This window comes from Ziziphus jujuba, chromosome 12 (genome assembly GCF_031755915.1).
Source record: "Ziziphus jujuba cultivar Dongzao chromosome 12, ASM3175591v1".
NCBI classification, from domain to species: Eukaryota; Viridiplantae; Streptophyta; class Magnoliopsida; order Rosales; family Rhamnaceae; genus Ziziphus; species Ziziphus jujuba.
The window spans coordinates 16,758,167-16,819,114 of record NC_083390.1 but is presented as its reverse complement, the minus strand read 5'-3'; the positions used below and the strand labels follow the sequence as shown (position 1 = coordinate 16,819,114).

The following is a 60,948-nucleotide window of genomic DNA, read 5'->3' as shown; positions in this document are numbered from 1 at the left end:
CCAGCCAAAAATCTTCTTATAATATTCCGCGTACTGAAACACGTGCTCCAACAAAACCTGAAAAAATAATCGAAATGATAGCATATGGTACGGTTGGAATTCAATTATTGCAATACGACAACTTTTTTTTTTTTTTCTTTTTTTCTCCCTCCCTCTCTCTTCGTTGACCTTCTTTCCTAAACAGCTATTTGCCCTTTTCTTTCTTTTATGAAGCACTTGATGATGAAGATAAGAGTGCTACGTTAGCAGAACTTTCAGATTACGCCAAAAGACCCAAAAAAATCTGTTCCTTTTTCTTATCCTTTTCCATAATAATAATAAAATACAGTTCTTTTTCCTTGCTTAAAACTGTGAAGCAAGGAAGAAAAAAAGGGAATTAAGAAAAAAAAAAAAAAAAAAAAACTCTGAACCATGACTATTGGCACAAAGAATGCAAACAATCCAAGAAAATGCAAGCAACCCATTGATGAGAAATCTGCATTGTTGCTTGAGAACCAAAGCTTAGGTGAGCATGCAGGTCAAGAAATCAATGGAGCTTCGTTTATTGGTGCAGTGTTCAATCTGTCAACCACCATTATTGGTGCTGGGATTATGTCTTTGCCAGCAACCATGAAGGTTTTGGGTCTTGGTCTTGGGGTTGCTATGATTATCTTCGTTGCAATTTTGACCGAGGCTTCGGTTGAGATGCTGCTGAGGTTCAGCAGGGTTGGGAAATCAGTGACTTATGGAGGTGTAGTGGGGGATTCTTTTGGGAAAGTTGGAAGGGTTTTGTTTCAGTTATGTATTTTGGTTAACAATGTTGGAATCCTCGTTGTCTACATGATAATCATTGGTAAGTTTTTTATTTACAATTTTGGCTTTGGGTTATGTTATGGATTCTAATTGGATCTATATAGTGAGACAATGAAGTTGTTTAATCTATTTCTTTCCTAATTTTAATAAAATTTTAATTTGGGTATGGTGTAAATTGTTTTCAATGTTTGTCAATTATTTTCTATGTGCTACAATTAGGTGATGTGCTTTCTGGATCTTCTTCAAATGGAGTTCATCACTTTGGTGTATTGGAAGGATGGTTCGGGGAACACTGGTGGAATGGCCGTGCCTTTGTTCTGTTTGTTACAACCATTGCTGTTTTTGCTCCATTGGCATGCTTAAAGCGAATAGGTAGATTCTTTACTCTGTTAATTTTGAGTGAAGGTTTTACATCAATATTACTCCAAAGGAGTACTTGGTCTTGATTATTGACCAGAACATTCACTCATAAATAGCCGTTGATGATAGAGGAATGGTATAATTTCTTACTAATAGCATCTTTCTCAGAGTTAACGCTGCGTATATACCATATATCTCATTGTCCTTGTTTTGATGAGCTCTCTTGCCCACTAAATCTTCATGCTTAACTCGTATTCAGGTTGATTCTTTCGCCACTTATTTAAGAACAAGATTTGTAGAGGATATGGGAATTCTTTTGTCGAGTGTTTTTTTTTTTTTTTTTTTATTTTTTTTAAAATATTTATATTTTATTTTTTATGTTGTTTTTCAGTGTAGAATTTATTTTTCTTTTTTTTACAACTTCATATATCGGGGTTAGAATTTACGTATAGTAATTTTTTCTCAGAAAGTTTCTATTCTTGTTCTCATTCTTATTTTCTTTAGAACAGGAAATTAACAATACACTCAGCAGATTCTGCGGTTTTGTACTGAAATGTTTTACAATTCCAGCAACTTCTATACAATTTTTGACCTGTATGCTAAAGGAATTATGTGATTTTCCATACATGCAGATTCATTGAAATATACATCTACTTTAGCTGTTGCTCTGGCAGTCGTTTTTCTGGTTATAACTGCGGGAATTGCGATTGTCAAATTGTTTAATGGAAGTATTGACATGCCCAGGTTCTTTCCTAAAGTGACTGACCTTACATCAGTGTGGAAACTCTTCACAGTGGTTCCTGTTCTTGTGACAGCATTCATTTGCCATTTCAATGGTATGCGATAGCTGATCACTTCAATTTGCTTAGCCACAAACTCTTCTTTTCTTGTATGCAATTGATTCTGGTAGAGGTTTGTGATTTTATTTCTTTCTGTAGCTTGCATATGGTGTTGAAACACACGAGAAGCAGGTTTTGATTTAAATTCCGGTTCTTGTTAGGAAAATATCAATTTTTTGCTTGTCTATTTCTTTCTGTTACTGGATTTTTATTTAGCATAATTTCTTTAAACTTCAAATTAAAGAAATGATATTCATTGTTACCTTCTATTACTAGAGCATAATATTAAGCTTCATCAGTCATTTCTCTGCAGTGCATTCGATAGACAATGAGCTCGAAGACATTTCATTGATACAACCGGTTGTGCGAACATCATTGGCTCTGTGCTCTGCTGTCTACATAATGACAAGTTTCTTTGGTTTCCTCTTATTTGGTGACTCAACTCTTGATGATGTTCTAGCCAACTTCGACACCAACCTTGGCATTCCTTACAGCTCTCTATTGAACGATGCTGTTCGTATAAGCTATGCCTTGCACCTCATCCTTGTTTTCCCAATTATTTTCTATCCACTGCGGCTCAACATCGATGATCTTCTCTTTCCTTCAGCTAGGCCTTTGGTTTCTGATAACCTGCGGTTTTCATTAATCAGCATTATACTTATATCTCTAACCTTCTTGGGTGCAATTTTTATACCAAGCATCTGGGATGTTTTCCAGTTTACCGGAGCAACAGCAACAGTGTGCATTGCATATATATTTCCTGCTTCCATTGCACTAAAGTGAGTGTCTTACTTTTGGCTAGAAAAATTTATAAAGAAATATTAGTCATTTTGCAACATTAGAAAATATGTGTCTGTATAAATTGTATATTACTTTGAAGATGATTGAACTTGAAGTTGTTTAAGAAGGAATACAGATTTGTGGATGAAAGAATGCATAAGCTAATACCGACTTAATTTTATTCACTTTCTTGCTTCAATGTTTGTGCTTTTCAGGGATCCTCATGGTATAGCAACAAAGAAGGACAAGATCTTATCTATTTTCATGATTGGTCTTGCTGTTTTTTCTAATTTGTTGGCTATATATAGCAATGCCAATGCCCTGTTGGTGAAGAATGCGATCCCAAATGCATGATTTTACTTGGATTCACTCATTGGCATAAAAGAAGGAAAGATGATATTTAGGCCAATTGAAAACCTGATAAACAGGATTCAATGCACTATCAGCCAGCTCAGCTGTTCCCTCAAATTGGATTTTGTCTATAAATATTCAGTCACTTTTCTCTGTAACTATTTTGAGATATTTGAGTTGGAAAAGCCACTGGCATTCTTTAATTTTATGTTCTGTGACATTTCTTGTATTTGTAATATTATGCTGTTGTAAACAACAGATACTGAAAAGTGGCTAAGAGATTGATTGATTACCCTTCTCCTCCTTTTGCTGCACCCCAGAGAAAAATGCTGCTTCTTGGAATGTCACCCTAGAGGTACTCAGATGTTAAAATGCTATAATTACTAATATACCCATCAAAAGTGTAAGAAATCTTTGAATATTACTAGTTCGATTATCTTTCATAGGTGATGATTCAATTATAAGAGCAACATATTTCTGCTTCAATTTTTCTGTTTTAACAAATATTTTAGATAGCAGGCCTTTGAACCATCTATCATGCAAGCAAATTTATTTTGCAATTAGGGATACAAAACTCTCTATTGGTAGTAATCCGGATTCCGGACTCAACCCCTTGGGAGTAGAGCCTATTCAATTAAAAGCCAATCCATGAAATCTTAAACATGGTATGAGAATTTTATTATTATTATTTTTTTCATTCTGCTTATTTCTCTTTGGCATCGGTACATAAACCTGCTTTATGCATAACATCAAATGAGTAGAAAAATGAATCAAACACAAAAAAAAAAAAAAAAAAAAAAAAAAAAGAGGAAAAAAAAAATTAATTTACTATACGAACAATGGTATAAATATACAACAAAAAGTTCATTTTAAACTATATTGGCTTTCTTAAAAAAGCGTGAAACAGTCAAAACCCACCCAAATCTGTTGCTCTGGATCTCTCTCAAGAAATTAAACCTTCACATGGAAACAAAAGCTTTGATCCTTTGGGCGTCCGTGATCGCTTCATTGAACCGGTGTTTCTGCAACTGTAAAATCTTCAGTTCCTGTAATTTACACACAGAGCTTGTCTGCTCCTTTGATGAGTGCTGCTTGTAGCACCATCTTATTTGTTTCCTGCAATCCTTTTAAAATGCAGAGTGCAGAACCATCACCATCTCTGCTGCCGGCAGCCATGGAAAAGGTGTTGCTGCTGAGCATGGCATTCTTGACATATATACAAAGAACCGAACAAGAATCTGGGTAGCAGCAACCAGTCATCAAGTGTCTTTTCTTTGAAACCTTTCTCTTCGATGGGATGTAGGAAACTAGCCTCTACAATCTCATACCCATGAATGAAATTGAATAAATTTGCATCATCTTGCAATTGAATGCCTGAAGGAGCTATGTCAGGTAAAAGAAGGGCACTTCTTAGGAAGCATCTTGCTTGGACTAGTTGAAGAAATAGGGAGATTCCAGAACCTCTCTCAGATCAAAATCTCCCCGACCTGGTAAGGCAGGAAATTTTAACGTGGGGAAAGTCTTCTCAAAGCTCTCCAATAACTGTAAGCAAAAAGCAATTATCAATCATTCTGATGGGCCACAATCACAAACCCATTAAATGAAGGTCTACACTTTATTATAAGTTTCTACTTTAAACATCTAAGAAATGAAATATCATAAATTCAACACAGGCTGACTATGTCATGGAGCTTTCTCAAAATGAATTATGTATATTTTGTGAAGAAACCATCCACATAAATATCAGTAGAAAGCATATGATAGGAGAAGCCTCCCTTGTGCTAAAAACCAAGTACTTTTTTAAGTCAAAAGCAAAAAATTAGACTTTTGTTGTTCGTATTTTGAGGAAAGAAAATCTAGCGAGATCAGCCAGTAAACCACAACATGCCCAACTGATTGAGGCAACCATTAAACAGTAGCCAAAACTTTTAACCATACGAGCTGTTTCCAAAGTTTTAGCTGAAGACCAAATTTAAAAGGAAAGGTTCTCACATTCTCCAATATTGGTGCCTCGTAGAGTTCAACAAATTTCTCTCTCAGTATCCTATTCATTTTGTCAACATCGCATGCATGTGTCCAATACGAATCATGGACTCCTGTCAAAAACCAATACATGTGTAAGCACACATTACATATGTTATATAAGTCGTGCATACAAGAGACAAAAACTAGAAAATAGTGAAAACTACTGAAAACCTGCAAAGTTCAACCCAGCTTTTTTGCAGGCAACAGCAGTCATCATCATATGTGAACCATCAAGGGAGTGAACAAAATTGGGAGGAAATGCCGTCTTCTGCCGCTTAACCATTATCTGAAATGTTCACAGGAAGCATGTGATGAAATTTATAGCTTAGTTAACATCAATATGTCATCATGAGTGCTAAATATTGTTCCTTTTTTTCAACAATTAACTGAAGATTTTCCTATTTTATTCCAAGCAGAAACAAAAATAATATAAAACTATGCAGAGACACATGGTGCCCAAACTGTCATCATGTTGGCATATAACTGTAAAAGATAAAGATTCTAAATTCAGATAACCAGATCCTAATGGGCATGAGAATGACCAGAGACTTGAATCGGGTGGTCAGATATCATCCAAATAGCATAACAGACACCCTTTATATATAGCAAATATTTAAGGCTTTTCAGGGCACAAAGATTAACAAAGCGGACAATAAGTGTTTGACAATAGCTACCTTGTCAGTTTCTCGTTGTAGAGTTAACACCTGAAGGGAAGTCTTAATCTGTTTTCAATTCAGGATAGAATGTTAATCACATAGTTGCATTATCATCAATTTAGTTTGAAAATGATAACACAACAGATATGAGATATTTTGGCTGCAAATGAAGTTATAAAAAGTTCATCGAACATTACAAGATGCCTGCCTAATTGCCGATATGGCTGTACAACAGGAAGGCCAAGAGGAGTTGTCCACTGCACTGGCTGATTTTCTGATGCTATCACCTGTTTATTTTTATGTTTCAATTTAGTTGACAGAAGTTGAACAGGAAGCATATCTCATTACTTTAGAATGATGAAATAAGAAAAATACATCCAGCCTTTAGTTATATAATTAAATGCATATATATCACCAATAATGACAAGAATTCCAGCATACTGAATATGGCTAACATTTCTCTCTGTTTGTGCAGGCGTGATGCAAAAGCCACAGAAGAAAAATTATGAGATTTTCTTATTTCAGCAGATGTAGAAAATTTAAAACTTAAACATGAATATTCATTACTTAATTTAAAATAATTTAGTGCAAAATGGCTATGATACCCAGATGAAGAGTCAAAGCAAATGCCACAAAACATATTCACACAAGGAGGCCTCAACATATATGCCAGATACATGCCTTTTCTTAAATCAAGTGCATACTTTGGTGTGAAAAAGCTAAGCTAAGCTAACAAATCAATAATGTAAAGCTTATGGATAACTGGCATCCACCAAAAGACATAAATATAGGAAACTGCAAATCTTCAATGACAGGCTAGATGCTTCCTTCCATATGAAATGAAAGTAACATAATGCTTCTCCAGTATAGTAAGACACTAAGCCCCCTATTTGAACCAACTAATTAAGTGAATGGTGTGACCCAATGTACTATTATTCATAAAAATCAGAAATCCATCCCATGATCACATAAGCTTGCTTTTGAAGCTATTAATTGGCTTCATCGTCTTCATGCTTTCACATAATGTAAAATAGATTATAAGAAAAAATGAGACACACCTTCGCACAGTCACCAAGCCATTTCATAATATCTCTTGCATTTGTAAACATCTGTTCTAGGGCAGCCAAGGTAGTCTGCTTATACAGTGAAATTATTAGTAAAAAGTAAAAACTTCGTTACAAACGAGACATGTATGCATGATGCATCCACCTACATAGTCCAAACATACTACATTCTTTATGCACTTACTCTTGCTGCATAGCAAGATGCAGCAAACATTGCTGCATCATCTTCTATAGAATTACGCTCTTTTAATCTCCTTTTGATTTGATCACGTGCACCAATATAGGTAACGCCATATACAGATGTCATTACTGTCTGCTTTACCAATTTACGGTCTACCTAAATTGACAAATACATAGCCAAAATATTAAAAAGAGTATAAATTGTACAATATTGCAGTTACGCAAGCAGAGGCAAACGAAACTCTTTTCATTGCATTGCAAATCATGTCATTTATTTATTGACCTAACCAAGCTAACCCATCAAAATAAGAATTCTACATGAACTAATGTTTCATAACATACCACTACTTTTAGTTTCATACTTCTAAGAAAAACTTAAAACTCATACAATAGGAGAAAAGTAAGTGATATGAAAACCTGATTGATTAAAAGCCTAGCATGCAGGGCATTTGGATTAGTAGCAGGATCTTTCTCTGCATCGTTTTGCATGATTTCCTTAACCCTGCAGAGTAACAAGAAATTATGTTTTTGGACATAACTAGCCATGGGTTCGTGAAAAGAAATGTCATTGGCACACATTTGGATGCAAGACAAAACACTTAATATTCCTTAAACATACTGCAGGAGACTTAGTTAAAGGTGTTAAAATTAGATACGACTCAAAATTACTATTTTTAAATACATATTAGCTAGTCTTAGGAACATATATATGCAAAATATATTCTTATTTACAACTTTATAAAGATTTTGGAATTGGATTCAATCATGTTTATTATTAAGATTCTGGAATTTGATGTCAATCATTTTTACTTCTTGGTGGAAGTTCACGTTAGTTGAGCTACTTTATCTAAGTTACGTTTCCACACTATTCCTCCCTTCATACCAAAAATCCTAATGAAACTGTGGTGGCCATACCCATATGCCTAGAACTGGCTTATACAACTTACTTTATTCATGTTTATTTACTTTCCACATCATAGTCCATAACTTAAATGAAATAAATCATAAGAACAGTCTTTTATACCCAAAGATGGCGGATCCTAGCTGACCTCATAATTCAAACAAAAGATTTTGAGAGGAATACTTTTTAATGAGTATTATGATTCAAGAATAAATATGATAGAAGTTTTGAAGGCATGGGCCTTTAGATGTACAGCTTTGATACTACAAAATATGAAAGCACATGTCATAGAAGCATTCAAAAAGTTCAAAGGATACTATCATTTATTAGGCCTTAATATGAAATGAAACCATCTGATGTCACACTAGATTAGTTTAGAAGGAAAGCATCAAATATTTAATCTGTTGATGTTTAAGGTACTTTTTCCTCATTTTCCATGCATCTTTTCTTTGCTTACCAGTTTTTTCCAATATGCTTGGAAGAATGTTCCATTCTCCATTCTCTTACCTGTTTACTGTATTTTCTGCTCCCAAAATATGAATGGTTATTTCCGCATCCTGTATTACTTTGAGCTTGCCAATGGAGACTCCATATAAATTGTTTCCAGGACCACAATACAACTTCTATGGTTTCAACCTCACACTTTGTGTGGAGAAAGTATTTATATTTTTTCTTCGTTTTTTTGGGCTGATGAAAGGTATATATTCTTTTATCTTTAAAAGTTCATCAATCTCTAGTTGGGACTAGGCCTGTGCAATGATTTGAACAATATCATTAGGTTTTATCATCTCCTCCTATCGTCTGTTATCCAACAGAATTCGGGATTGTCGTTTCTTTACAAGTAATCTTAGTTTCCAAGGTATTGAGCTGAAGAATCAAATAAGCCAAACTCCTATTAAACTTGTTATAGCTTTAGGTCATATAATGTTGCCAAAATTTTTACCCAAAAAATCCTGATCTTATTATTGGAAAGAAATCTAACACCCAACATGAAATTTTCTTTAAGCTTGATATACATAATCACGTAATAAGTTTTTGGATCAATGGCAACATAAAAAATTGTTTGTCAGCACTTCCTACTTGCCTTTATCAAATACAACATCAGATAGAGAGAAAGATAGAGAATAGCAATACCGGTTAGCAATTTCTGAGTAAACATCTGCTGGTTCCCCTCCTCCAACAAGATTTACTGCAGCTGCTCCCGTCTGTGAGGAAAAAAAAAAGATACAAGTTTATTGGCAAATGGAAAAGTTTACACAAACTCATTTACTAAAAACACTTCTAGAACTCCAGAAATTATGCTAAAAAAAGGAAATTTAACAGAAAATTAGAAAATCATTTTGTTTGTTTGCGTTTTTGTTTTGCTTTGTTTTGTTTTTTTGTTTTTCTCCCCCTCCTCCTTTTTAACTTAGAACAAAAGCCCTCGAATAGTGGTACTAAAATATGGGAATACAAACTTTCCATCACTTCAGAAAGTTTTGGATGCAGAAGCAGGAAAACATTCATCACTAAAATGAGTGTTTTGGGAAATAGGATGTTTAAGGTTGGACTTTTAGTCCAACCACAATGTAAAACTCGTGAATAGATAACCTACTACTATGATAATTTAATTAAAAATAAAAAATAAAAAATGGACCACCAAACTTGAAAGCTTCACAAGTACTATCCACATTTGGATAATCATATTAGGATTTGTATTCTTGAGAAGCTATTCATGATTGTGTGTAGGCATGTGTGTGCACTGGTACTTGTTTGTGTATGAGAGAGACACACACACACACAAAATAGAGTAAACTTCACAAGTAAAGCATATTTTGGAGTAGTTTTAAGAAACCGTAGTTATATGCTTTAGCTTTTAGAAAAGCAAACTTCCTCTAAAAGATGTATAACCAAGGTGATACTTTGACCAAACCATAGAACTATATTTGACAGTTACCAGAATTGTGACAAATTTTATCTTCCACTGACTTAGTAAGTTTCAATCCTTTGACTTTAATGATTAAAAGTCTTTCAGAAAAAAGACACTATTAAAGCTGTTTCAGTCATTCCCAAATTGAAAGAGAAACTGCTTCACTCTACAACATAAATATATTGCATTTTAATTAACTCATATGAGAAGCTCCATTACCGTGTCCCTTCCAAGGGCCGCATAGTGTTGTAATCCATTACACGAACCATCCTAGCAATTGAACAAGAAAATCTAGAAATTAATCATGGGTTGATGAACAGGCTATGTCTAATGCTCTCAACTGCTTAAAACAGTGAAAGAAGTGAAAAAACAATGAGAATAAAAAATCAAAATGTCCTCCAGCACTCGTAACTTTCATGAATTCATAATCTATTAAACGTACACAGAAAGTATCATTAGTAACAAAGAAGCAATTCCACATACCAACACACACACAATTACTGCAAAAGTTTCATAAGGGATACTGTCATATGCTGATGAAATGTTCCAAATACACTGAAGATCTAAATAGAAAACGCCCCAATTATTCAATCATGGGATACAAAATACAGTGTTTGTAGAATCTAAAGAACTGAAAACGTGATTACTTTCTTGAAAAAAAGTTGACAAACAAGGCAAGTCAAAAAATTTCTGGACGTGTAATCCTCCAAGAGATACATAACATGCCCTACAAGAAGATATACCCTCCACTGTAACAGATCTTTCTCACCTGCTAATATTTCTGAACACAGTCAGAATTACTATCTCAAACAACTACCCACCAGATTGATAAGATATCCTTTTGTTAAACATAAATCAAATTTCACTTCAGATACTACATGCAATAGCAAAGAGAGATGCACAACCAGCAAAACAACTAATGGACCTTTAGATGCATGTGTAAAAACCAAGTACCTGTACAGTGTTGCATATTGTAAAATAATTACCCAGTATAGACTTTTTGGATATTTGATTCTGACCGAGATGAAAAAGCAGTACCTGGTGAACTGGCATATGTGAAATAGTAGTCTCTGGAGAGGGGCTTCTTAATGCTTCTGAAAGATTAATACATGCTGCCAAGCACTGAAAAGGATCCTCTGCATGCGTCCACCATCTTCCTCCTTCCAGTGGCCTATCTGCTGAATCAAATATATCATCCAGATGCTTTTCGGTAAAGTCTACTCGATGATCGTAAGAAGCTTTGTCCACACCACCACCATACAAATTTGCCAAATGTATCTTCAACCAGCGTAAACCAGACTTTCCCAGAGGGCGACCCTCTGCAAACTCAAGAATTCCTCTGCACAGATCAGATCCAAGATGATTCAAATATGGATGCATGGGGTAAGCACGACCTCTGAAATCAAGGTTATGTGGGTAATAGAAGCCTTCCTCATCCTTCATCTTTCGAGCAACCTGATCACCAACAGAAGTAATTAACAATAAACTCTACTAGAACACTCTACAAAAACAAGTAAATGTGGAAGCTCCTTACAGCAAGTTTAAGTTCAATATCACAACGCTGTGAATTCCTCTCATTATTCTCCTTTTTTGCATCTTTAAGTTTCCATTTCCATTTGCGAATTTCTGCTTCATCTTCTGTATCTGGTTCTTCTGGCAGGGGAACCTATTTATAGGGAGATAAAAATATATAAAGAAAGACAGAAAGAACGAATGGTTAAAAAAAAAAAAAAAAAAAATTATTGTGAAGGCAACAGATTTACGTAAACTAAAACACAGAATTGAGTAGGAAATTTGTTATAACTGACAACTTAGATGAAAATTTATTTCTTAATATGACCAATTTCTTTCAAATATGCACCAATGAAGAAGTGAAAGAATCCAACTAAAATGTAACCCACATCGTCACGGTCCACCAAGTCAGCAGTTCGGCCTCCACCAGCCCATATCCTGTCTATCACACCAAGTACTCTTTTGTTTATCCTCCATTTGGTATTTCCAAGTGTATCCAGGGCCTAATATACAAAACAATCATAGATTAACACAACAACCACAAGCGTAAGAAAAAAATTGTTAAAAACTGCAAACTTTGAAAGTGATAACAAGGCACATCAACTTAATAAGGCAGTCTGCTGAAGAAAGTAGAGGAGGAATTGAAGTAATAGATCCAACCAAGGGCTTTCAGACCTCAAAAATAGGATCTAACTGCTTCTTAGGAGTCCTTTTAACTGCTTCACGTTGTTGCCTTGCTCCATGTGTTCGCATAACATAGGATGGTAAGAACAGATATGCTCCTTTGTCATACCTGTCAGGACAATTCAAAACCGTCACCAAAACCATAAAATTCCTGTAACTAAGTATAAGATCCTGTACCAGTATTATCTAAGAAAAAGTTTACTCTTAAACCAAGCAGTGGAAGTAGAACTTCAACAAGTTTTAAAAAATGTTCAAATTCAAAAGGTGAAGCGTGAATACCATACCCGGTCCAGTTAATAGGAGGCACCAACATTGGCATATAAGGAATGACCATGTGCCTAGCCTGTATGAACAAGCAAAACTTGGGATTATCGTTATTCTCCATTTGAAAATTTATGTTTGAAAGAAAAGTAAACACCATATCCAGGACGCAATAAGAAGAACAACAAAATAACAACAACAACAACAACTAGAAAGAAAAACCAACTGATAATCAGAAAAAATAAGAACCATTCCCAGCACAAAACACCTATTCACTTACTGTTTTCTCGAGTCCTTTGCGAACAAGTGGATCACATTCAATAACTCCATATCTCCTGCTGCCCTTCCTATTGAAAGAAAACCATCAACATGTATATTGAGAGAGAGAGAGAGAGAGAGAGAAAGAGAGAGAGAGAGAGAGGGGGTAAACTAAATAAATATGCAATTTTCCTCACGGTGTTTCTACAGTTTTAAGTGTGTGTACAAATGCAGGGCGTAAATCAGGTGGACCATCTCCTAATTGATCAACTGGAGGTTGTATATAGGCTGTTTCCATTAACAATTGCATCAATCGACTTCCAATCTGGATAGTACAAGAACCAATATGAAATAGCAATAACAACAACGAGATGATCTTCAGCTTTAGAACTATAAAAATCATATACCTTAACGTGGGCTTCCTGACCCCATGGCTTTGAGTCATCCTGTTCCTTCACTATTCCCCTTACTTGCTTCACCTTCTGCTTCTTTATTAACTGAGTAACCTTCTTTCTTAGCTTCTGTTGATCTTTGATCTGTTTCTCTTGTTCATTTGTAACACAAGCAGATTCACCCTTAGGTTTGTTATCAATTGTGTTCTTCTTTGTCTTCTCTAAAAATCTGTGTATCCTAACCTGGTCCATGTAAGAGATCCTTATGAATGATTCTTGCATATCCAAAGAATGTGGTTAATATTATGTAAAGTAACTAAACAGTAACAGTCACAAAATTTGGCATGTAAAGTAACTAAACAGTAACAGTCACAAAATTTGGCTGCAGACTGACTACTAAAATGTAGCAGCTGAAATTCTTGTTAAAGTACAGGATGTGTAATAGGAAATGTAGGTAACATCATGAAAGAGATGAAAAATTGCTTTTCACAAAAGCCAAATATTAGTGAAGGAGGACTTTAGGAAGAAAAAAAGATCCATTAACTTACAGTGAGAAAATACAAAAAGTTCAAGCTAATTTGTCAAGACTACCCCTAAGACAAACTAATTGTTCTCTCACAGTCACTTTTTAGTTTGAATATGGCCACAAGTCATACTATGGCAAACATAAAGACTTAGGTTCTGTTTGGATAGTTTGCTACAGTCTATACTTCTAACAAAGTTATCAGAAACGTAAATGTCGATCAGAAACTCTGGCAAAACTGAAAATTCTAAGCTTACTCACCTCATGTTCAAGGGCTTCACCTATCTGGCAAGCGGCTTGGACTACCCTGACATTCCCAATTCCTCCACTATTTGTCATCAACAACCCCATCAACTTATGCATTGTAATAACTGCCATCATATCCGCGGGTAAGTGATCCAAATATGGAGCATAAGATGGTTTATTCTTCCTTTCGTTGCACATCTTCTGATCGGCAGCAATTGCGTTCCGCAAAGGTTCAAACCAACCAAGGAACAACGACTTCACATAAGGCAAATTGGGTGCAAGTTTCTGCTCACACATATCCATTAAAAGCTCTCGGTATTCTTTGGCTGCTTCTTGCCAAGCCTCTGTCTCAATCTCTATCTGCTTCTTCCTAAGCGAATTGTACTTTGATATCCCCACCCCGGCCACCATTCTCTTAGGCTTTTTAAGATAGGAATCCACCTTATTTTGTCTCTCTATCTCATCCAATAAATCCTGGTGGTGGTTTTCATCTAAACCAGAGGATTCCTCCTCGGCATCCGTCGAAACAATTGCCTCGGCAACACTAGCATAACCTTTTACACCATTACAGAACCCAGAAACTCCAAAAGGTTTACCTGAATTCAGTAAACTGGGTTTTCTCAAATTTTCTATTTGGGAAGATATTGGACCATTTGGAGAAAAGCCCAGTACTGTAAATCGAGAATTGCCACTAAAAGGCCTAACCTTTTCAAGAAATGTTGAGTCTTTGGAAAATTTCGCAGTGCTAGAAAACCAAGATGAAATTTGAGACTCGTAGGAGAAGTTGATGATCTTCCTCGAAGCAGCCTGTTTGGTTAAGTTCCTCCACATATTTTTGAATCAAATTTATGATTAATTTATCAGTCCAAACAGGAAGAAGTGCAGAGGCGAAGCAGAAAAATGCAGAGGTGAAGAAGTGAAACTGGTCATTCAAAAACAAATAGGGATAGCAATAACAGTTGAGAATTTTCCAGGAAAGTTTTGAATAAATGGGAATTAGAGGAAAAGTTGGAGGCAGCGAGAGGAAGAAGAATACAAGTGATACTGAAGAGCGAAAGATCTGAACAAAGTAGGGAAGGAGCAGCAACGGTGTGTAAGCCGCCTCCAAAACCCTCCTTAAACCTACGTTTGCCCTTCTTTAAAAATAAAAATAAAATAAAATAATTTTTTCTTTTTTCAAAGTTTTTAGTTGAATCCTGTGCAGCTGACCCGGCAGGGCGGTTTATGTATTGGGCTGATCCATTGGGGTTTTTTTTTTCTTTTTTTTTTGATATTTGATAAATTAGGTGATGGAGAATTTTGTAATGAGTCGGTTCTTTTTGGTCCAAAATAATCGTGCAGTACATAAAGGATGAAATTTCTCTATTAAATATGTGATTATTTAGCTATAAAGAACTATTGCCCAAATATATATATATATATATATATATGAAGACTAAGCATATATAAAACCTGAAATATTTTGTTGATTGGCTCAACAGACTCAATATTTACAGTAAAAATGTTAAAAAAAAAAAAAAAAGTACTTTTTCCTATTGGGTTGAATACTGTTTTCCGATGGAATGAAATAGAAATAAGAAAAATGAAATTGAAAATATGGATCTCAACACAGTTCGGTTACTTCTAGCAATTATCACTAATACATTTTTTTTTTTTTTAACTTCTTATCTTTCTCCCAACTCGTGCCTAACTATCAAAAATAGTTTCTTTCCACCTCTTTACCTTTTTTTTTAATTTGTTTTATATATATATATATATACACATTTCAGAAATTTGTATATCTTTTAGGATAAATTCATTTAAAGTTGCTGAGTTATAGAAATGTAGCATAATAAAATTGGTTGTAAATTGAATCTTTAGTAAATCTGAGTGGAAAAAAAAAAAAAAAAAAAAACTACAGTACAACCAGAGTACATGAGGTTCACCATTATATTAAAGAGGAGAATATACTACAGTACAACCACCCTTGTATGACCCATTCAGTTACTGTTTTCTCGAGTCCTCTGCGAACTAGTGGATCATATTCGATAACTCCATATCTCCTGCTGCCCTCCCTATTGATACTGGGAGAAGGGAAAGAGAGAGAGGGTAAAGTAAATAAAAATGCAAATTTTTTTTTTTTTTTTCTCATCGTATTTCAACGGTTTGAAGTGTGTGTGCAAATGTAAGCCATATTTCGGGGACCATCTCCTAATTGATCAACTGGATTCTGGAGGTTGTATATAGGGCCGTTTCCATTAAAAATTGCATCAATCTACTTCCAATCTGGATAGTACAAGAACCAAAATGAAATAGCAATTGCAACAACAAGATGATCTTCAGCTGTAGAACTATAGAAATCACATACCTTAACATGGGTCTTCCTTACCCCAAGGCTTAGAGTCATCCTGTTTTTGTTCACTATTTCCCTTAATTGCTTCACCTTCTGCTTTTTTATTAACTAACCTTCTTTCTCAGCTTCTGTTGATCTTTGATTTGTTTCTCTTGTTCATTTGTAACAGAAGCAGATTCACCCTCAGGGTTTGTTATCAATTGTGTTCTTCTCTGTCTTTCTTTAAAAATCTGTGTATCTTAACCTGGTCCATGTAAGAGATCCTCATGAATAATTCTTACATATCCAAAAGAATAAAACACCTATTTTACGTCATATAAAGTAAACTAAGCGGTCACAATTACAAAATTTAGCTGCAAACTGACTGCTAAAATATAGCAGCTGAAATTCTTGTTGAAGTATATAAAAAGGACATGTGGGTAACAGCATCAAAGAGATGAAATTGCTTTTAACAGAAACCTTCAGCTAGTGAAGGAGGAGTTTAGGAAGAAAAGGATTCATTAACTTGCATTGAGAAAGTACAAAAAGTTCAAGCCGATTTGTCAAGACTATCTCTAAGACAAACTACAAACTAATTAATCCCTCACAGCCACTTTTTTATTTTGAATATGGCCACAATTCATACTATGGCAAACATAAAGATTTGGGTTCTGTTTGGATAGTTTGCTACATACTATATACTTAAAAAATATTATCAAAACAAAAATGTTGATCAGACACTTTGGCAAAATTGAGATTCTAAGTTTACTCACCTAATGTTGAAGGGCTTCACGCATCTGGCAAGCGGCTTGTACTACACTGACATCCCCAATTCCTCCACTATCTGTCATCAACAACCCCATCAACTTATGCAGTGTAATAACTGCCATCGTATCTAATGGTAAGTGATCCAAAAACGGAGCATACGATGGTTTATTCTTCGTTTCCTTGTACATCTTCTGATCGGCAGCAATTGCATCACACAAAGGCTCAAACCAACCACAGAACAACGACTTCACATAAGGCTCAACTGGGAAGTTTCTGCTCACACCTACCCATTAGAAGCTCTTGGTAATCTTTGGCCGCTTCTTCCCAATCCTCTGTCTCAATCTGTATCTGTTTCTCTATCTCATCCAATAACTCCTGGTGTTGGTTTTCATCTGGACCAGATGGTTCCTCCTTGGCATCAGTGGAAACAACACTATAACCTTTTACACTATTAGAGAACCCAGGAAGACCAAAAGGTTTACCTGAATTCAGTAAACTGGGTTTTCAGTACTGTAAACCGAGAATAAATTACTACTGAAAGGCCTAAACTCTTCAAGAAATTTTTGAGTCTTTGGAAAATTTATCAGAGCTAGAAAACCAAGATGGAATTTGAGACTCGGAGGAGAAGTTGATCTTCCTCGAAGCAGCTTGTTTGGCTAAGTTCCTCTAACATATTTTTTAAAATCAAATTTATAATTAATTTATCAGTCTTGAAGAGGAGAATTGGACTTTGAAGCAGACAAAGCAGAGGTGAAGAAGTGGTACTGATCATTCAACAATGATGGATTGAGAATTTTCCAGGAAAGTTTTGAACAAAAGGAAATTAGAAGAAAGTTAAGAGGTGGCACAAGGAAGAAGAATAAAAGTGAAATGGATGAGCAAGATTTCTGAAGCAGGAAGGGGACAGCAACAGTGTATTGCCCACCTCTGAACCCTCCTTGAACCCTACGTAACTACGTTAGCCTTTTTCTAATTTTATTTATTTATTTATTTATTTTATTTAGGTTTTTAGTTGAATCCTGTGCCACTAACCCAGCAGGGTAGTTTATGTATCGGGCAGATCCATCGGGTCGGGTTTTCTTTTTCCCAAAATAATCGTGCATTACATATGTCATGACATTTCTCTATTAAATGTGTGATTTTTTTTAATTATTTTTTTTTTTTTGGAAATTAAATGTGTGATTATTTGATTATAAAGAACTATGACCAAAAAATGAACTATAATCTAAGCATATATAAAAAATGAAAAAAGAGAAAAAAGAAAAGGAAAAAAAAAAAAAAAGAACTTTTTCCTATTGAGTTGAATAATGTTTTCGAATAGATTAAGATAGAATAGAAATCTGAATTCCATCACCATTTAGTTACTCATAGCAATTATCACTAGTGAAATTCAACTACCAAAAATAGTTTCTTTCTGCTTCACTTTTTTTTCTTTTTTTTTTTCATATTACCATCACTATATGTACACAAATTTTAAAAATTTATATATATATTTTTTTTGGTAAATTCTTTTAAAAAAAATTAGCACCAATATATATTGAATTTTATCAGTGTTAACACATTACATCCTAAAGAATTTTTTCTATCAATTTGCATTCGAACTTATAAAATCTTGCAAATGTTTGTTGATTTTTTTATCAAGTACTAAACAGAAATTAGGGTGAAAGTGTAATTTTATATAATTTAAGATGAAAATTATAAATTTTTTTAAATAAAAGTAATGATAAATTTTTTAAATAAAAGTAATGATAAATTTTTTAAAATTTTAAAAAGATTATATGCAATTTTTCAAAAATAAAAAATCTTTAAATATAATAAATATTCTAAAAATTGAATAAATAAAAACTAATAAAAATATGAATATGAAAAAGAAAACTGCATAGATTATTATAAAAATGCAAATATAAATTTTTAAAAAAATAAAAATAATAATTTATGCTTATTACAAATATTATAAAAAACATAATGACCTATAAAAAAAAAAAAGCGATCTAGCATTTTTTATAAGATATGTTTTTTTCATCTTATTATATGTATTTTTTATATTTATATTTATTATTCAGAATAATATTTTATAATATTTTGTTATATTTGTTATTTATAAAATTTTATAAAATATAAATATAACAAAATTTTGTTACATTAGTTCTATATAATATAAAATATAACATATTTTTAGCTGAAATATTATAAAAGTATTGTTAACTTATTTTACAAAATATTTATAAAAAATTGTTATATTATAAATGAAAAATATATATAATAAATAAAAGAACATATTTTATAAAAATAATTTTTCAAAATTTCTTTTTATAATTTAGCAATACTTGATCACTTTCTTTTTTATAGGTCTTTGTTTTTTTTTTTTTTTTTAATCTCTAAGATATGCACAAATTATTATTTTTATTGTTTTGTGCATTTAAAATTTTCTAATAATATACGCAGTTTTTTTTTTTTTTAATTTACATATCCAAAAATTTTTTATTGGTTTTTATTTATTTATTTTTTTAGAATATTTATTATATATAGAGATTTTTATTTTTATTTTTGAAAAATTACATTTGCAATTTCTTTTAAAAAAATTTAAACAAATTATTTAAAAAGATAATAATCATCTATATTTCTTTAAATTCTTCATTATTTTTTATTTGAAAATTTTTACAATTTTCCACTTAGAACCATATAAAATTACACTTCACATTTTCACTTTCGTCTAAAATCTTACATAAAAATCAACAACGCAAGGATTTTATAAATTTAGAGTGCAAATAGCCAGTAAATTTTCAAGATACAAAATACCAACTCCAATAAAATTTACAATGCAAAGATGCCAAATTGCTGTACTAAAGAAACGTAACATTACAAAATGGGCAGTAAATTGAACCTTCGTTATATCAGGGCTGAGCATGTTTTACAGACTCACCCACTCGCACTATCACCCTTGGTGAAATATAATTCTTTCAAACATGGATCCCTAAGAAAATTCAAAGGAACACCAAAGAATATGCAGAGACACGGCACAAAAGATATTAAGAAAATCACATGAAATTTGAATTTTAAAACGAGCATTATAAATCAACAGCAGCAGCCAGCACATCATAACAATAATAATTACTTTTCCATCACAAAGTATATGAGCATCACTCTCTCTCTCTCTTCCCCCTCCCTTACCCAACCAAAAACCCAGTGTGCATGAACCTGCTTTGTGTGCACTGTTTTCCCTATCCTAATTGATCTCTCTCCCTTTCTATAATGCCAAAATTTTTCATTGAACAATGTCTTAATGGGATATTTAATCACTCCAAGGATCAGTCTCTGCCCTCACTTCCGATGGTTCGATCACTTGAGCCTCCGAGGATTCACCGGCACTTGCATCAGACTTTGCAGCATTGTCATCTGTTGCTGCATCTGTCTCCTCTTCTGATCTACCCCATCTTCCTCCCAGGGCCATTGCCATCATCTCATATATTTTGTTTCCCAACTCAGCTGGGCTGTCAGGCTGCATGATCAATTGGGAAAGTATCATCATTACGACTAATTCCCATATTGTTTATGTAATGGTAACATCGAATAAAAGATGTTTCTGCATTGTCCTTACCGTGAATCCACTGGAGATCAAGGCCGTATCGTATAGGAGATCAACTGCTCTCTTGGCATCAATGCTATCAGGAGCATTCTTGCATGCAGCCTGCAAAAGAATAAACAAAGTAAATCAACCCTTTGAAGCCATAACTACTTTCAAATTGTTAACCATTGTAGATTTCCTCCACACATGGGCATACAAAAATGATAGATATTCTCACAACCAGTTTTACATTCTAGTAGACTTTAGTGAACAATTGATTAGATTACAACAATATTTCCAAGTGAAGCACTAACTAGTGCAGAATTCAAATTAGCTTACATTTAGGTCTTTAACAATGGGATGATCTGGATTAATTTCCAATATTCTCCTCCCCCTCATGAATTCCAAACTTGAGGTATCCCCAAGAGCCTGAGCTTTCATCAATCTGTCAAAAAGGAAAAATCTGTCAATATGACCTTTCCTTGAGCGTTTATTTTTAACACGGTCCATAACGTACCTTTCCATATTAGCGGACCATCCAAACTTGCCAGAAACAAGAACACAGGGAGATGAACTCAGACGCTTAGAGATTTGGACTTTTGCTACCTTATCACCAAGCTGTTGCTTTACCCAATCACATAGAAGATTATATTCCTGTTTGGTTTCTCTTTCTTTGACCTCATCGTCGTCACCTGGCATTTCAATGGAACTCTCCCATTGAGAAAGGTGCGCACAAGAATAGAAAAAATGAAGCAATAATAGGTTATAAACTTTAATAATAATAATAATATAAGTGAATGCAAGAGCACCAACCAAGCTCTAGATCTTCTTTGCTTATGTCAACAAATTTCTTTTCTTTGTAGGTCTGCAAGTTCTGGATCGCAACTTCATCAATGGGCTCTATTAAATATAGAACCTGAGAGAAAATAATTACATCAGCCATTATCCCAAAAAAATTCAGAGTAACATATAACACACCAGAGAAAGGAACATACACAAAAAATATGAGAGAACATTTTTTCAGAGTTGAGCAATAAAATTAAGGAGAAATCCCAAAAGCATAGTAACTTCGTGCCACGGATTTTGCTAAATAAGCTCCACTAAAAAGGGAGCAGTCTTGCAGAACACACAAAGACATACCTCAATATCTTTCTGAAGCAACTTCTCTAAGAATGGAGCAGACTTGGCACTTTTCAGACTGTCTGTTGCCAAGTAATAGATAGCGTTCTGGTTCTCACCCATGTTCTCAACATAGTTATCTAAACTTGTTAGTTCTTCCTCATTTTTCGAAGAGTAGAACCGCAAAAGAGGTGTTATGCGCTTGTGATTCCCAGAGTCCTCAATGCATCCCAACTTTATAAACCGGCCAAAGTTCTCCCAGAATTTCTTGTAATCCTGCAATCAAATTCAACCATTTTCAAGAAATAAAAATAAATAAAAAATAAAAAACCTCAAGAGGAAATAAGAAAACTGCATTTATATAGCTACAGACCTCTTTATTTTCACTTTCAGCTAGATCTTGGATCATGTCAAATGTTTTCCTCACAAGTCTCTTTCTCATGATTCTCACCTGAAAACACCAGATAGATGGGAAACTAAGAGCACATGCAAAATTAAACTGAACATAAAACTGCAAGAATTTTATAAATTTTATAGAAGTGTGTAAAGTTTACGGAATTACAATTCGGCTTTCTTGAAGGATCTCTCGAGAAACATTTAGAGGAAGGTCATCAGAGTCCACCACACCCTTCACAAAACTCAAATACCGTGGAAACTGCAAACCAATTTCAAATTATTTAGTAATACGTCTGAGGGGTTTCATATGAAAATACAAGTTGACATCAAACTGGAAAATATATACTCTTAAGTGAGATGCATATAACAACATGATGTGTTGCTCGGGCAATTGTAACTTGCTTGATAGGAGTTATTAAAAACCTACTAAATGCCTAACAAACCACTCTTCTGCCATAGAAGTTTTAAGATTGCAAAAAAGTTAAGTTCCAAAAAGACAGAGATAGAACAAAACATGTTTTATAAAGTACATAACATTGAAATGTTCAACATGGAAGAATATCTTATTTGATTAAAATACAAAGGAAATGACTTTAATTTTCAATCTCAATGTACACACACTAGAACCTAATTTATACTTGATGAAGAATATAGTCAACATCAAACCATACACACAAGGACTCCATAGAATCTAAAGTTAGGGATAAAATGAATTCAATCGGAAAGTAACAAACTTACCAGCTCACCATCAAAATCATCTGAGATAAACACCCGTTTCACATATAAACGTATATTTTTAGTTTTTGGATTTATTACATCCTCGTTGTTAAGAGGCCCCATTCCAGGAATATAAAGAACACTCCTGAACTCCACCTCACCCTGCATAATTTTAAAATTAAAAGTCAAACTCCAAACCATCTATATTATTCACTTTACAGAACTATGTTGTCTGCATACCTCAGTTGTGAAATGAGTGTATGCAAGTGGATCCAAGAAATCATTGAATGTTTTCTTGTAGAATTCTTGGTACTCTTCTTTTTGAACTTCCTTTGCATTCCGCATCTGCATTTGAATGAAAAGAAACATGAAGTTCATTACATGGAGTATCAAGCAAAATGAAAGCCACCTAGAAACAAAAATAAAAATAAAAATAAAAATCATACAATAGCATCGAACCACCTCAGAGCATAAACAGCATAACTCACCCAAATTGGTTTTGTTTCATTGACTAGTTCCCAGTCCCAATATTTCTCGGTTTTTGTTGTCTTCTTCTTTTTCTTCTCGCCCTGTTAACAAGTATAGTAACCTACTCAATATCATACTAATCAAAAATAGAAACTGCAATGCCCTAAAATAGGATTCTATGCTAATTACCTCTGCTTCTCCTTCTTTTGGTTCTTCCTCCTCTTCCACCTGTCAAGGATACCAATGTCATAAAGATATGACTACAGAAATATCAAATTGAAATATCAAATTAAGTTAGATTTTTAACAGCTATAATTTCCAACTAAAAAAATCTTAGTGAAAGACTGGGCTTGTTATCTTATGTTAGCATTTTGTGAAAAAATAACAATTGAAGCAGAGGGTTTCAAAAAAACTGATTTATAATATTATAACTTTTATAATAATAATGAAATATATAACTTATTAATTTATAATATTTTATAATATATTTATCTATTAATTATTAATTTATAAGCTGAGATGAATCAGATAATTACACTGCAATGTTCAGGATTAAACTAAGAGATCAAGACAATGAAAGCTAATTCATCAAGTTATGGTAAATAACCATCAGACTGATTTCGACTTAACAATATCCATTATTACCATCTAGTATTCTTTTATAATGAAGGATGATAGTTAACATGATACACAAAACAAAAGAAGTAAGATAACCTTCATTTGATATCTAATTATCTTATTTCCCCCCAAAACCAACTCAATAACAGTTAAAAGTGTTCATTAACACAAAAATAGGAGTTCTCACCTCAACAGTCCTTGATTTTTCCAACCAAGTATAGATAGGGAAAGAAACAAACTGCGAGTAATTCTTCACCAAATTTTGAATTCTGGTTGGCTCTGAGAATTCATATTTGTCATCAGCCTGTGAAAACAACAGAATTCTAAATGACTTCTAGTAATAAGGCAAGTATATCAAATGTTATTGCACTGAACTCTGTTAATACACGTGGATCACAATTTGCTGATTGAAAAAGTAAAAGAAAATAAAAAAGAGAAACAACTCAAATGAACAATAGGGCAAACGTCCCACACAAGATAAGGCATAAACTTCTGATACAATTATAGTGACCCTTATAATGAGAAAATAAATAAAGCGGCAAAAGTACCCTTAAATAGAGTGTGATCTGTGTTCCACGTTGCAGTTGCTTTTCAGGATCTGTCTCTTCCTTAATTATATATGAGCTACTATCAGCCTCAGATTCCCAAACGTATTGCTTATCTGACCTTGGGCTTTTTGTGGAGACAACAACCTGATTGTGCATATATATATCACCTATAGTTAGCAACTCCATAAACAGATGTTATCAGATGCGTCAATAATTCAATATTTATATGTATAGCAACCCCCAAGAAAACTGCTGAATGCTAATATAAGATGCATGACCAAGAGCATATTGCTGTGACAAGGCATGATCGAAACACAAAAAAACAGTCCACACCTTCTCAGCAACAAGAAAAGCAGAATAGAAACCAACACCAAATTGACCAATCAACCCATTATCTGCACCAAGATCCTTATTTTCCTGGAAGAGTAAAACGTCAATATAGTTAATATTGAAGCCTCAAATAACACAATACAAAACTAAATGCAACTAAGTGCATAACTAGTTCTAGATACATTGACAGGGGAAGAAGATACCTTCAATGCCTTCAAGAATTTTGAAGTACCACTCTGAGCAATAGTTCCTAGACAATCAATGAGCTCCTCTTTTGTCATTCCAATACCAGTATCCCTGAGAAATCAGAGAACACAATTTCAGAAAAACACACTCTTCTATCCTCCAAAAAAATGAGGCTTGAAATCACTTTACGTTATAGTGATGGTCCCATTATCTGGATCAGGTTTGATTCGTATCTCTAGATCACCAGCATCTCCAAGCAAAGAAGGCTCAGTCACACTTAAAAATCTCAACTTGTCCAATGCATCACTTGCATTACTGGAGAGAAAAAAATAGTAATAATAGTAAATCAGTATATGACCGAAACCAAAGAAACCACCGCCATATAAACACCAATTCTCATGATCTCTCATGTCTCTTATGTCATACGCACATTTTAAGACACGTTAGAGATACGGGACAGAAAGGTATAAAATTCAACCAAAGATTTGCAAACCACATTGTTCAGAGACTAGGAACAAGAAGTATGGTGTCCTCACATAGGCTGCATCATTGTCATGTGCAGCCCATAACTAGTTTAAAATTTGTAAAAAAGAAACAAGAATAGCGGAAATTCAAATCAAAAGAAGTCCGTATAAATCAAAAATAGCAATAAACAACTCACCTGACAAGCTCTCGAAGGAACACCTCCTTGTGGCTGTAAAGACTATGAACTATCAAATCTAATAGTCGACTGACCTGCGAGTGGTTACAATCTCAAATTCTCAATTCCCAAATGACAAACAATAAGTCAGCAATCTCACGTGTGAAAACAAAAGATAATCTTTATCAAATGGAAATGAGCACAAATTGAACCCCATTCAAGTTATCATCCCAATATATTACCAAAACTTCATAATATATACACAAAAGTACTCACTTTACTAAAAAAAAAAAAAAGCATAAATACATAAAAGATTAAAACTTTCAAGTAGATTTTGGTCATGGGTTGGAGAAGCAATTCCAATATTTACAACTTCTTTCAATTCCCCTATTCTCTCAGAAACAGAAGAGAGTTTAGGTAAAATTTCCAATTCTGGGAACACAAAAAAGACAAAAACTTTATAAGAAAATGAAAGAAACCCACCTCGGCTTGGTACTCAAATTTCTCGCCAGAAGTATCGCCGGCCTCCTTCTCGGCAACCGCCGCTTCACACCGCACGGCGATTCGACTATTTCTCCTCTCGAGCTTCCACTTCAACCCACTACATGATAAGCCCCTTCCGATCCCATTTTGTGGGACAAAAGTGCTTCTAAAGTTGAATACTTTACTGGGATTTCCAGCTGTGAAGGGGGATGAAGAGGGAAGTGTAGCTAGAGAAGCGTTGGCTAAACTCCTGCTTAGAACTGGAGCCATTGAGAAACAGCCCTAGAGAGTACCGCAGAAAAATATATTGTTTTGTGGGTGAGAGAGTTGGGAGAGTGTAAAAACCCTTGAAAGAGGGGTTTAAGACTTTGATGCTGCGAAGGCAGATTGTTCTAGAAACTACAGAAACAACCGGGAGGCTTTATTTGGAGCTATTTGTGTGGAATTTGTAAGGCCTAGATGCTGCCATTTCAGCAACCACATTATCTGCTTAACTATTCTTTTTTCTTTCTTTTTTTTAGCACTTTGATAGGAAAATTGTCCACCGGAAAAATAACTTCTTTTTTTAAAATAAAAATAAATAAATAAATTCTGGACTTTTTGGAAGTCTTATTTTATTTATTAACCTGGGTTTGAAGTCTTATTTTATTTTATTTTTTCTTCACCAAAATTAGAAAAGTTAGATGGTCTTCTCTGAGAAAACCTTCAAGCTATAATTTAATTGTAACATGAAATTGTCAAAACAATAATTTCATCAATTCTCTCCCACGTCCATGAGCATAATTATAAAAACCAACAGATAATTATTATTTTTTTTGCAATAAATTGCAGAAATAATGCCATAAAAATAAGACTACTTTGTAATGTTAATTTTTGTGTAATAGACAGGATCGATGATGCTTCACTAAGCTTCGAGGCCCCAAAAAAATGCTTGGTATAAAACATGGCTGCTAATTAATTCTTTTCCTCTCTCTCTCTCTCTCACTCTTGCAATGTGCGTACTTGCTTCTTGCTGAAAGGTTTTCAGCTAGTGGGTTTATTCAAAAGTTACTTTGAGTCAATTCAAATTGGGTCCAATTCAATTAAGTAAAATTTAATTTCTTCAGAGTCTAGTGCAACTTCGTAATCATACTTTTTTTTTTTCTTTGCAATTTTTTTTTTATTTTTTTTATTTTATCTCGGATATGGAAGTTGTATCTCTTAACTGAAATCTTCACGCACTGCCGTTCTTCTTCCTTTTCAAACTTCTGTTTCCTGTAGTTGGAGGTCTTGTTACTTTATCACTTTCTTTCCACTTTCCAGTTAATGAAAGGATAAAGAAATATATACATTTATGGGCGGCTTTCTGCTTCCTTAGATATTGAACAGTTCATCAAAATCGTGTGTTTGAGATGGAAAATTGATAATGGATATGCCAATTCAATCTGTGGCCATCCTTGGCATCAGAAACTGCTTAACCTTAATAAGCAACAAAGAAAATTTGGAGTTTTGACAGAAATTGGAGTTTATATTCTTTCACAGCACAAGCTATCAACTAAAAGAGTGTTAAGGCAAACCAGTAACTACCGAGGACATTCCAGCTCCCTTTACCATATATTTTCACAATGAAGAAGTATGCTGTAATGGATTTTAGAATAAAATCATCAACTATGAGTACAACTATTACCATATTGAATTGAGATTTATAGTTTGCAATACTTATTGCTTGTTTTATTCATATCAGGCCAGAAAAAGAAAGGAGAAAGAGAAAGGAAAACTCCACATAAGAAGGCTGCATGCATGCATGCCTCTGTATATATAACCATGGAAGGAGTCATTCCCATCAGCCAAAAACATCCCAACCAATCAATCAAACAAGGAATCAGAGGATCAATTTACAACTCAAGTACTTTTTAGACTTCCCACCTCAAGCCTCTGAAGCTGCTTGCTTTAAACAATCTACATTGCATAATCCAACTGATCTCACCATATCTCCTAAGCTGCATTCATTGATTTCAAGCAGTCACTGTCAGAATGAAGCATAAAACATTAGCAGTCAATGAAAACAAGTTTAAAAAACTGACCGATCGAAGCTGTTTCGTGCTCTCTCTGACTGATCCGTGCTGTTCCTTGCCTTCCCAGATCGATCCATGCTCCTTCTTGATTTCTCCCTCCTGTCGGTGCTGCTTCTTGATTTCTCTCTGCTGTCTGTGCTCAGCCTAGATTTTTCTCTTTGCCCGGTACTAGACCTAGACTTCTCTCTATGGTCAGTGCTTGACCTTCCCTTCTCTGCATTTTGATCTGTGGTCTTTGAAGCACACTCAAGTTGATCTGTAGCTTGCTCGCTAACATTTCCAATACGTGGAAGTTTCTCTATGGCAGATATGAACTTTTTGAGGTGCTTCAAGTACTCTGGATAAGCTTCCAAGTTACAATGATTTCCTCCTTTAAGCCACAATGGCTCATACTTCTCTCTGCAAAGCTCCCATAGCTGCTTACCATGAGAGAAATCTACAATTTCATCTTCAGTTCCCTGTCAGATTTAGCAGCTGTATCATATAGGAGAATCTTACACCAAAATCAGCTTAAAAGCAAAATTTCTTAGGAGTATGGAAATTTGACTTTATAAGGCAATATATATCACTCTATATATTAGTTGATAAAGAGGATGTCAAATGGCTACTATCTACTAAATTCCATTTTAGCTGATCTTATCACTGTCATGGAATTCATAAACTGTGAAAAATTGATCTGAGTTTATATGGCAAAGCATTGAAATTAAAGCTTCCCTGGTAATAGGATTTGATGTCTCTGTATTTGATACAGAGCATATACATTCCAAGTTTTCCCAACAACCAGGCCTAAGCTTCCTAAAAAGTTATAAAACAAACCAAAAAAAAAAAAAAAAAACAAAAAAAAAAAAAAAGAAAAGAGGAGAAACACCAAAATCCATTTTAGTAAATTTTCACTAGAAAGTATCCTATTCATTTTAGCTGAAGAGTTTTGAAATAGTATATTTCATTTCGCAATTCTTTTAGTTTGATTTACAAAGAAGGCAAAGAGCCTAGAAACTGTAAATTTCAGTTCAACTTGACAGAAATTTAAATTGGTAGTTCACAGACAGATTAAATGTGAACCACATAACGCATACAAATGCTTAGAATCACTATATAGCAAGGAAAAGCTTTTGGAAATAAATTGACTCACATGAATTACCAAAACTGGACAGTTGACGAGTGGAATTTTGTCGATATTCTGCAATAAAACAAGATCAAACATTGAATGAAGAACATGATTACAAAGATTAAAGCAAACATATGGTAACAGCACATTGAAAACAGAAAAGTACATGCAGATAAAAACCTTATAAATGTCGAACCAGAATGTTCGCTTGACAGGATACATAACTCGAAGGCCAGACAAGATTGGACTATGCAGGACTACAGCTCTCAAGTGAGGCAATCGAATAGCTAACTCCAAAGCAGGTCCACTTCCAACTGACTGCCCATACAATATAATGTCTTCCTCTCTCACACCATATGTTTCTTCGAGACATTTATACGCAGCCTCTATGTCTGCATAGGTGTCCTGCTCACTTGGCTAATTGGGAAAATTATGTTACACGTATAATCAATAGTCTGCTCTTAGTTATATGCAGAAAACTAAGCAGATCAAAAATAATCAACCAAGCCAAACAAGGACGATGACATTATAAGTCCAACTTGCTTAGAAAATGAGCATAAAAACGAAACATAAAGAAAAATAGTCTGGTGCAGCATTTTATGTTTCATACTTTGTTTTTATCAAATCATTTTAAAACTAAATAAATACCATAGCTATTATGTTAAAAATTTGTTTGAATATTCGTCAACTGGCTTGTAAGAACATTTCCTGCATGAACTTGGGAAATGTTAAAAATAGTTAGCATATTCATACTCTGCCTACCCTATTTAAAAGCACAAAGTTCAAATCCTTTTTTGGACTTCTAAAAACTTTTAAACAGTAACACGTGCGTAGTCTTTTTGAGGAAAAGAACACAGAATATATACCTTTCCATTAGATTGTCCATAGCCAGAATAATCATACCTGCAAAGCACAAGAAAACACACAGAGTCTCATACTATCTGTAAATTCAAAGGAGTTTCTCTCCTTTAAACTCGAAAATATCCGAAACCCATTTATACTTACCCCATAAGATTAACACCCAATTGAAGACTAAGCTCAGTGAAAATGTGATACATCTGACCAAGATCAGCAGCATTTCCATGAGAATAAAGCAGTGTTAGTGAAGCTGAAGGGTTTTTAACGTACATAGCCACTATCTCATTCCCTTTCTTGGTGATCAACTTCATAACATCAACATCCTCTCTAGGATGAACATCTGACATCCTCATCTTGCCTGTTGATTCATCCAGATACAAGTTATATGAAGGAGGGTCGGGTGGGAAAAATGCAAATTTTGCAGCCATTGAAGATGTTGCAGACCCCATTTCAATGTATAAAAGACAAAAACAAAGATGTACAAAATAAGGAAGACTTAGTTTGTCCTGAACTGCATGGTAAAGATTTGGCCTATAGTTATAATCTGTTTGGACTATATGATGTTTGTGTCTTTTTGGCTTATGAATTTGAATGAAATTCTGTTTGGTTGTTCAGAAAATTTTTGAAAACTTTGGTATATGGGGAGGGAGAGAGAGAGAGAATTAGAGAATAGGCAAAGATAGAAAGTACACAAAGATGGATGAAGGAATTTTTGTCGGCTAGCGTTGTTGCTGATTAAGAGTGATTTCCGGGGTTCTGATTTTGTGAAGAAGTTTTTATGGTATTTGTATGAAAAGAAAAGGGAATTGATAACATTAACTACTGTAGGTGAAAATTTTGGTAAAACTTTGGGAAAGGCCAAGTCCTTCCTTTATTTATTTATTCATTTATTTTTTTGGTTTGATTTTGTGATGCGTATCATCAGCTGGTACACAATATCTCGCCTTTTTTGATATATTTTTGAGAAGGAGACGTCATGGACAAGACACAGACCGCTCCAACAGATCTTAACCAAGAATTATTGCTGTTTTCATAATTTCATCAAAACCGAATTTTTTTTTTTCCTTTTTTTGAAATGTGGTTGCTTATTTCTTGGTCAACTTTGATGAGTTTTGGCCTTAAATGACAATAAAAACATAGATTTTTAAATTTAAAATAGCAAAAAATGTTTTCCTTATTTATTAGTTTTTTTTTCCATAAGCTATATATTAATGGATTGAGATCATTTGGCTTTCTTTGAAATTTATTTTTTTCAATAATGATAAATCATATTAATCATCAAATTTATTTACTAAATAGTCATAATAGTATGACAAATGATGTAACAAATAATTGATTTATGTTTTTTAATCATTTATTCATTTAAAAATTCACTTATTTATATTTAAATTACATGAATATATTATTTGATATATATTTTGGTATCTGGACATTACTTTTTTTTTCTTTCAAATCTCCATTTATATTGAAGGTATGAAAATTTAAATTCAAAATCATTATAAAACAGTTGACTTGCCACAAGCATGTCCTAACATGGAAGGTTTTCTCTATATTATAAATTTATTAGGGATATTTTCAAAAGAAGTTAAGATGATCATATAATAAGTAAAAATATATTGTGGCTCCATAAGATCCAAAACTACCGAGTAATTATTTAACCACGTTAATGGGTCTTCTAGCTTTTTCTTAATTATAGTTTAGTGCCTCAAATTTCAAAGTTTTCAATTAAGTACCTCCAGTTTTATTTTTGTTTCAAGCGCTTTTAATTTTTAATTTTTTTCAAATGATATTCTCAATTTTAATTATTTCGAAAAAAAAAAAAAGAACCTTTTTTTTCTTTTTTGAAATCTAATTAATTAACCAAATAAACCCTTTATTTTCTGTTATTCCACTTCAATGTAGAGGGTAATAGGGAATGCACCAAAATAACTAATAGAGGGTAATAGGGATTGGTGATAATTTGCTGATCCATTAAAATAGAAGTGTGTCTCGAAAAGTAAAAGGAATGATGAAAGGGTGGGGCTGATGATTTCAAAATGTGAAAGGAAAATGTAAGGGTGGGACTTTGATATAGGAAGAGGGGAAACATCCCATGATTGCATATTAGACTACTAGTACATATCTACTTCATTATTTTTGACCTTGAATGACTTGTTTCTCTTTAGACTCTCTTAGTTTAACTTCCATTACGTTGGCATTTATTCCATAAAGAAAACCAGTCATAATTTGCTTTACAGGGTGTGTGCAACATTTACACACACACACACACACATATACACACACGCACGCACTTCTTTCCCTATTTCTACTTTAGTAGATTGTGAAGTTTTTTAGATAATTACTTATTTGAATTCAAGTTGATCTTGCAAATTATTCATATATATAAAAAAGGGGGTTGGTCTGTCAATTTAATGGAATACATTATGTTTCCATTTTATTATTGTTATGATTATTATTATTGTTATTATTATTATTATTTGTTTTTTTCTTTTTTCTTTTTTACCGGAACCCAATCTCTCTTTAGGAGCAACCTAATGTCTTTTAACGTTGTTTTCTTGAATAATAATTCCATTTTTTTTTTCTTTTACGTTTCTAATATACTACAAGAAACCAAAAATAAAAATAAAGGGGATAACTACATCTTACTACCTCATTTATACTTTTTTTGCACGCTTTCTACATTACCGAACCTCATGTTTACTTTATTATATATGAACACTTTTATTTTACTTTTAGACATTATGTATAGCCAATTTTGCCAAATTTTATTATGGAATTAAATTGCATAATTAAGCTAAACTGATAAAAAAAAGTAATGCCAAAGGGGGTAATATGAGGAATTTTGTAGTTTGAAGGGTAAAGTGTAAAATGTAATATATTTGAAAGGGATAAAATGTAGTTCTTCAAAAAAAAAAAAAAAAAAAAGAAAGAAAAAAAAAATATCTACATTTTACTTCCCTCAACTATACTATGTTTTGCACTTTGCCTCATAAACTATAAGGCCCATCACATTGTTCCTCAAGCTATTATTTTGATTATGTTAGTTTTAGTCTAACTATACAATTTTTCTTAATAAATTTGGCAAGTTAATCTTGCATATTATTCCAAAGGAAAATAAAATAGAATGAAATAATTTATAAACAAAAAGTTATGTGAGTTGTGCGTGATAATTTTATCAAATTAATCTGAAAAAATGCATAATTAAACTTAACTGATAAAAAAATTATAATTCAGAAAATAATATGAAAAACTTAGTATAATAGGGTAAAGTGTAAAAGGTAATATAGTTGAAGGACATAAAATTTAGTTATCCAAACAAACAAAAAGAAAAATGAAAGAGGGACCCATTTTGGAACATTGGACAAGCAAAACTTGGTTGTACCAATCATGAATGTTTTGCTATTTAAAAGTTCTTTGTTTAAACTTTCATCTAGTTAAATGTTCAACCTCAGATTCTCTTTGCAATGATCATACACGTAGACATCAAGCATATATTTGGGCTGACTTTTCTTTTTATTCTAATTTAAATAGTGCAAGGACCAATTTTGCTCTTGGTAGGAAGACCCTCCAAGAGTTTCATTTATAAATTATACAGTATAATGAACTGAGGGGACCTTAATAGTCCTATTTATTTATTTATTTAAATAATAATAAGAATAATGAAGCCCAACCATGGAGTAATAGGAAAGCATGTGTCATGATCAGTAGTATTACTAAACCAATACCGGCAGCTTTTGTCTGGCCATCTTTTACATATTTTAGGATTTTGCAGCCGTCTTCTAGAGACAAGCTCCTAATATGACCTTGCAGAGAGAGACCAAGTATCTTAATTAGATATAGCTATGTTTAAATTACTAAGGCTAATTTTGTTCTACCATAATCCAGTTCCCTTTTTGCTTCAAACATCATGAAAAAGCTAGCCTCAAAGTTTTTGAAATTTCTTTCTTGTATGTACAATTTTTGTTAGTACTAGAAATGAAAGCTTAAATATCACATAATAATCCAAAAAAAAAATAAAATTGCATTATTGTTTTCTATAATTCGAAAGTTGAGAAATTAATTCAAACATAAAATTTTTGCATGAAAAAACAATAGTTTTGCGGTAGATATCTAAAATCGCACGTACGCCATATAAAAGGTAGTTTTATTTGGTAAAAGGAAGCTAAATTGCATTAATTAGCCCATGTTAAAATTAAACCATTCTCATCCTTAATCTTTATTGCAATTGGAAAATGATTATATATATATTTATATATATATAAAAAGGCTCACCCTTGTCTTTAGGCACTGCATGATGGGGTTGGTACTAATCCTCTTTATTAATATGGTGAATATTGAAGTTTGGGGTTGAATTGATAGTTATATGATCTTCTCGCATCCCAATGCAAAATTCTTGAAAACAATGAACTTTGTGGATCAACATTTGTCCACGATGCATGTTCAAGAACTTCAACAGGCTTTACGGGTAGCCAAATGGTCCTTTATACATTTTGAAGCCCAACCATCGTGCATGGACAAGTGGTAATTTATAAAATTAAAACAATGAAAGCTTTCTCATACATTTAATGCGTTGAATTTGGTCCCCATACACATATAAATATGCTAATTTGGCCCAAGCATTTTGTACTTTGCGCCTTTACAACACTATCTATTTCTTCTGCTAAATTGCTCATACAAGTCTTGTTGCTTTGATATCCGGTAAGTTTTTCTTAATTTTAACTTTCTGCTACGTTTGTGTTGTGGGAAAATAGTTATGAGTTTTCACATGGAGGACCACTACTGTTCTGTAAACCCAGGATTAATTTTAAGTTTTCGTGCTTGAGAGACTCAAAAATGGTGGGAAGCGTTTGTGGGTATTTGCGAATACAATGGACCCCTAGTTGCACAGCTTTCAATTTTTTGAAGTAACTGTTGTAAGCCCATGTTTGAATATAAATTTGACTCACCGTAGACGAGGCCGTACCCACCGAAATATAGTTGGTTGGACCACCTTAACTCTTCAACTCTTTATAATAACCCTAAATTACCAAATTACTAAAATGGCTATTATTTTTATTTTTCTTCCTCTTCTTCTTCTTCTTCTTCTTATTATTATTATTATTTTTTTGTGTGTATGTTCATTTGATGTGTCACAATTATTGAGTAGTTCAAGGTATGCTTCAATTCCCACCCCACCGTCCTCAATTTCCATGTTTTCGATCCCCATTTCCTTACAAATTATATTAAGTACTTTCTATATATATAAATATATATGTGTGTGTGTGTGTGTGTATGTATACATATATATATATATATTTTTTTGGCAATAATATATATATATATATATGTATATTTATGTATAATTTTATGAATTGGAATGTATAATTTTTTTTTTTGGGTATATTATACTATATGATTAACCAAATAGAATTCATTATTGTTACATTAATATGTATATTTATATATGTATATATATATATATCTATGTATATATTGGCTTACGTTTTCAAATATATTGAATATTTCGAATTTTTAATTTATGTCATTAATCACAGAAATAAATTTACGTTATAGTTGTATTTGTTTGAACCATGCATTCAATAGATTCGAGTTTTACAATTTTATTAATTTTTTTTTTTAAGTTTCTTTTTCTTATATCGAGAATAATTAAATATATATAGAAAATATAATACGAATTTACCTCGGCAATTGCCAGGCTTAAAAAAACTAAATGCTCTTCTCGTTGAATGCGTGGCGGAGGACAGGCGCAAAACACCCGTACCTTCCGTTTTACGCCAATATACTAATTTTTTGTCATTTTGTAACTAAAAATTCCAATTTGAATATTATTTGCAAAATACATGAAATCCTTGTCTATATGCCTTGAGATTGAACTTACACATGGGCTTCGCGATGTTTTATGCAATATATATTTTGAAAAATGTGAAAGGCAGGGTTCTGGAACCTAGTGTTGATTTGCTTATACATTGTGTTGGACCTGTTTTTGACTTTGGTTTGTTTGTTTATTTCTATATATAAAATCAACATTCTTTCATTTATTTTTCCACTTCTGATTATGCTTTACAACAGACATACCCAAGGAAAGAAAACGAAGCTATATCAAATATGGCTGCTTCTCTGAAGTTGATGATTGCGTGCTTACTCATGTTTACATGGTTGTTTTTAGCACAATCCCAACAAGGTATTTATTTATGCTTCTATCTTCATATGTTCCAAGTGAAAAAAAATCATGTTATCCATTTCGAGTTGGGATAATTCAAATCGTTTTTTGTTTTTTTTTTGTTCCTTTTTTTTTTTTTTTTTTGGTTTCTTTATGTATGAAGATGGGAACTCTGCACCAGATCGAAGTATCCCAGACATTAACAGAAAGGTAATCAATAAGTAACTATTTATACATTATTTTGGGGTGGTGGTTAACACTAAGTTATGGACCATTACCAATGTTACATTACTGGAAATTATGAACGTCTAAAATCCTAAATAAAATATCATTTTATTATTTTATGTATGTTTTACATGTTTATGTATATGCATGTACGTATGTGTGTATCTATTTGAGTGTTTGTGTATCAATTTTAGAGGTTGAAAGTATTTTTATGATGTTGTTTTCACAGGGACTGAAAGAAGTGGTAAGCTATGCAACTAATGTTGCTGAGAACGAAATAGGAGGAAGGAAAATGGCGGTCCAAAAGGTTAAAGAGCATGGTGCTGGGACTGGCCAAGCTGCAGGAAAATGGGGTTCAAAAATGGAACATAAACAAAGTGTTGGCCATTATTTCTCCCCAGAGGTACATGATGTTGACGATGATGATGAAGATGCTGGTTTTGTAGCTTTCAGTGCCGATTATCATCCACCTAGACACCACCCCCCTAAGAATAACTGAAGAATATCGATGCAAGTGCTTTTGAAATGAATCAAGTTTTGTGTGCCCTTAGTGATTTTGTCTTTGATATATTATATATACAGAACTAGATATTTTCTGTTAACCCTTTTTTCTTTTTTTTACATATTTAGATTTTAATGTATTAATCCGATGATAGTGTATCTCTTTTTGCCACATTTCTATTATTTGTTGATTGCTCATGCACCTTATTACATAAATTGTTTTTGGAAATGTTTGTGCATATACACCAATTCTTTTATTTAGGTAATTTTTTGTCTAAGAAGGGCGGAACTTAAAGGTAATATGTTCTAAGGTGATAATGTCTTGAACAATTTTGGACATAAAAACAAAAAATGCAAAAGAGGTACGTTTGTAAACATTATGCAAATGGAAAAAGTCCGACAAATAAGGATGGCAATTTAACCCCCACGGCTCAAAATCCACAGTGCACCGCTCCGTTGCGGGGCCAGTTCGGACCAGTAAACTAAAACCCGGATCAGAACCGGACCGGGCTCGGTGAATAATAACCCGGCCTGATAAATATATATTTTTTATTATTTTTATATAATTTAATTTATGTAAAAGTAAAAAAAACCCTTGAGGAAAACAACCCATTTCATTATCTTCTTGCTGCCGTCTTCAGTCTTCACATTTCACCTTCACCTTCAAAGCTTCACCTCACAAGCTCACAGTCACACTCACAGCTGCTGCCACCAGATGCACTGATCCAGACCATTCACCAACTCTCATCACCTTTCTCCTTCACCAGCTTCAGCTACAGAGCTACTGCCACTTGCCGCCCAAATCTAGACCATTCACCAAGGTATGAGATCTTTTGTCTCTGTTCTTTCCTTTATTTTTGTTTTTTCCTTTTTTTTTCTCGTCTCAATTTTTATTTCTTTAGGGTTTAGTCCTTCTAATTAATGTATATGATATATGATATGGAGTTATAGTTGATATCGATAATTTGAACAGAGGGTATTGGGAAAAAAAAAAAAAACCGCTTCCCTACGAGTTGCATCTTGCTGCTGCTTCTTAACACTTGGGATATGTTTCTCTTTATCTTTATCCTTGACAGTAATGGTGCTTTTAGATGCCTTTGGCTGCGTTTTATTTGTGGTTAGGTAGAACTGTCCTATCTCAGTCACACTTTGCTCAAGCTGCAAGTGAAAAAGAATACAAGTCATACACTTATAAATGCTGGACCTTGACAGCGTCAAACAGGAAAAAACATAGAAAAACAGATATGCTTATGGTCAACTGTATACAATAGTATTTTAAGATAGACCCAGCAAATATCATTGAAGAAGCAACCACACCTAAAAGTTAGACATTATGTAACTCATTCATTGCATATCAATCTTTTAGTAAACTATCTTACTTACGAACAAGAATTCTTCACTCTAACAACTCAATTAATTTACGACATTGAAAATAAAGGAGTGGAATCAAAAAGGCAAGTGCAAGCACTTGCATGATGCAAAAAGGATAACTAGCTTGCTATGATCAGTAGTACGAAACTTTATCTGAGCAGGTCCATGTAAAAATATTTTTAGGTAGAGATTGGGAGATTAGTGTTAATCATGATTCATGTATATAGGAGTCTATTATTGTGGAAAAAGCTCCGGTTGGTTGATCAAAAGAGTTTGATGGATGCTTGCTGATTATATATATATATATTTAGTTGGTGCTAGAAGTCAAAGCTTTTTGTATTTGCTTCACATGTTGGGCCTGGCACGTTCTTGCTTTATGAATTATGAATGCCTTTTGGTGAGTTTGATGGATGCTTGCTGATAATGAAACCCCTGTTTTAGAGAAAATAAAAAATCAAAAAAAAATTAAAAAGATGATTGCTGATTATATATATATATATATTTAGTTGGTGCTAGAAGTCAAAGCTTTTTGTATTTGCTTCACATATTGGGCCTGGCACGTTCTTGCTTTATGAATTATGAATGCCTTTTGGTGAGTTTGATGGATGCTTGCTGATTATGAAAACCCTGTTTTCGAGGGGGGACAAAAAAATGCTTGCTGATTATATATATATATATATATATATTTTTATTAGCTTATTCTTCTAGATAAGGAAGTAAATTAAATTTATTTATTACAAAAAATGTGTACATTTAATTGTTAAAAAAATTATTGATATTATTTAATATTTTTGTTTATTTTTATAGCAATTAAATTTTACAGAATATTTTTCCATGGAGATTTAAAAAAATAAAAAGTTAAATTTTATTTTATGTGTGTATTTTTATAAATTTTATGTTTATATATTATATTGTATTTTTTTTAAAATATATTTTATTATAATAATAAATTTGAATTTTGATGTATTTTAATATATTTTTATTTTAAAACTTAATACATTTTATTGTAATTTTATTGGATTTTAATCATTTTATTTATATTTTATTTACAAAATTTTTTTTATATAAATACTTCAAAAAAAATTATATTAATTAAAAAAAAAAAAAACTGCTCCGTTCTGTCCTGATAGAAAAATTCCCATTCTTGCCCTACATCTAAAAAATAAGGAAAACGACGGGGATAGGATGGAAAATTCTCCACGCACCGTTGACATGCCTACCGACAAAATATACGTGTATGGTTCTGCATGTGTCGATAATTGGAAATTTTATTTAACATTTATCTATTAAAAAAAAAAAAGAAAGTAACTTGACTAACGTTTATTTGTCTGTCTTTGCTTTCAGATCCTTTGCGGAATCCAAATTGGTAAATTGTATGAAACTTACATTGAATATCATAAAGTTTTTTTCTTCCACAATAAGAAATATAACGCAACGGTTATCTTTCTTTTTAACAAGTCTATCCAAATTCTTATCTCCTTCCAAAACAATGTCCACCCCAAAAAACAAGCAGTCGACACACATCTTGATGTTCCCGTTCCCAGCACAAGGCCATTCACTAGCTCTTCTCGATCTCACCCACCAACTCTCTCTTCGTAACCTCTCCATTACCATCTTGACGACCCCCAAAAACCTTCCTGACCTCCACCGTCTTCTCGTGGCTCACCCCACCATCCAAACCTTAACATTTCCATTTCCTCCCCATCCCAAACTACCTCCCGGAGTCGAAAACGTTAGGCAAATCGGGAACCCAGGGAATATCCCCATCATCAATGCTCTCTCTGATCTCCAACAACCAATTGTCGAGTGGTTCAATCAGCATCCTAACCCTCCCGTCGCCATCGTCTCCGATTTCTTCCTCGGTTGGACTCTGCGATTGGCCAATCGGATAGGCATCCCCAGAATCAGTTTCTTCTCCATCAGAGTTTACTTAGCCTCCGTTCTCGACCACTGCTGGCGTGATATCCGTACGGTTCTTCATCAACCGGTCGTTGAATTCCATGGACTTCCGAGATGTCAGTCCTTCAAGCACGATCATCTCCCTTCCATTGTCCGACGCTACGACGAATCTGATCCCGATATGGAAATCGTTCAAGAATCTCTGACCTCAAATCTCTCCAGTTGGGGTTGTATCTTTAATAGCTTTGAAGATTTAGAAAGTGAATATTTTGACCATTTGAGGACCAAAATGGGGCTCCGTCGGGTTTATGGAGTTGGCCCGTTGAGCTTGATCGGTATTCCCGAAGGTTTAGATCGGGCAAAACTGGATGAGAATTCGGGTTCGAATGTTCTAGACTGGCTCGATGGGTGCCCCGATGGGTCTGTGGTTTACGTTTGTTTTGGGAGTCAGAAATTGCTGACTAGGGAACAAATGGAGGCTTTGGCTTCCGGGTTGGAGCAAAGCAGGACCCGATTTGTTTGGGTTGTTAAAGTGGGTACGGATCAAGAGGTGGAAAACGGGTATGGAGTTGTACCAGATGGGTTTGATGAAAGGGTTGCTGGAAGAGGATTGGTGGTCAGGAAGTGGGCCCCACAGGTGACGATACTGAGTCACCGAGCTGTGGGTGGGTTTCTGAGTCACTGTGGATGGAACTCGACCTTGGAAGGGATAGTAGCTGGGGTGATGATACTGGCTTGGCCGATGGAGGCTGACCAGTTTGTGAATGCTAGGCTTTTGGTGGAGGATATGGGAATGGCTGTGAAGGTCTGTGAAGGAGGTGATGGAGTGCCTGACTCGGACGAGTTGGGAAAGTTGATTGCCGAGTCAATGACTTTGGATTGTCCTGAAAAGGTTAAAGCCAAAGAGATGAAGGACAAGGCCTTTGCTGCAGTGAAGGATGGTGGGAGTTCTTCAAAGGATTTGGATGAGCTTGTAAGAGAATTGCACCTCCTTAAAGTGTCATAATATTTATATGTATGTGTATATTATTCATATTTTTAACGGATTATTACTCTCTTTTTTTTTTTTTTTTTTTTTGGGTGTTTGAACGGATTATTACGCCCTATTACTCTATATATTACTATATTATATTCTGGGTTTTGACAACAATAGAAATGGAATTGTATTTCTTAAGCCAACTTTCTTTGTTTCCAACTCAGGGCATGACTTATTTACCAAAAGAAAATCAAGTCACTTGTTATTTATATACACACGAAGTGCCAAATCTGATTGAAATTAGTAGTTTTTTTATATGGTCTGATTGTTAATTTCTTGCCTTTGAACTTGAAGCCAAAAAAAGAAAAAATTTTTTTTCTTATATTTGTCACATCAACTCTCATTTCTTGTCAAATTTACCATCTAGATTGATTATATAATAAAGTTGAGTAATCACTACCCATAATTTTTTTTTCTTAAGGTTAATTACATTTTATTTTGAATTTTAGTGTATTTATCATGTTACTAACTGAATTAAAAACTTTGATATATTAGCGTTTGAATTACTGTTTCAATATTATTTCAATACAATTTAAAACGTGTGTTTGGAGAGGCTAATGGAACACCCACTTGTGCGTTGTTTGTGACCAAAATCAAGAACATTTGGTGGATAAGAATTAGCTTTTGATTCAGTTTATATTTCCTCTTCACCTCCCTCGTCACATCCTTTGAACTACCAACACAAACCCTAATTCAGAAGAAGGATTTGGAGGAGCTTAAAGATTCCAAGAAGAAGGATTCGGAGGTGCTTACAAGATTCTAAGCTTCAACGATAGCTCAACTACTTCTCTGTTGGAGTTTTGTCAAGTTAATTGTAGTTACAGAAAGTGAGACCAAGGTTGCTTATAGAAATATCAAATTTGATTATTTGCTTATTCACCAATAATAACAAATATCATTTTTCATACAAATATAATAAAGTTCAATATCTTTCTCGATTCTTTTATGTTAAATTGTTAGGTGCTGAACATGTAAACTAAACTTTAGAATATAGTCAAGTTTTTCATTTGAGTGTGTGCATGCCCTGCCATATATTCGTATTATGCCCTTACTGTGTTATTGTTTTTGTTTTGTTTTTCCCTTATCACTTCATGTTTTGGTCACATCACACTACGCGAAAATAGCAATTTAGCGACACCAAATTTATGACGTAATAAAAAAATACGCAATAAAACATCGCTTAATAAGATAATAAGCAACGCACTTTCCACGGCATCACTAAATACAAAAAAATTGAGATCTGGCGACATAAAATTAGCAACGCTAAGAAACAAATGAATTGAAGGTCGCTAAAAACAAAAATAAGCGACCTTGATTTTCAGCGCTGCTAAATATATGACTCAACAGCTTCGGCTTTTGTTGTTTTATTCATTTTTTAATTTATTTTATTAGTTATTTGATTATGAGTCAATGATAGTTTATTTGATATTGCAAGTTGCAATCCTGATAAAGTATTTTTTTCCCTTTATTTCAAGGGAACAGACGACGCATTAATAGCATAAAGAGTCACCAGATATTTCAGGTGATGCATTTACTGAAAAAAAGTCACCATATCCTTACTTTACATTGCCAATCTCATAAACATTTTTTGTTAACGGCAACGCATTTAATCAAAACAGTGTCGCCTGTTACATCATTTCCATTTGTCCTTTAATTATTTTATATATTTAATTTATCTACAAATAAATACTGAAAATATTTCTTAATATGTGAAGGAATATTATTTTTTCTTAAATAATTTGCAATTCTTTAAATTGTATTTTTGTTTTTTCAAAAAAAGGGAACAAATTAAAAAAAAAAAAAAAGGGGAATCGGCCATGCAATTCCCCCTGATTGCTTGGCTGGTTGACTTTTATGATTATTTTTATTGTCGTTTTCAAATTATTTTGTTTCTCAAGAATAGTTTATTTTTTGTTTAAATTTGTAAGTCTTTAAATTGTATTTTTGTTTTTTTAAAAAAAAGAGGAAACAAATTAAAAAATAAATGGAACAGGCGACAAATAACCCCTGATTGCGTCGCATGTTCCCTTTTATAATTATTTTTATTGTCGCTCTCTAATTTTTTTGTTTCCCAAGCAAAGTTTATTTTTTGTGTAAATTTGCAAGTCTTTAAATTGTATTTTTATTTTTTTTTTAAAAAAAATTTGGAACAGGCGATACAATTCCCATTGATTACATCACCTATTGCGTTTTATGATTATTTTTATTGTTATTCTCTAATTATTTTGTTTCTCAAGTACAGTTTATTTTCTATTTAAATTTGCAAGTCGTTAAATTGTATTTTTGTTTTTAAAAAAAAGAGGAACAAATTTTAAAAAATGGAACAGGCGATGCAATTCCCCCTGATTGCATCGCCTGTTGCCTGATATGATTATTTTTATTGTTGTTCTTTAATTATTTTATTTCTCAAGCACAGTTTATTTTCTGTTTAAATTTGCAAGTCTTTAAATTGTATTTTTATTTTTTTTAAAAAAAACAAAGTAAAAAAAAAAATGGAATAGGCGACACAATTCCCTCTGATTGCGTCACTTGTTCCCTTTTATAATTATTTTTATTGTCGCTCTCTAATTTTTTTTGTTTCCCAAGTAAAGTTTATTTTCTACGCAAATTTGCAAGTTTTTAAATTGTATTTTTATTTTTTTAAAAAGAAAACAAATTAAAAAAAAATTGGAACAAGCGATGCAATTCTCATTGATTGCGTCGCCTATTGATTTTTATGATTATTTTTATTATTGTTTTCTAATTATTTTATTTCTCAAGTACATTTTATTTTCTGTTTAAATTTGTATATTTTAAACTTTATTTTTTTTTTATAAAAAAAGGGGAACAAATTAAAAAAAAATTTTTTGGAACAGATGATGCAATTCCCCTGATTGCATCACCTGTTGCCTGATATGATTACTTTTATTGTTGTTCTCTAATTATTTTGTTTCTCAAGTGCAGTTTATTTTCTATTTAAATTTTCAATTTTTTAAATTGTATTTTTGTTTTTAAAAAAAAGGGAACAAATTAAAAAAAAAAAATTTGAACAGGCGATGCAATTCCTTTTGATTGTGTCTCCTATTCCTCATATAATGATTTTATTATTTTAAAATTAATAATTTTATAAATAATTAATACATATTTAATAGATAGGAAATAAAAATGTGATAAATTTAATTATTTTGAAATTTTTAATAGATAGAAATATAAGACAAAATTATTAAGCAATTCTTTTAATTTATTTATGTTTCTATGATAAGTTATTTGTTATACTTCTATGACATAATGTATATTTCAATAATATATAAATTATATATGCTTATAAAAATTATTTTTAAGAGAATTCTTCTCAACAATTATGTCATTCAAGACTTCAAAAATTATTTAAAAAGCTTTTTTTTATGTAAAAAAGGTAATGAAAAATTATTTAAATTTGTTTTTTTTTATGTTTAAAAACTAATAAGAGACTTTTTTTTAACAATGCATCGCCTTTTATCGCATTTAGCAACTTTTTTTTTTTCTAAATGCATCGCCTATTCCTACATTTAGCTACAAATTTGGAAATTATAATCTTAGAAAAGCATCACCTATTCCAGCCTTTAGCGACGTTTGTTTTTTTTTCAAATTGAAAGTTACTTTTTAGTTTTGTCAAATTAAGATTATTTGATAGATAAATTCATATAAAATAATTTATAGACAATAAAATTTAAATAAATATTGGCATAAGATCTAATATTTCCAATAAATGAAATATTAACTTATATAATAATTTTATTATTTTAAAATTAATAATTTCATAAATAGTTAATATATATTTAATAGATAGGAAATAAAAATGTGATAAATTTAATTATTTTAAAATTTTAATAGATAGAAATATGAGGCAAAATTATTAAGCAATTCCTTTAATTTATTTGTGTTTTTATGATAAATTACTTGTTATACTTCTATAACATAATGTATAAATTAATAATATATCAATTATTTATGCTTATAAAAATAAAAATTATTTTATAAATAAAAATTATTTTTAAGAGATTGCCTCTCAATAATTATGTCATTCATGACTTCAAAAATTATTTAAAAAGCTTTTTTTATGTTAAAAAGGTAATGGAAAATTATTTAAAAAACTTTTTTTATGTTTAAAAACTAATAAGAGATTTTTTTTAACAATGCATCGCCTTTTATCGCATTTAGCAACTTTTTTTTCTAAATGCATCACCTATTCCTACATTTAGCTACAAATTTGGAAATTATAAAACCATCGCTTATTCCAGCCTTTAGCGATGTTTGTTTGTTTTTTCAATTTGAAAGTTACTTTTTAGTTTTGTCAAATTAGGATTATTTGATAGATAAATTCATACAAAATAATTTATAGACAATAAAATTTAAATAAATATTGGCATAAGATCTAATATTTCAAATAAATGAAATATTAACTTATATAATAATTTTATTATTTTAAAATTAATAATTTCATAAATAGTTAATACGTATTTAATAGATAGGAAATAAAAATGTAATAAATTTAATTATTTTTAAAATTTTAATAGATAGAAATATGAGGCAAAATTATTAAGCAATTCCTTTAATTTATTTGTGTTTCTATGATAAATTACTTGTTATACTTCTATAACATAATATATAAATTAATAATATATCAATTATTTATGCTTATAAAAATAATTTTATAAATAAAAATTATTTTTAAGAGATTGCCTCTTAATAATTATGTCATTCAAGACTTCAAAAATTATTTAAAAAGCTTTTTTATGTTAAAGAGGTAATGAAAAATTATTTAAAAAACTTTTTTTATTTTTAAAAACTAATAAGAAATTTTTTTTAACAATGCGTCGCCTTTTATCGCATTTAGCGACTCTTTTTTCAAAATGTATTGTTTATTCTTACATTTAGCGATGAATCTAAAAGTTATAACCTCAGAAAAGTGTCGTCTATTCCAATATTTAGCAACGCTTTTTTTTTTTCAATTTGAAAGTTACTTTTTAGTTTATCAAATTAGAATTATTTGATAGATAAATTCATATAAAATAATTTATAAATAATAAAATTCAAATAAATATTGGCATAAGAATCTAATATTTCAAATAAATGAAATATTAATTCATATAATAATTTTATTATTTTAAAATTAATGATTTTATAAATAGTTAATACATATTTAATAGATAGGAAATAAAAATATTGTGATAAATTTAATTATTTTTAAAATTTTAATAGAGAGTTAATAAAAATATGAATAAAATATAATAAAATATTAATTAAATATATTAATTATTTTTGTTTAATTTTTTTATTTTTCAAGTACAAATTATTTTTTTATTAAATTTTCAAGTATTTTAACTAGTATTTTTGTTATATAAAAAAAAGAACAGGAGACGCAATGTTTACGAATGCCTATTTCATTTTTTTTTTGACTTTTATTCTTTAACTATTTTTTTTATACTTTTATTCTTTAACTATTTTTAATATTTATTTGTAGATGAAAAATAAAAAAATAACCAAAGAAAAAAAATTAAATTGATAGAAAAGGCGTCGCTTTTAATTGTAAATGCGTCGCCTATTCTCTTAGTTAAAAAAAAATATATTTTTAAGTAAATAAACTATACTTTAAAAGCAAATTAATAACAATTAAAAAATAAAAAAAATAAAATAAAAAGTATCTAGCGATTCTTTTTGCTTTTTATGCATCGATTGTTCCATCAAATTAAGGAATAAAAAATAAAGCTTAGAACAAGATTTTAAAATAAATAAACTGTACTTGGAAAACAAAATAATTAAACTACCACTTTGGTAATTTTGTTTCACATATATAAGAAATATTTTCAATATTTATTTTTAAATGAAGAATAAAAAACTAATTAAAAAACAAAAAAAAAAATAATGACATTGATGGAACAAGCGACGCTTTAAGATGTAAATGCGTCGCCTGTTCTCTTAATTTTAAAAAGAAAAAAAGAATCTTAAAAAGGGTTTTAAAATTTTACACGCCTGTTCTGAAAATTTTTGGCGCGTTTTAAAATTTTTATTCGCTCCTTTGAATCTCTTTTCTTTTTTAAAACTACATCAAGTACACTACCTAATAGATATTATATTTGGAAGCAATCTAAGAGAGACATGAAGAGTTAGATATTTCGGGTTTCATTTTTCATTTGCCTATGTTTCTGTCGGGAAGTTGGGTTTATCTATTTCACCCTCGTGGTTAGCTGGGTTTCTTGTTTCTTCATCTCCATCGTTTTAGTGAGTTTCTTTTTTCTTTGTGGTTGGCGGTGACATGTGGTGGGTTAGGTTTTTTTTTTTTTTTTTTTTTTTTCTTCATTTTAACCTTAGGTTAGGTTCATTGGGTTTTCTTAATCTTGTTTTTGTAGATATTTTGTTTGTGATATTGCTTGACATTATTTTGTTAAGTTCAACAAGTATTTTATGTTAAAGATCTTCGAGATGGTCTGTTATTTCAACTCCACCACAACATTGTACTTTTGTTGAAGAAGATGTTCTTGACGATACTACAATGGCTCACAATCCATTTGTCATATAGTTGCCAAGTGTTGATGAAAATAATAATGAGGATGAATGTGAGAGTGGCTATGTTCGTAACAATTGTGAGGGGATATGGATAACAAATACCTTCTAAATAAATTGGTACGTAGATTTATTTATATGTTTTAAGTAATATTTATGACATTTATTATTATCCATTTAATTAATTTTTTTATTCGCTTTCATATGAACAACGAGAATATTCTTTAAATTTTTATCTACTAAATTATTACTTTTTAATAATTAATATATATTTATTTTACATAAATGTTTATAAATTTATTAATTTTTTCATATGCAGTATGAGGATGTGTAATATCGTCAACAAGAGGATGACAACTTCTATCTCAATAAATATGCAATTCATGAAGATTTAGTTAATATTGCTTTTGCTTTTGCATATACAATAGTTTACCGAATTGTAAAAATATTTCATGAGATACTGTTTAATTTATTTGATAATTATTTTGTTATGAAAATGTTTACTTTCAATTTTTGTATTCTAATTATTTTGAATGAAGCTAATTTTAATTTTTTTGTATTTATTATTTTTTTAATAACTTTTAACAATTAAAAAAAAGCAACAGCGATGTACAAGAAGAAAATTGACGCTAAAAAGACTTCTAGTGACACATAATAACAACATTGTCGCCATTTTCGACCTTTAGCGATGCACAATAAAAACATGGTCGCCATTTTCGACCTTTAGCAATGCTCTAGACTTGCGTCCCTGTTTTTAGTGATGCTTTTATTTAAATATATAGCAATGTAAAATAACAAGTCGCTAAAGATTAAATATATATGAAATTAGCGACACGTAGTTGTAAGTAAATAGCGATATACAACTACACAAGTCGCTCAAAATTCTACAATTTAGCGATGCATATATTTACATAAAACAGCGATGAATTATAATAAGTCGCTAAAATTTCTAACAATTAGCGATGCATAAAATGTAGAGTTGTTGTTTCTTCCATATTAGTGATGTATGAATTTACATAAAACAACGATGCAGTATAGATGTAAAAATTAGCAACGTAAAGAGTTAGAGTCGCGGATTCCTCTATGTTTAGCGTCGCAAGTCTCTTTACATTTAGCGACTTGTTGTTGTACTGCGTTGCTGTTTAGTTCACATTAGGCAACTTTTATTTCTACATCGCTATTGGTATAATGTTTTTAGCGACTCGACATTTGGTGATTTTGTGAAATGTATCTCCGTTTATTGCATTTAAAGCATTTAATTGCGTCGCTAATAAGCAAATTTCGCATAATGTCAATTATAAATATACTTAAAGTATAATGCCAACAAAAGGCTCAAGCACTTACTTATAATGATTTAGCTATTAATATTATTCATTTTCCAAGCCTGTAGAGTATTTTATAAATGGAGATGCATGGACAAAGCCAGGCATTCGTTCACATGGAGTCTAACTTTATACCTTTTTTTCCCCTTGCAACTTTCACAATGTTCTTCTTTTAGGTACTATCAAAACTTTCAAATTTATATGAGCTTGTTAAATTTGATTGCATGCTATATAACCATTATGTAGCAAATTGATATTGTCTAATCATAGCTTAACTAGACCAATCTCTAAATGAAAATAGTAACAGAGAAATTATGAATTCATTTCAGCCACGTTTTTCTATTTCAAATAGCAAGATATTTATTTTATATAGATATAAATATTGAATAAGAATCTTCTGTCTTTAAAATTCTATCCCAAATTTTATCTCACCAATTAAAAATATACATTTGATTTAAAATTAAATTGCTAATCATTTATTCATTTTCTCTCCCTCTCTTTTACGTCCATGCCACTACGTTAATAAATGAAAATTGCTTGCCCACGTGAGATTGCAAAGTACAAGCTTTTCTGTTCTCAATTTTTAATGGACCTCACTATTAAATATTAGAGAAACCCTCCTGCCATAATGTGCTAACCAAGGAATAAAATATCGCCGAAATCATCGAAATGTCATCGAAAGTTTTGGGTATCGCCAAGCATCGACACCAATAGAGGGGGGGGGGGGGGGGGAAGAAATTTCTGTTAGTGATGTCGTGGAAACATTGCCGATTCCGTATAATATCGTCATTGTTGGAAGAAATCGGTTGAAATTTCAAAAAATTTGTGGAAATCCAATGGAAAACTAATGGAAATCGATGAAATCTCGGCTACCTTTGTTTCTCATCTCTTTCGATCTTTCCCAAAACCAAAAAGGTCCAAAAACCGACCTTAGCCAAAATCTCATTGATTCAATTGAGAAAAAAGATGAAAAAATTTCTAGAAAAATGACCAAAAAATGGAAAATATGAGATAAAGAAAATAAAAAACAAAACCAAGAGGGGGAAACTATAAAGGGAGAGAAAGATGATACCAATAAATCTAAAGATGGATAGATTTGATGAAAACCCTCGTCAAAGGGCTACCCAAGATGTCAATACCCATCCATTCAACTTGGTACTCACCGAAAAATGCCGATTGGAAAATATAATCCCCATCAATTTTCATGATTTTTCGGCGAACCTAAACCATTTTACTGTCGAATAAAGGTGGCTATAAGTTCTTGGGAATGTGGGTATCAATTTAATATAAGTACTTTTTGGTGGGTGTCCAAAAATGGAAAGAAATTGTTTATGGGAGTTGCTGTCGTAAGGTTGCTGGTTTCTTTCTATTTTCTTTTGAGTGATCGGGAAGAAGATTGAAGAGGAGAGTGGAAGAATGAAAAATATCCCCAGTAAAAGGAATAAAAAAATTAAAAATTAAAATAATTAAAAATAATAAAATATTAATAATTTAGAAAATATATATATACACAAAAATAGTTAACGGATTGACGGATTTTAATTACCCAGAGAAATAATATTTTAATAATAAATTGTACAATACGTAAAAATAGTAAATGGTAAATGGCAAATGAATTGTAAATGGTAAGTGCTTTGCTTACATATTTCTACTATTTTTCCATTTGTTGATGTCTTTGGTTAACAAAATAACCATCATAATATTATATTCTTTTTTTTTTTGGTCAAAAATAAACTGATTTTGAAAAAAAAATTGGATTCTTCTTTTTTTTTTATCTTTTTTAAATTTAGTTTTTCAAAATAGTTTAAAATCAGTTAATTATAGTAAAGATATTAATAAATAATTTTTTGCTACTATAATATGAAATTGCAGATTATATAGAATTAACAAATCAATTCAAAACATCAAAAAGTTCTTTTTGGTATTGATAATGTATTATAAATTATATTTGATAATTTTATATATATTAATATTATTTGTTAAATTTTTTATATTTTGGTGATAACAAATATTGTATTTTCTTTATTTACAATAATTTTTAATATTTATGAATTATGTTAATAATATCTTTGCATTCTAATTATTGTATTTTTATATAATTTTATTATATTAATTATCTCATATATAAAAAATTGTATTATAAATTAAAAATTTACAGTTTTCGTAACTTCACCGATATTTCCATCGATATCGATATTTCTATCGATATTTCCGTAAAATCATACCCTCGATATTTCCATCGACATCGATATTTTCTTCACTGGCGCTAACCACCTCACCTCAATTTCTCCTCGATTTCTTTGTCCTTTTGTTTGTAGTAAAGTCAGTAAAATTTTGGTAAAATTTTGCTCATTAAGAAGGGAACCAAAAAAAAAAAAAAAAAAAAAAAAAACACATTATCTTCTCAGTGGTTAATAACCCCACCCCCCTCCCCCCCCCCCCCCTCCCCCCCGGCTTTTTTTTTTCTTTTGCTACACGAGCATGTAATATTTTTTTTTACTTTATTTAATGTATTGTTTGGGAACATCTATTATGTTTCTTCGGAAACAAAAAAAGTATCTTTTTACATATGGTGATAGATGTATTTTGTTGAAATTATAAATTAATATTTCATTATATATATACATTATACTGTACAACTCTTTGATTTATTGCTCAAGAAAAACATTAAGAACATGAAACTAGTCATTTTATTTGGTGGACTAATGTGCATTATTATGTGAAATTGAAGACTATTTATGTCATTATATTCTCAACAAATTTTTTTTCTTTTATTAAACCATCAAATGGGTGTGGAAATACTTTTAAGTCTTAGTTTATAACAAAAGGTCGGAGAGAGAGGGTTTTAAAGAAAAAATAAAAATAAATAAAACACAACGGGGGAACATTTTGTTTTCCAATGGAAAAATAAAAATAAAAGACGACACATTTTTTTCTTTTTCTGCCGCACAGCAAACAGAAATTGAGGTGGGTGGCTGCCCGCACAGTGGGGTTAAGGTTTCTCTAACATTTTATCAAAGTGGAGCCACTGAAAATTGAGAATAAAAATGCTGGTATTTTGCAATTTCATGTGGGCAAGCATGTTTTTGTTTATTAACAGAGTGGCAGACTTAACAGAGAGGGAGAGAAAATGAATAAATGAGCTGGGATTTTTAAATTAAATGTCTATTTTTAATTTGGTGGAACAGAATTAGAAATAGGATTTTGTAGTTAATTAATGTCAGACAAATCTATAGGCTTGATCTAATAACAAATCACATCTAAAGTTTGAATTTTGTTTGGATGAAAATCTACCTCCACCTCCATTTGTAATACAAAAATAAATAAAATAAAAAATTATTACCGATTAGGGAGGAAAAAAAAATATAGAATTAGAATTAAGGGAGCACTGGGACCTATGTAGGGCCTCCCATGGTTAACATATATATATATATATATATGCCATTTTTAAATTCTGAAACTATACAACAAAAAGTTTATTTATAAAAGTCGTCGATATTCTCATGGTTCAATATGCATATGTAGCGCATATCAACTGGACCAAGCTAGTACTATATTATAATGATAAGAATACAGATGTAATTAATAAAGATACAGATAAATAAAAAATAATGTTAATTTGTGATATGCTTTCCCAACAGAATCCATTGCCTTACTTCTTAAAGCCTAAGATATCTGCTTACAAATAATTAATAAATATATATAAAGTGTCTTTGTGGTCCTAGTCCAACTATAACCTGCATTCGTCAACTTCAAACATCAAACCACCTGAGACCAGACCATGGAAGAAAAAGTTGATGATATCATCGAAATTTCAACGATATTATCGGGTTTCAATGATCATCGACACTGATAAAGGGCGGAATAAATATCTGTCAGAGATGTCGTAGGAATGTCGACGATGGAAATTTCGGATTTTCATTGGATATTTATGGAAATCCGATAAAAATTTCGATTGTCAATGTAAATATGATGGAAATCTCGACTCTCTCTCTTTCTCATGTCTTCTAGTCTTTCCCAGCCAAAAATCACCCAATTTTTGTGTGAAGTGTGATATTTTGTGGGAGTTAACGAACTCAAAGACTTCAACAACGACCACCACCACAGCACCTCCATGATTTCGTAATTGCTTGGAATCTTTGACCAACAAAGAGAAAGAAGAGGTTTCGTTATCTTTAAAGGATCTAAGCTGCCTCAGAGATCCAAGAAGAGGGTGATCGTGCTGCCTCGTCTGCTTTATTTCCAAGAGGAGAGCAATCTGCCTCTATGGCTGCCTCCTTTTCCTCCTATTTTTTCTAATTAATTTTTTTAACAAAATTTTTTATTGTTTAAATTATTTTGTTTTGCCACATCTCATTCACCACACACAACTTCGTTTTTTTTTCTTTTTTTTTTCTAATTTTTTTTTCCTTGTTTTCGTCTTTCTAATTGTTTTATTTCATACACTATAAAAACTTTTTTTTTTTTGGTTCTTAAACTTATCCTTCAGTTTATTCCCATTGCCATCTTTTCAAACATACCAGCCATTTCACCTGTCCTCGAAACATTTTTTAATATTATTTATTTTTTTTTAGAAATTTAATAATCTCTTTCCAATCAAAATATTTTATTTTTTACATTGTCTATCACTTGTCAATTCTTAACTTTTCTTTCTACATACTTTCTAAAATAATGTTTGCATATTTATTATTCTCTATCTTCTCTAGAAGCTTAGAAATAATATTTTATTCAAAATATCTCTACGATTTCCCAGCCGATTGAAAATGTGAAGCAAAGATGAACCTTTGGATGAAATCATTAGGATCAGCAATAATGACCACAATAAGTTTGGCGGTTGGTGGCAGCAGGCGATAGAGGGGACGACGAGGTGGGGAGGGGGGAAGAAACGGGGAATAGCCGGTAGAAAAGTTATAAATCATAAGGGAGTGTAGAGAGAGTGGTTGATTGAAGTGCTAGATTAGAAAATAAGCTTACCAAAAGGTTTAAGATAGGAGGATTACCGTTAAAGGTATTAATTTTGAAATAATACTTGCGTTTTGGAGAAAGGTTTAAATTTTTGAAAATTTTATATATTTTAATATTAATAATATTATATTTTTTATATTTATAATAATTTTTAATATTTATAAACTATTTTATTATTATTATATTTTAATTATTATATTTTTTATATTATTTTACAATATTAATTATTTTTATATAAAAATATATTTTTTAAATTAAATATTTATAATTTTCATAATTTTATCAATATTTCTATAAATATTTTTATAAAATTATATTTTTAATAAAATTATATCTTAACATTTCTATAAAATTATATATAGAATTATATCTTCAATATTTTCCATACATACAGATATTTTCATCGCTTACTTCAGACGTCCAAAACCTTCTTCTTTTTTTTTTTTTTCCTCTGCTTTCTTTTTTTTAGCTCGTCACACACCCCGCCAACAATGTCCGCCACCATATGCGAGAACCAACCACACGTGCTGGTATTTCCATACCCAGCACAAGGCCACTCTCTTGCACTCCTTGATCTCGCCCACCAACTTTCTCTCCGCCGCATAGCCTTAACCATCTTAGTCACCCCCAAGAACCTCCCAGCTCTCGATCCACTTCTCATCGTCCACCCGACCATCGAAACCTTGGTCCTTCCCCTTCCTCCCCACCCGAAACTACCTCCCGGAGTAGAGAACATCAGGGAAACAGGAGTACGAGGAAACATCGCCATGATCAACGCTTTATCCAAGCTCCACGATCCCATTGTACAGTGGTTCAACTCCCACGCTAACCCTCCTGTAGCTATTATCTCCGATTTCTTCCTCGGCTGGACTCAGAAACTGGCGGCTCGAATTCGTATTCCGAGGATCTGTTTCTTCTCCAACAGCGTTGGTAGTTTCTCAGTAACTGACTATTGCTGGAGTAATTTAAACGCAGTTCGTTCTTCACCGGTTGTCCACTTTCATGAGCTTCCGAAATCACCTTCTTTCAAGCAGGAGCATATGCCGTCTGTGATCCGTTTCTTCGATGAATCCGATCCGGAGAAGCAGATGATTAGAGATGGTTCCATTGCAATTCGTTCAAGTTGGGGTTTGGTTTTCAACAGCTTCGACGCTTTGGAAGGTGACTTCTTAGACCATTTGAGAGAGAAAATGGGACACCACCGCATCTACGGTGTTGGCCCGTTGAACCTGTTTACTCTACCGGAAAGTTTGGAACGAGGCAAACCGGATAAGGATTTCCATGGCTGCGAACGTGATGTTTTAGGCTGGCTCGAAGGGTGTGCTGATGAATCTGTGCTGTACGTTTGCTTCGGGAGTCAGAAATTGTTAAAGAGAAAACAAATGGAGGGTTTGGCTTCGGCGCTGGAGCGTAGCAAGACTCGGTTTATATGGGTCGTGAAAACTAGTACGGAGAGAGAAATGGAAGAAGGGTACGGCGTCGTTCCGGATGGGTTCGAAGAAAGAATCCAAGGGAGAGGACTGGTGGTGAGGACATGGGTTCCGCAGTTGATGATACTGAATCACCGAGCGGTTTGGGGGTTTCTGAGTTACTCGGGTTGGAACTCGTTAATGGAAGGGATATCAGCGGGAGTGATGCTGTTCACTTGGCCAATGGAGGCTGATCATTATATGAATGCTAAACTTCTGGTGGATGAAATGGGAGTGGCGGTGAAGGTTTGCGAAGGCGATGATGGAGTTCCTGACTCGGCCGAGTTGGGAAAGGTGATTGATGAGTCAATGAATAATGTGAACGGTCCACAAAGAGTGAAAGTGAAAGAGGTAAGGGACAAGGCTGTTCAAGCGGTAAGTGTCGATGGAACCTCATCCAAGAATCTGGACGAGCTTGTCAAAGAATTGCGCCTACTTTGTGTGTAACGTGGATGGGCCAAAAAGAGTGAAGTGAAAGAGCAGAGGGACAGCCTTTTGGAGCATTAGTGCTGCTGGATGAGCTTGTCAAAAAATTAAGACAACTTTAAATTATAGTCTAAATTGTCTCTTTCTGCATTTTTTCCATGCAAAAAGCAAGAGCCTCTTGTTGAAACTCATAGTTAACAAAAAGAGTTGAAGAATATTGACGAAATAATTCACTGTATTCTCTCGTGTGTTTTCCATAGTTGTTCAACACATATATGTACAAGGCTATTAGATAATACATGTGATAAATACCAGAAGGTTATATATTGTCTCCTAATCCCTTGAGCCTTAGCTTTCTTTACACACTACCATATCCTTTATGATATCATGGCCAAACGGTTTGTCATCATCCTCCAGTACACTGTATCTTTACTGGTTATTGGAATGTGAGGTTTATCACCTCTGTGTAAGTATAAGCTAAATGGTATTACCAATATATATATCTATATATATAAATAGGGTTGTGGTGGTGGACGACTGTGCCTTTGCCAAGCAAAGAAATGTTCTTTTCTTGTTTTTTAAAAAATTAATTTTGTTGAATTGTACTATTTATTATTACTGTATTGCATTATAGTATGGAAATACCATGTTTTACTTGATGGTCCATGTAGTTTGGAAATTATTGTTTTGACAACTTCATGTTCCTATTAAATTTTTAGCTTCAAAAGTTTATCTAATCTTTTTTTTCTTTTTGAAGAAAATAAAATAAATTAACATTATCATATAGTTGAAATAAAAATTAATTAAAAGTATATATATAAAAAAAAACTTTGAAATCTTCAAATTAATTATTGCAAAAAAAAAAAAGAAATAAAAAAATTGGAAGTATATTATATTTAATGTTAACATTAATAAGGATATAAAGGTAAATTATATTTCTAGAGGAAGTGAAGATGATACTGTTAGAAATTTAATAAATACTTTTGAATTTATTCCAATCTTCAAAGATATAAATTAAATATTACCATTTATTAATATAGAAATATTAATTTTCTTTTGGCTGAGTAATAACATGGGAATAAATGAAATTTTTGTTTTGAGTCTTTTGACAATTTCATGTTCCTATTAAATTCTACCTTGAAAGTTTGTCAAAGAAACGATCCAAACTTTATTGAAAACGTTCCTGCCAAATTGTGTGTATATATATATATATATATATGTAGCTGAAGTACGCAGCATCTAGCAGCCCTACAAAATTCTACTAAATATAGCAGCACCAAAGTCCAAACAAGACACCATATTTGTTTTTCTGTTTCTAGAACAATCTGCCTTCCCAACTTCAAAGTCTTAGACCCAATATATCATATTCTTTATCTTAAAAAGTTAATTTTTAAAAAAAGAGTTTTAAAGATTTTTTATTTTATTTTTAATATCAAAAATTTATTTACCTTTTCAAATATGGAGAATTAAATTCACAATATTTATTTCAATATTATATTAATTAACTCCGATACTATTATTATAATATTTAAAAAATTATAAATAAAATAATAAATATTCTGTAGAAAAAATAGAAAATAAAAAAATAACTAAAAGAATGTTGTTCAAAATATATTCTTTATTTTAAAAGAGTCTCCTTACTCAACATGTCTCACCCATGCACAGAGTATTCAACTTTAGAAGCACTTTTGTCCCAAAAATGGGATAAAAAACGGCTTCTTTTGTGTGGCTTGAGAGGAGAAATAGTTGAACAGCATGGCGGCGGTTGCCAAGAAAGAGGCAGGTGTGCGTCTAGCAAGAGATTTGTGTACAAAGCCAGTATTGTTGGAGTCTAAATATATAAAAACAAATAATAATAAATAAACAAATAAATAAATAAGAAAAGCAAGAAGTATCTTTGTATTTCCAGATTTTAAAAACTTATATACTTTATGAATGATTCATAGAAATCACTTCTCCTCAAGGGAGATGATTTATTAAAAAAAATCATCTAATTGATATAACTTTTATAATACTAAATATATTATTTTTGACAAACAAAATAACCAAAAAGAATAATTTTTATTTTTAAAATTAAATATTATGTTTTTTTTTAAAAAAAACAGTGATCCAATATCTTTCTTAATTTCTGTCATTTTAAAATGTTGTTCATGACAATCTAATACTCAATAGATTCTTTCATATATGTAAATAGTAAGGTGTTGAATATGTAATATAAGATTTAAGACGAAATCAAGTTTTCTTCTCAAATTTGATTGTATTTTCATTTGAAGTTGAGGGGAATATTATATTCATGAAAAAGATATATAGAGGATCTCTATCCATATATTCCTTTTAGGCACTTAAACTGTCTTTTTACCATTACTTGATTGATGTTTTGGTTACATAAATTCGTTTGAAGCGGAGGGGAATATTATATATTCATGAAAAGGTTGGAGGATCCCTGTCCATATATTCCTTTTAGGCATCTAAACTGTCTTTTTGCCATTATTTGATTGATATTTTGATCATATAAATTCCCGATAAGAAAAGTTAATAGTAAGTCAGGTGAACAGATAGGTTAGTCAAGAGCTTTGATTTTGATCAAGAAGATAAAAGTTTGAATTTCCTTAGCGTTTGGATTGAAAAGGCAGTCATATTTGTAAAACTTACTTAAAACATACATAAATTGACGGTGTCGATGTGAATAGATCCACTACTCGGGATTGCAAGGATATGCCAACTCTAACCCTCCAACCTTTTTTATTCACAAATTTTTTTAAAAAAAGAAAAAGGAAAATGTAATATTAATATGGGTTAGTTACGTTTAGTACCATGTGTCAGGACCCGTCCAGAATTCCTTCCCCGGAATCCTAGACAAGCCCTGATCCCAGGGAAACCCTACCGGACCCTCCAACGGAAAATCCGGCAGAGCCTCCCCTAAGGGATTTACTTACCACAAATTACCTGCACTGAAAACACACTTCTAAAAACATCCCCTTATTCCTCCCACAAACTACAAATTGATTCCACAAATTGCAGCACTTCAAAACAAAACAACAGCAGCAACCCGGTGCATTAAAAACAACTACACGTCCAATACAGGATACAGAGCATTATACAGATAAACGTGAAATTTATAAAATGACGGATAAAGAAACAATACAAGTTCAAGAGGAAAATGGGAAGAAAAACTGCTTGAACCTTCGGCAACGAACTGAGACGTTGGGCTCGCCCCGAACAATCAACGTCTCCAACCTGGACCTAGGGGAACGGAATTTAAGAGTGTGAGATGCTAACCATCTCAGTGAGTGACTCTATCTACTATACAATATAATACCACGGTAATACAGTAGATAGATAATAATTAATTGGAAAATAATAATTTCTTTCAAAACCCTTACAATTCTCTCAGTTGGAAAAGTTCCCCTTTTAAAACATTTTCACAAAACCTTGTACGTACTTCCCAAAAACCAAGGAACCAAACAAATTAATAAACAACAAATAAACAAATAAATACCCCAAATATAAATAAACTGCAATAAATTATAATAAATAATTTTAGAACACCTTTGGGGTTTAAAACATTATTTGCAATTTACACCGACGCACCACACCATATACGGGTGATGCCCTCCAATACCCAGCGTCCTGAGCACCGACTGGCGGGGGGTTAAAGAGAGAAACCTGCAACGGTCACTTCGGCGTCCCGACAGTACCGCTGCTAAAACCATCACCCAGCCAAGGAGGGGGGCGGCTGTGCACAACAATAACCTTGCCTGCCCACGGTCCAATGGCAACTCACGGGTGAAGTAATAACCGCACGCTAAACCACATAATAACCGCGTGCTAAACCACGTGTCCATACACCATACACCAGAACACCAATACTGTATGAGTGCATCTAAAAATAAACATGAGTAACCAACCGTACCGTTTTCCAAAAACCACCGTGGGAAGTATACCAAATTTTCACAAAACACCATCCCACATATTTTAATTTAATAACCCGGTACGAAACAGCGATAACCAACAAACCACAATTTTCTCGAAGTACGAGATGCAACAAAAAAAAATACCACGGGCATAATTTATAAATTTAACCAAATATTTTCATAAAATATTTAACCCAATCATGCCCGGAAAATCAAATTTAAAACCACATACAAATACTACCAAAATACACCTTGCTCATGCATAATAAATAAATTAAACCACAATAAAACCATAATTAAACCACACCACATGAGCATAATTTAAATACCAATTAAATATAATTAATTGCCCAAAATAATTTTTGAAGGTGGGTCACTCACCTGGAGCACGCAAATCAACTAAGATCCTCCTCGGGATCAACTCCGTCACTCTTACGCGCACCGAATCGAAGCTCGCGTGATGAGGATCACGAATTCGGTCTTACTTTCCAGTGATCGGACCCGATGGGGTCGGAATCTCGCCGGAAAGCTTTTCGGGTTTCGGCTCCGCAATTCTCCCAAACCGTCACGAATTGGCGAAAACGGATGCCGGATTCGGGTTCAGGAGGTCGAACACAGTTGACTGGAGCTGGCCGGAAAACTGGGTACGCGCCGGAACAGTACTTTCCGGAGAGCCGCCGCGGTCACCGGCAACCGTCGCCGGCGGCGGCGCGTGCGGTGGCCGTTGGTCGTGAAATTTTGCAGACTTGTAGATCGTGAGGAGAGCAACCCAACGGGACCAGCGGTGAACAAAACGGAGGCTGGACGGCGGAGAAATCACCGTTTGAAGATTTCCGGCCCCTCGCAGGAAAACGCTCCGATCCCGGCGCATCGGTGGTCCGATGGCCTTGATTTTTGGTGGGTCGGCTGGACTTGAGGAGAGGATCAAGGGTGTACGGCGCGTGTGGCCGGAAACTGGCCGGAAGTGGGTCGATTTGCGGTGGCCGGCGATGGAGGGAAAAAAGTCGCCGCCGATTTTCGGAGGTCCGATCCGGGCGCGTCCGGCGGCTGTTCGCCTTGAAACTTGGAGGTTTTGCCGGAAATGAGGAGGGGAAACTTTCTGGCAGCGCATGTACAGTAACTCGGCCGAAACAGTGGAAAAACTCCGGCGGCCGGCGGTCTCTCTCTCTCTCTCTTTCTCTCTCTTCCCCGAGAGTTTTAACAAATAAAAACCCCTGTGTGACACTGTTCATGCCA

At 32.5% G+C, this 60,948-nt stretch overlaps 7 protein-coding genes, 1 long non-coding RNA gene and 1 pseudogene across 10 annotated transcripts in view; 4 read left to right on the top strand and 5 right to left on the bottom strand.

The window, feature by feature from the left end:
- The first annotated feature begins 203 nt into the window (after nt 1–203).
- On the top strand, nt 204–3,414 carry LOC107429118 (amino acid transporter AVT6A). Its single transcript, XM_016039765.4, has 5 exons — nt 204–832; nt 1,012–1,164; nt 1,785–1,988; nt 2,305–2,770; nt 2,987–3,414. The coding sequence occupies exons 1-5, from the start codon at nt 412–414 to the stop codon at nt 3,123–3,125; spliced, it is 1,383 nt and encodes a 460-aa protein (XP_015895251.1). The 5' UTR covers nt 204–411; the 3' UTR covers nt 3,126–3,414.
- Nucleotides 3,415–3,933: 519 nt separating this feature from the next.
- On the bottom strand, nt 3,934–14,888 carry LOC107429131 (DNA-directed RNA polymerase 1B, mitochondrial). Of its 2 annotated transcripts, XM_048462295.2 has the most exons (20): nt 14,439–14,570; nt 13,749–14,329; nt 12,980–13,207; nt 12,770–12,897; nt 12,595–12,661; nt 12,338–12,396; nt 12,045–12,162; nt 11,759–11,872; nt 11,392–11,523; nt 10,896–11,312; nt 10,077–10,127; nt 9,083–9,153; nt 7,465–7,549; nt 7,052–7,204; nt 6,862–6,936; nt 6,001–6,090; nt 5,822–5,869; nt 5,319–5,433; nt 5,115–5,218; nt 3,934–4,664 (listed from the first exon to the last, which is right to left on the bottom strand). In XM_048462295.2, the coding sequence occupies exons 2-20, from the start codon at nt 14,142–14,144 to the stop codon at nt 4,554–4,556; spliced, it is 2,562 nt and encodes an 853-aa protein (XP_048318252.1). In that variant the 5' UTR covers nt 14,145–14,329; nt 14,439–14,570; the 3' UTR covers nt 3,934–4,553. The 2 variants fall into 2 exon arrangements, with proteins under 2 accessions (XP_048318252.1, XP_015895265.2); XM_016039779.4 differs by having other exon boundaries at nt 13,749–14,888.
- Nucleotides 14,889–15,606: 718 nt separating this feature from the next.
- On the bottom strand, nt 15,607–17,316 carry LOC107429128 (DNA-directed RNA polymerase 1, mitochondrial-like; annotated as a pseudogene).
- A 2,523-nt stretch (nt 17,317–19,839) lies between these two features.
- Nucleotides 19,840–26,284, bottom strand: LOC107429130 (heat shock protein 90-5, chloroplastic). The gene is made up of 19 exons (XM_016039778.4): nt 25,883–26,284; nt 25,421–25,494; nt 24,949–25,074; nt 24,777–24,870; nt 24,577–24,660; nt 24,244–24,387; nt 23,883–23,999; nt 23,267–23,305; nt 23,098–23,178; nt 22,850–22,954; nt 22,631–22,771; nt 22,059–22,151; nt 21,870–21,947; nt 21,518–21,772; nt 21,191–21,293; nt 20,895–21,069; nt 20,717–20,822; nt 20,411–20,500; nt 19,840–20,311 (listed from the first exon to the last, which is right to left on the bottom strand). The coding sequence occupies exons 1-19, from the start codon at nt 26,150–26,152 to the stop codon at nt 20,105–20,107; spliced, it is 2,382 nt and encodes a 793-aa protein (XP_015895264.3). The 5' UTR covers nt 26,153–26,284; the 3' UTR covers nt 19,840–20,104.
- Nucleotides 26,285–27,395: 1,111 nt separating this feature from the next.
- On the bottom strand, nt 27,396–30,723 carry LOC107429125 (uncharacterized). The gene is made up of 6 exons (XM_016039773.4): nt 30,050–30,723; nt 29,911–29,947; nt 29,225–29,461; nt 29,069–29,116; nt 27,946–28,394; nt 27,396–27,861 (listed from the first exon to the last, which is right to left on the bottom strand). The coding sequence occupies exons 1-6, from the start codon at nt 30,349–30,351 to the stop codon at nt 27,789–27,791; spliced, it is 1,146 nt and encodes a 381-aa protein (XP_015895259.1). The 5' UTR covers nt 30,352–30,723; the 3' UTR covers nt 27,396–27,788.
- Nucleotides 30,724–36,007: 5,284 nt separating this feature from the next.
- Nucleotides 36,008–36,786, top strand: LOC107429116 (protein GOLVEN 7). The gene is made up of 3 exons (XM_016039762.2): nt 36,008–36,083; nt 36,226–36,272; nt 36,517–36,786. The coding sequence occupies exons 1-3, from the start codon at nt 36,008–36,010 to the stop codon at nt 36,784–36,786; spliced, it is 393 nt and encodes a 130-aa protein (XP_015895248.2).
- A 617-nt stretch (nt 36,787–37,403) lies between these two features.
- On the top strand, nt 37,404–41,237 carry LOC107429119 (UDP-glycosyltransferase 89A2). 2 transcript variants are annotated; one of them, XM_016039766.4, is made up of 2 exons: nt 37,404–37,609; nt 39,504–41,237. In XM_016039766.4, the coding sequence occupies exon 2, from the start codon at nt 39,535–39,537 to the stop codon at nt 41,062–41,064; it is 1,530 nt and encodes a 509-aa protein (XP_015895252.2). In that variant the 5' UTR covers nt 37,404–37,609; nt 39,504–39,534; the 3' UTR covers nt 41,065–41,237. The 2 variants fall into 2 exon arrangements, with proteins under 2 accessions (XP_015895252.2, XP_060669595.1); XM_060813612.1 differs by lacking the exon at nt 37,404–37,609 and adding an exon at nt 39,330–39,394.
- A 13,153-nt stretch (nt 41,238–54,390) lies between these two features.
- LOC107429115 (UDP-glycosyltransferase 89A2) lies at nt 54,391–56,154 on the top strand. Its single transcript, XM_016039761.4, has one exon. The coding sequence runs from the start codon at nt 54,395–54,397 to the stop codon at nt 55,817–55,819; it is 1,425 nt and encodes a 474-aa protein (XP_015895247.2). The 5' UTR covers nt 54,391–54,394; the 3' UTR covers nt 55,820–56,154.
- Nucleotides 56,155–58,830: 2,676 nt separating this feature from the next.
- The window catches only part of LOC132800288 (uncharacterized), a 2,611-nt gene continuing 493 nt past the window's right edge, over nt 58,831–60,948 (bottom strand). The window contains exons 1-2 of the long non-coding RNA XR_009635289.1: nt 60,094–60,948; nt 58,831–59,041 (exon numbers count right to left, since the gene is read on the bottom strand). The exon at nt 60,094–60,948 is cut by the window's right edge and continues 493 nt beyond it. This is a non-coding gene — a long non-coding RNA (uncharacterized LOC132800288). The remainder of the gene's footprint in view (nt 59,042–60,093) is intronic.

Coding starts and splice junctions, on each gene's coding strand:
- LOC107429118 (XM_016039765.4), top strand. CDS start 412: ATGACTATTGGCACAAAGAATGCAAACAATCCAAGAAAATGCAAGCAA. Junction 1,165..1,784: donor GGCATGCTTAAAGCGAATAG/GTAGATTCTTTA, acceptor CCATACATGCAG/ATTCATTGAAATATACATCT. Junction 2,771..2,986: donor CCTGCTTCCATTGCACTAAA/GTGAGTGTCTTA, acceptor TGTGCTTTTCAG/GGATCCTCATGGTATAGCAA.
- LOC107429131 (XM_016039779.4), bottom strand. CDS start 14,564: ATGTGGAGGAACTTAACCAAACAGGCTGCTTCGAGGAAGATCATCAAC. Junction 12,662..12,769: donor CTTAAAACTGTAGAAACACC/GTGAGGAAAATT, acceptor TTCTTTCAATAG/GAAGGGCAGCAGGAGATATG. Junction 5,870..6,000: donor GGCAATTAGGCAGGCATCTT/GTAATGTTCGAT, acceptor AATTGAAAACAG/ATTAAGACTTCCCTTCAGGT.
- LOC107429130 (XM_016039778.4), bottom strand. CDS start 26,152: ATGGCTCCAGTTCTAAGCAGGAGTTTAGCCAACGCTTCTCTAGCTACA. Junction 21,948..22,058: donor TCCTTCAAGAAAGCCGAATT/GTAATTCCGTAA, acceptor TGGTGTTTTCAG/GTGAGAATCATGAGAAAGAG. Junction 21,773..21,869: donor CTGAAAGTGAAAATAAAGAG/GTCTGTAGCTAT, acceptor ATTTGATTGCAG/GATTACAAGAAATTCTGGGA.
- LOC107429125 (XM_016039773.4), bottom strand. CDS start 30,351: ATGGGGTCTGCAACATCTTCAATGGCTGCAAAATTTGCATTTTTCCCA. Junction 29,948..30,049: donor TTGGGTGTTAATCTTATGGG/GTAAGTATAAAT, acceptor TGTGCTTTGCAG/GTATGATTATTCTGGCTATG. Junction 29,462..29,910: donor ATGGACAATCTAATGGAAAG/GTATATATTCTG, acceptor TTTCCCAATTAG/CCAAGTGAGCAGGACACCTA.
- LOC107429116 (XM_016039762.2), top strand. CDS start 36,008: ATGGCTGCTTCTCTGAAGTTGATGATTGCGTGCTTACTCATGTTTACA. Junction 36,084..36,225: donor TTTAGCACAATCCCAACAAG/GTATTTATTTAT, acceptor TTATGTATGAAG/ATGGGAACTCTGCACCAGAT. Junction 36,273..36,516: donor TCCCAGACATTAACAGAAAG/GTAATCAATAAG, acceptor TTGTTTTCACAG/GGACTGAAAGAAGTGGTAAG.
- LOC107429119 (XM_060813612.1), top strand. CDS start 39,345: ATGGAAAATTCTCCACGCACCGTTGACATGCCTACCGACAAAATATAC. Junction 39,395..39,503: donor CCTACCGACAAAATATACGT/GTATGGTTCTGC, acceptor CTTTGCTTTCAG/ATCCTTTGCGGAATCCAAAT.
- LOC107429115 (XM_016039761.4), top strand. CDS start 54,395: ATGTCCGCCACCATATGCGAGAACCAACCACACGTGCTGGTATTTCCA.